Source organism: Erithacus rubecula (assembly GCF_903797595.1).
Source record: "Erithacus rubecula genome assembly, chromosome: 11".
Lineage (NCBI taxonomy): Eukaryota > Metazoa > Chordata > Aves > Passeriformes > Muscicapidae > Erithacus > Erithacus rubecula.
Window position 1 is genome coordinate 12924085 of NC_136663.1, and position 72089 is coordinate 12996173.

General features: G+C 40.6%; 2 protein-coding genes and 1 long non-coding RNA gene across 3 annotated transcripts; all 3 read left to right on the forward strand.

Moving 5' to 3' along the window:
* The first annotated feature begins 13957 nt into the window (after positions 1 to 13957).
* Positions 13958 to 17069, forward strand: LOC306806348. The gene is made up of 3 exons (XR_013775454.1): positions 13958 to 14098; positions 16543 to 16665; positions 16976 to 17069. It is a non-coding gene; the product is annotated as an uncharacterized lncRNA (long non-coding RNA).
* A 7764-nt stretch (positions 17070 to 24833) lies between these two features.
* On the forward strand, positions 24834 to 35401 carry LOC306806476 (phospholipid scramblase family member 5-like; the record flags this gene model as incomplete). The annotated part of the gene is made up of 8 exons (XM_079315286.1): positions 24834 to 24846; positions 27425 to 27576; positions 31615 to 31657; positions 32454 to 32674; positions 33477 to 33638; positions 34271 to 34432; positions 35132 to 35210; positions 35289 to 35401. The coding sequence occupies 7 exons, from the start codon at positions 24834 to 24836 to the stop codon at positions 35168 to 35170; spliced, it is 792 nt and encodes a 263-aa protein (XP_079171412.1). The 3' UTR covers positions 35171 to 35210; positions 35289 to 35401.
* A 14806-nt stretch (positions 35402 to 50207) lies between these two features.
* LOC306806207 (phospholipid scramblase 1-like) lies at positions 50208 to 59853 on the forward strand. Its single transcript, XM_079314713.1, is given in 11 exon segments — positions 50208 to 50327; positions 50435 to 50544; positions 51251 to 51282; positions 51903 to 51971; positions 53496 to 53653; positions 54596 to 54638; positions 55728 to 55948; positions 56675 to 56836; positions 57906 to 58067; positions 59215 to 59244; positions 59246 to 59853. Coding segments are annotated over 9 exon segments (879 nt in total). The 5' UTR covers positions 50208 to 50327; positions 50435 to 50544; positions 51251 to 51275; the 3' UTR covers positions 59273 to 59853.
* Positions 59854 to 72089: the final 12236 nt, after the last annotated feature.

The following is a 72089-nucleotide window of genomic DNA, read 5'->3' on the forward strand; positions in this document are numbered from 1 at the left end:
TTCTGTCTTTTTAAATATAGGAGTTAATGTGGGAGTGTGGGGAATAATGAAACCACACTGTGTATATATTTTCTAGTTCCTGTGAATTTTGATAATTTCCAGATGGTCACTTTTTAAGTGTATTCATCAAATGTGAAGAATGGTTTTATAGTCTGCAGTATTATATTCTAGGATACCCCTAAAAGGTCTAGAAAATTTGAAACTTTAGGTTTTGTTTTTCTCCCTAACCAACCACTGATGCTGCAAGGAGTAAAATAAAAAAGTTCATATGATAGTGTGCTTTTCATTTTTGTGGATGCTGGAAATATATGCTAAGCCATGTACACCATCTGCTCCACTAAGGTCAAAGTCCCAGCTGTAAAAGCTTTAGGAGTAAACGCTGAAGAACTGATATTTTATATCGGCTGAAGCTGGTATTTTAAGTAGTTTCAAGCAAGCCTTTCACAAAGTTCAGCAGTGCAACTGGCACTTGTAAGTGTTCATCTTCTTTTGCATTTTCGCTGAAAAAATAACAGAGTTCTTTACTGGGTGTCTTCAGCAAGGTATAAAACTTTGTCTCTCAGCTGGGATCAGAGAAGCAGGAAGGGACTTGTTGCCTCTGTGGTAGATGGGACAGGAAATATTCTTCAAAGAGCCAGTTCAATGGACATAATTATTTAGTTGAGCAGTCTGCCAGTTTGACAGTTTTTATCTGCCAGGTTCCAAAATACATCCCCATTATAAAATGCCACCCTTTTCTGGTTTCCCTTCTCTTCCTTTTTTGGGCTGTTCTTTGCCAGTTATTTGTTATCTGAGCAGAAGAGTCTGAGGAATCATACAAATCCTCTGGTCCTTATTCATGGTCCAGGTAATTGTTTTAGACCCATGTCCTTTTAAAGTGGGGAAGGGAATCATTAGACACAGGACAAGAAGTGGAGGAAATTAGCAGCAGCATCCTTAACCTAGGATGGTCAAAAATCCTAGGATATCCTAGTAGGATAGTCCTGGTTTCTAAGCAGCTTCTGTTATCTTGACTCTTTTGAACCTATTTAGAGAAATATAACAGAAGAAGAGAATTGCAGAGCTTCACACCAGAATTTGGCCTTCACTTCTACTTAGTTGGCTGTTTTCCTAGAAAATCCCATTCCATTGTTACACTTGATTTTGCATCCTTATTGATCTAAAATATTTTTTATTTGCTGGGTGAAGTAGTTTTAAATATAAAAATACCTCTAGCCCTGGGCATTCTAGCCATACAATCAATCTATTATAATTTAAAATAATAAAGCATATTGTGTGGAATATGACTGAGCTAAGCCTACAAACAGAAGGGATAATCTATTACCTTTGTTGCCTCTCATTTTATTCTTCTCAAATGTTAGTTCTCAATGCTGGAATTTGAAAGAAAGCCAGAAATTCCCACCCATTTTTGCCCATCTCCTTAAGCAGATGCTTCTAGACATCATCAAATATTTCAGAGGTTACATCCAGCAGCCTATGCTTACAGGCAGTGATGAAAATAGGATGAAAATACAAACATAATATTTAGAAATACTGCTGAGGGAGACAAGGAAAAGGAGTCCTCCCAAACCACATTTCTGCTGCTCTGTTGTTTAGCAGTCACACCAGTATCGCACACCAGAATGTCTCAATCATCAAATTATTGTTATTGGTTATTACGAAATAAAGAATTTTAAGCCCTTGGCTCAATTCACTTCTTTAAATGGCATCTTATGCACCTCTGATGAAGTGCTATTTGCTTGACACTTGCAAGGTCACACAAACCCTTGGGGGAGCTGAGGTTGCCCATGGAAATATTATTTTGTTAGTGCCAGTAGTTTGGAATAAGCCACTTAAGGAGTCCTCAGTGTGTTCTTCTGTAAATCAAATTGTCTGCTTGCTGACTGGGAGAGCAATAAGATGCAAAAGACAATTTGTGTGAAGGAAGGAAAGCAAAAAGAAGGGGAGTAGTAACAGCTCCAGTTACTTCACTTGATACATCCCTGGAAGAAAGGGATGTTTGCCCTCAAGGACTGAGCCAAGTTCAGTGGTGCAGGTTTGTCTTGCTCCATTCCTGTTTGTCTCTGCAGTAGTGCTCCAGAGCAGCCTCACTATCAGCTATAGAGAAGGTCTGCTGTAAGGCCCCTCAGTTACTGGGAGTTGGTTTTATTTTTCCCTCTGCAAAAGTTGTGTCTGTATCTACTTTGGAGCTAACACTGGGTGCTGAAGTTGAGTAGGTGAATTTAGGTGGTAGGGACTGAGGGTTTTCTGTGGAGTCTGCAGTGCTCTCTGAGCCCAATTTATTGAAGTGTTTAGATTAGGAAACTACTGTTGTAACCCTTGGTGCTTTTTTTGCCAATAGAAGTTTGCAATTTGTGGTATTTTGGCCAATTTTAGCTGCAAACTAGACTATATTTCATATGGGTTTAAACTACACGTGTGATATCATGAGGAGGTTGCCACTTTATTCTCTGACTCAGATCAATCTTTATGTGGACAGAACAAATTGCTTTAGTAGGAAAGACCTCATATTGAGCAATTCCTCCCTGTTAGAATTAAGGGTGATCATGACAAACCTTTTTAGTTTCTGTTTCATGTGGAAGGCAGTTCTATTTCAAAATTTTAAAATCCTTTTAAAAATTTCATTCCATAGGTAACTTTTCAAACATCAAGCATTTGTAGGATCATGGTATAGTTGTGCCAATACTTTTTGGAAAATCTTTGTACCTCTAGGATGGAATTTAATGAGACTTGACAGTGCTCTCCTAAAAGGTCACAACCCAGGTGGTTGTGTCATCCTGCTCAGGAGGAGAACTCAGCATCTTCAATTCTTCTCTTCCTACTCAGGTTGGGGATTAGATTGAGAGTTTTTCATGTCTCTCCTGTGGTACCCTCTGAGCTGTCAGAAATGGCTGTAACCACACTGGATACTGAACTCCTTGGTCTGATCCAGATCAGGAATAGCTCTGGGCTGTCACAGCCATGGATACAGCCACAGGAGGGGAGGGGTTCCTCCTCTGGCTCATGGAAAAAGGGTTTGGTCCTTACCTCCTTACAAGACACAAAGATTATTTCCTACCTGTTCTCGTTTCTTTGATGTGTTTTTTTTCAGTAGAAAATAATGTATTCACAAAGGAATTTCTTCAAAATAGTTCTGCCTAGGCTGCTTCTCTCTAGTATGTAAGTTATGCAAGTATGGAGTTATGGAGTGAACACCTTGCTTAACTTGTTATTGGAAAATGCTTTGGGGTAGTGTTGTAGGAGCACCTCTGTCAAGTGTTGTGTGTGTTATCCTACATTTCCTGGGCACACCTGCAGCCTGCCACAATATATCCCAAGCCATGAATTTGCACCTCTGTAGCTCAGTACATACTGTTATCAGGGGAGTTTTGTCTGGGAATTCCTGTGAATTTGGAGAAGCCACACAGAGCTGGGCTGGGCACTGGACTGGGAGCTCAGTGCCCTCCCTGGGGGCTGCTGAGGGCCAGCACAGCTGAGCAGGGGATAATTCAGCCACTGCCCAGACTGGCTGGAGTGTCTGGCTGGGGTGTCTTCAGCAGCTTACCCAAGTTTTTTGGTTATTTAGAGTAACCTCCCCTTGCCATTACCCCTAATAATGGGAAAATGGTTAATTTTTGTGGTTGTAATTAATATTGTCTGACATTGTGTAGAGTTCTCTAGATGTTTTAGAAGTAGGAATAGTCTTTCCTTTACAACTCATGGCTGCAGGTGCTGTGAAGTAGTGGCTCTTTCAGATTATAAGATATCTGTTTTGTATGAGAAATGTGTATCTTTGGCAGACTGCTAAATATTACTGCTTAAATCCATTACAAGGAAGCACAATTTTCTGTAACTTAATTTCCTAAGCCTAATGAACCCAGTAAATTTCCTCTGATGTCTTCCCAAGTTAATATATTAAATCTAATTTATTTGGCAAAAAATCGGACAAATTTCCTCTTAATTCAATTAACCTAGAAGAAAAAATGTATTGTTATGTAAATCTGGGACTAATAATTCACAGATGTGAAAATCCTGGGTTTGGTTCCATTCATTTACTGGCTTATAATTGCTATTTTTGTTTCCTATAATTTAACTCAAAAATGTCCATTGTACCATGTATGTATTTGAAAAGCTTGATAAATGATAACAAATTAATTTCTTGTCAGTTAATGTTGCAGAAGATTTTTCTGTCCTAAGTGATTATTTGCATACTTATTGAATATTATATTTGCTAATTGATTTCCTTGATATGTTACTGGTATTTTGTGGGCACTGCTAATGAGTGGATGATGCATTTTCATCAGCACTAGTGTATCCCTGGCATTTGCTAGTTTGCTAGAACTCATAGTGGTACAAAAAGAATTCTCATTGTTCATGTCTTAGTGCTGTAAAAAGCAAAGCTCTAAGTCCCCACAAAAGCCAGAGCAAAGCTGTGTCTGGGAGTGGGTTCAGCAGCATCACACAAACATAAGCTCATCTGTGCTGCTCCTTTGATTTTATGTGGATGGGATATGGATAAGAGGGATAGAGTTGCATATACTTTGGGAAGATAATTCATATTCTCTATGCCAACAGCTACAGTCCTGCTTTCCTGCCACTTCCTTAATATATGTGAGAGGTCTAATGTAAACAATGGAGCCAAACCTCTGACAAATAAATTACAAGGGCCACTAATGAGTGCAAATCCATGTATGACCTTTAGAGCATTCGTGCAGCTGTCTCCACGCTCTGATGTGGCTTGTGCTGGAAGAAACCTTTGGATATCCAGGGTTTGAAAATGCCTGTGTAAGTCAGCATAATCGAGTTGGTTTCTTTCTGTTTCTGCGCTTCGATCAATTTCAGAATTGCTCAGGATAGGATTTGCCTTTAAATCTGTAGGGCAAAGATCTTTAACATTCCTGCATTTAAAGTGACTATTAGTGATATCCAAGATTATTTTTTACAAATAGTTCAGTTTTCCTGCTGTAAATTTTTATCCAGACATTTACATCTTTTCCAGCACAACAGCAATCTGATGAAAAATAGTCAAGAAGCTGTAATACTGAGGTCAACATTTTTAGTATTAAAATCAGTTTACAGTATGTTTGCTTGAAGTGCACATAAATTCAAAGAGGCAAGAAGTATAAACAGAATAGCTGGTTTCTTGGATGCACTCCAATATAATTATAGCTATTCACCCTTGTGACTATTTGTGTGTGTAGCTGAAAGCTATTTGCCTGCCCTAAGGTACGGTAGCAGTATTTTTATACATCTTTGTATCTGATTGAAATGCAAAACTCAGTAAACCTGGAAAGGATGCTAACAAGCTTAAAGAAATGTATGAGTAAAATTAACCAGCAGATTGAATGTGCCTTTTGACATTTGTTAGCAGCACCACCCCATTCCTAGCACAGGTACTTCTCATTCTCTTCAGTTTTGAAACTGAGATATCCCTTAAGGATTTGTCACCAAAATAGTGTATTTCTAATAGGCAATTATGAAAAAAAAAATCATCATCAATCACATTTATTGCAAACATCTCATAAAACAGTAAAACATTTATGTGGCTATGGAAGGCAAGTATGTTGCCATGTAATATATTAAGATTTGCATATAAAGAACAGCAGGCAGCAAACAAGTCTCTTTCCCTTTCTTATGCCATTTATACAAATGCCTTTGATGCAATGTATCTATTTAATTTCCATCAAAATGTTATTGCTGCAACACCTGAGTGGTGCTGGCTGTCGTTAGGTCTCAGAAGCACTCCCTGGGAAGGGAGAGGGTGATGCTGCTTCCTCCAGGTAGGGCCCATCAGCCGTGTCACACCTTGTCACAACCTATCTGTCACCCAGGAGGCAGGGTTTGCCTCAAGCTGATGTGCACCTGTCACTGACATATATATAGATATATAGGGATATATGGATATATAGAGATATATACACACATTTTTAATTTCCCTCCTTCCCAATATCAGGTTTTCACCAAGATTGCTTATATCAGGGTTTGGCTTTCAGACAGATTGCAGGGGTGTTGGGACTCCATATTGTTTCAGTGTGAACAGGAATAAAATGCAGTTGCTTGGAAAGGAGCACAGCTCTTTTTGCAGGGAACATGGCAACTGCCTGTCGATACCAACATCTGCTAATCTTCTCCATAATCATCTGTACCTTGTGCTCGGCAAACACTCAGAAATAATTTCCTTGAAACTTTTTTAAATAGCTCAGAGTGCATCTACCATGAGGCTGTAGGATATAAAATGACTAATAAAATGTAGGGTTATTTCCATGTCAGGGTTGGTAACAACTGTCTTTATCTGGGTTTTTCCACAAGCCTCAAGGTAAAATGAAGCAGGCAGCATTGCAGAGAAGAGAGAAATGAATGACAACACATTGTACAAATCTGTGGGATTTTTTGACACTTGACTTTGTACTATAATTTTAAAAATTCTGCCTTCTATTTACTTGTCAGAACTGGATTTAATTCTTATATGCTGCAAGGAATTCACCATGTTAAGATATCGATATAACAAATTGCCAAATGTTTTAGAGATTGATTCTTGCTGACCAAAATGGGCTTTCAGATTGGAAGTCTTTTTTTTCCAGAAAAACACCTGCTGAGATAGAAGTCTGACAGCTGCACAAAAGAAATATACAGTTTGTTTAGTCTGCTCCTATCTAGCAATCGGCAGATGCTATCAAAAATTGTGTTTTTAAAATGAAAATTACCTAAGGATTTGGCAAAGGACCTTGGTTAAAAGGGACTGAGTGGCCACTGTCAGGTGAGTATTACCAGACTGATTGGTTGTTACTTCTGTCAGTCTTTCTTCAAAATTATGACAGGCCACACAGCAGGGAGCAAATGATCATTAATACTTCATCCCCTAGGACACAATAAACTGCCATTCACTTGCATACAAATAAAATACATAAGGCTTGTCAGACAAGGTGACAGAAAAAGGTGTCTTTTCGAAATTATTTTATATACAGTGGGATGTGATCAGTTAAGACACATTTCTGTATTGTGTGGTGTATGATCTTGACAGCAGCACCTTTGAATTCATTCCAGTTTAAACATATATTTCAGTGCTTTTCCCTGATGCTTATTTTATTTCATTAGAAGAACATGAGATTTTGAGCACTCCTCAGCTCTGCAGTGGAAACTTAAGAATAGGTTTTGCAGGAAAATATTCCTCAGGAGCCTGTTTCTGCCACCCAGCCCCAGAGCACTCCAGGCTGTCCAGGCGCTCGGCACAGGTGAACACCGAGTCTGGATCAAGAGATGGCCACTGCTCAAACACTCCCAAGCTAAAATACAAGCTGTTCTAAACTTCAATAAGCCATTTTCACTATATTTTTGCAAGCAAAAAATCAGAAAAAATGACCAACCAAAGAAAAAAAGCTGTTATGCTGTATCATAGTTTCGGTAAGGTCAGGAAGAGGTTGGAATGTGAGATATTTGCTTAGCCACTGCTTCCAGACATGCCTTTCTGTTCTGGGAAGTGCACTGAGAAAGATCATTACTGATTTATGAGGAGACTTAAAATATTCTGCCTATAGGGGAGTTTTGTTTTGGGTTTGTTTGTTTTTTGACACATCTACTGATGAATTATTAGGTGGTTACTTCACTAAAAGTTTTGTGTAGGCAAGGCACATGGGGTTGCCTAACTAGTCAGTGTGGAGCTGCATAATCTCACTCTATTGGCAATGAATTCCTTTGGCTTTTACTGGAAAAACAAACTTTCTGTCAAACTTTTTATGCTTCAACCCCCTTTACTCCTTTAATAATTCCCATGGAAATGTATGGGATGTACTGCATAACGTTTGTGCAAGTTTTTGTTTGAAATAATTCAATTTCAGTGAAACTACACTTTTTTAGGAAGCAGATGTGTTATCAAGTATTTTGTCTGCTTTGTGAAACTACAGCAGTTTCTATCATACTTACAGATCTTGTTTACAGAACTTTGATGCCATACTTTGTTGATTATTTCATTTTCAGAGCAGGTGAATACATTTTCCCTTTGCCAAAATTGATTCTGAATTAGTTGGGTTTGGCTTGGTTTTTTCCTTCTCCTGGTCTTGATGGTAAAGAGGGAACTGACTAATAAATGCTGTCTCATGACTGAGATAAAGAAATACTGGAAATTTCAGATGAAAGCTTGGTAGATCTGCCTGTGTTCTCTCCTTGGGTTTCTGTCCCCTCTATGTCCCAGTGGCACTGTTGCTATTGTAATGTCACCTGGAAGATTTGTCAATGACAATGCTATTAAGTACCTGAGAATCAATTGATTAAAAATTTTTGATGAGGAATTTGCCAGTATTGTGTAAGAAGAGAAAGTTAAATGTTCATGAATCCACAGCACCACTGTGTATGACTGGGCAGAGGGGAAAGTAAAATTCTAGCAGGAAATGCTTCTTAGATCACTGCTGCCACAGTTCTCATTTCTGTTCTTCAGAAATGTACACTGAATTACCCTGATTCTAGACAGCCACTAGATAATTTGAGAATGGAGCCACAAAATTAAATAGCACCCTGGAAAAAATATGAGGAGGAGACTGAAGCAATGTGATTATTCCTTTTGTTTTTTGATCATTGAAGAAATCGAAAAACACCTGCTTATTTCAGGCCTAAACAGAGGAATATATAACATCTTTAATAAATAAATTTTCTTTTGGCAGAAGTTTAAGATAAAGATGGACTTTTAAATAGAATTTCAAAATAGACATTTTATATTATTTAAATAGAATTTCAAAATAGACATTTTATATTAAAGTCTATATTAAGGAAACATTCCATAGAGCAAACCTGGAGAGTGAGAGCAGCCTGGTTAAGGTAATGACTGTGTCGAATTCAGTGTAAAATGTCATTAAGTGTCGTGATTCACATTGCTTGGGGTTTGTGAAGTTCGGTGATAAAATCAGGATGGGATTTTTTTTGCATAGTAATTTCACTTCACCTTCCTTAAGTCCTATTCCTTCTGCTTTGTGCATGCAGAAGCATGAAAGCTAGGACTGATTAGGTGGCACTGGCATTGCAAAATCCCCAGAAAAATACTACTGTTAATGAGAATTGTATGCATAACCCCCTGCTTACTGCAGTGACAATTCACTCCTATGATTCTGTCAGACATTGCAAACACCAAATAAACCTGATAGCCCAATAATATATAACTGTTCAAGATGCTTTTTTTTTTTTTTTTCCTTTAAAATGCAATAGCTAAATCCTCAGCTAGATTGAATTCACCTCTTTCCACTGAGTTCAGTGCTGCTAAGCTGATTGACAGTGGTTGGGGAATTTGGCAGTTGTGAGTCAAGCTGCAAAGTGTGCAGAAGTTTTGTCAAATCTATTTGGGACATGGATGGAAATGAATATGGTGTTTCAAATGTTAAAAAGCAGCGCTGCTTAGAAAAACTCCCAACAACTCAAATCCCTGCTTGAAAATCCTAAACTACCACTGCATATGTTGCAGTAATTTGCTCAGCCATGCAGTGTGTTGTACTCGGTGAATGAAGAAAGCTTCTCGTGAGAATGTTTAAAATGTCACTGAGGTTCAGGCTGGATCAGGCTGCAGGTGGCTCTACAAAGGCTTTGCTGAGGGGATGTGTTTATACAGTTGCTGCTGATGGATGGTATTGATAGGCCAGGCGACTCATAAAACAAGTGACTTCACTTTCATCTTTGTGCTTGCTGTTCCTTCAGTAGATAGAAAAGTGGTTTTAATTATTCAGATAATCTATTTTAATTTTTTTTTTTTTTACTCTTATCCACCCACTCTCTTACAACCAAGTAATGTTCTCATCTTCTCATTGTAGAAAGCTTGCAAAGGGGGCAAGAGTGGGCAGATAGATAAGAAGGTTTTGAGAATTAAACGCTGGTGCTGCCTCACTGGTTAGGTTAGCAGAAGTCAAAATATGCTGAAATTCCCACCCTTTGAGGTTCCCTGAGTCACCTTCAGGATGACAGAGCACTTGACAGCAGCTGAGATTTGGGTATTGGCACAGTTTCTCTGGTGTTCATTCACATATCTCAAGGGTTGTACAGCACTCACCTCCTGCATCAGTCCTTGCACCCCCTGCATGGGCACAGATATGTGCTCCCAACACTGCAGTGTTACAGGATGCACTGCTTTCCACCAGAGAATATCTTTTTCTCCCATGACAAATTTTTCAGCTTTCATATAGCTTGGGAGTTGTGAAAAGAGCTTGAGGTATTTTAGTGTTTCTGGGTTTTGCAGTTTGCTCATCCTTAGAACAGAGAGATGTGATCCATATTGTAATGGGAATTTTGATGATCTTAATTACAATTGTCCATTTTTAATGTATTTACAGCTGGTGAGGAGAAAGTGATATCACATGCTAATCAGAAGACAGTGCAAGAGTTGAGAAAACTAGAAGGAAAATTCCTGATTTTGGGAACAAAATATTCTTTGGCTGATTTACAGTTGCCAGCTTTAGCTAACATGTAAGCTAGTGAGTAGATGCATGCTGTCATCAGGTTCTGTATGCTCTACTCATCATCTTCCCAGACAGACTTACCAAGGAGTACTGCATGGGCTGCCTGCTAATTCTGTCACACCATGGGCTTCAGTCAGGCTTTCTGATGAAACAGACCTTGAAATTTGAGGTTTGAAAAGGGTTTATACTTTGTGCATGCTTCCCTGGAGCTGCTGTTTCAAAAATTTTGCCCTTGGTGCTGTGAATTACTCTACAGTTGTATTTTTTAAATGCTCACTTTTAACAAGCATATGTAAAAATTATGAAATCTGCAAAATATTTGGTGCTTTCTAGCTTCATGACAAAAGAAAAAATGCATGAAGTAAAGAAATGAGTTATGTAAGAGCAGAGTTTCTAGGTGGACTGGTTGACAGCTCCAAGGAAAAGGAGCAGGTACAGAAAGGGCATTGCTCCTGTCCCTGGAATGGCCTCTCACCAAGCTCTAAAGCAGTAACAGTCTCAGCTACAGTAAATAAAAATGCACAGGTGTGTTCTCATTTCTATATATATGGCACAACAGTAAAATGAGACAGGAAAGTTCCTTAGTCAACTCATGGAAGTGATTGTTTAGACAAAGCTGTAGGAAGTGTGACTTTTCTGTGGTTTTTCTTTTTTTCTTTTTAAGATACTCTTCAAGCTAATTTTAACTCTAAACCAGCTGTGATTATTTTCTTTTTAAATCAAGTTGAGCTTTAAGGAGAAGGGGGGCAGGGAAACAAGAACCAAAAAGCTGTAAGGTAGGAGCCCTCCTTCCTGTGCATGGAGTCTGCTGGAAAGCACAATAGCAGAGTCCAAAAATAAGAGAACAGCTTTGCAAGACCTTATTTTATGCCTCCTTCATATTTAGTATCCAATCCTAAATGTACAGTACTGATTTAGGGTCCTGTATATTCTTTATGCTTCTTTGATGCCCCTGTCACTTCAGACTCTCAAAAGTAATAATTTGTGAGTGAGAGAAAAAAAGTTGATCTTCTAACAGAGGATGCATATTCTCCATCCCCAGTAAAACAACCCAGGAACCCATGTAAATGAAGCATAAGGTTTGTAATGAATAGGGCTGATGGTGATGATGTGTTCAAGTGCATCTCCCAGAGTTCATTAAGTTAATGCAATATACAATGGCAAGAATGATACCTAGGATCACTCCAATTAAAATTATAGTTTTGTGTTTTTCTGTGATGCAAGTTAGTGGTGTGAAAACATGAAACACACCTCATAAATGCCACCCAGCTGCAAAAGTGACAGAGTGAGTCTGCTGGCTTTTCCTAGTGGCAGTGAGAATAATAGGAATGGCTGCAACTGGCTTTTGTTATTGCTGGAAGCTCTGGCAGCTCACCAAGCATGGTAAGACCAAGGCAGTCAGACTGTGATTGCTCAACAAGTGATTAAAATGGGAAAAATACAATAGGGAAAATGTGGAAAAACACACTCTTAAATGGAAATGAAAATAAAGTAAATATCACTGTAAGTATGTGGTATGTGGATACCACTAAGAGAAGGCTGTAACAAGTGAGGATAGCACACCATCCTGCTCAAAAGAAGTATAGGATTAAAGCTTTGCTCTGTTTTGAGCTCTCTGCTTATTAATAAAGAGTGGATGGTAACTGAGGAGATAAAGAGTGTGTATTGTGAGATACCACAGAGCACGGCATGTGTGATGTTCCTTCTGAAGCCATAATAACCATTTGATTTCTGACCCTGAGGTGAATTTTGTGTACTCATATGCATGAAGGAGGTGAAAGGATATGCAGTGAGCTGTGCTCTCCTTTCCAAACTCTGTTTTTAGAAGTGATATAATTGAGGCATAAATAAAATAACAAAGAAGGCTTTTGTAGACATGTATTATTATTTCAAACTACCAACAGTTGTCTTTGCACATTCTGGTATTTTAGAGTCCTGAATTTTAAATGGCACAGCTCTTCTTTACTATCTCCTGTAAAAAAACACTCAATAGGGAATGCATCTTAAAGGAAACTTCCAGAAAACAGGTCTGTATAGCCAACAGTCCTAGGAACTCTGAGTTCTTGGTCATCCCCTATTTGTTCTGTGACATCTCGGAAAATAAAGAGTACAGCCCTAAAATTGCCACTAGGTGAGACCATTTCCTTTCCCCAGAATTAGGCATGGTATTGATTGAATTGTCTGTCATTATATGGGATGCCACATATGGGATGCCATCCATTATATGGATGCTGCTTTCCATTCAAAGGAGTGGGAAACCTATGGATAAATCTGCTCCTGCAGCGTGGGGTACGGACACTGTGAGCAGTTGTCACAGGCTCTCTGTAATTATGCAAGTATTCTACTAATATTATAAAACCAGGTGGCCCTGTTTCCCTTTCTTTCTCTGGATAGTGTTTCTGTAGGTGTCAGGAGCACTGAGGTTGTCTTCTGCTGTTTGTTCAGTGCTGCAGGACTGTCCTGTGTTGTGAGCTGTCCAAGCCCATGGTGACCTGTCAGTGTGCACCCACACCTTCCTTCTGTCAGACCTTTCAGACACTGTTTGCTGTTAAAAAGGTGCAGCTGGCTTTGTTCTCCTCAGCAAAAGCTTTTTGCCAGCTTCTAGGGGCTGATATGTGATGTGAGACCAAGAGGTATCAGTGCATCCTTTCTGCATCTGAAGCATCTCTGTACTGAAAGGAGCAGGAGGGAAGCTGGATGGTATGATGCAATGCCAACTCTTTCAAAATTAGACACAGAGTGCAGTTCTGGAGAGCCGCCTTAGAATCAAACTGGTAGTTTGTTCTTAGAATTGGTTCAGAAAATTACATTTTACCACATAATGTTATTGCCTTTCTCATTATATTATCCTTCTCAGGATCACAGTCTATAATAAGTAATGGAATTTATGAATACTAAGATATTGAAATTTCCTAAAGATTCTTAATAATAATGGCTGATATTTCATTTTTTTCCCAAGCAAAACCCAAGCCTCAGTGCCATTTTACAATCTAATACTTTAGGTTTTGTCCACTACTCTTGGTTTTTGTTTTGGGAAGCCTTTATTTGAACAAGGAACTGAGTGGATCTCTTGGTACCATAGAAGGTATCAAATCTCACCCTGAGAGGTTGGTATTTATTCTGAAGTGGTCTAAATATTGTTTCTAAAACAGTCTACAATATCTTTTTTTTTTTCCCTGTATTTCTTAATAAAGTAAACAGGATGAGGATCTGTTCTTCAATTAACTTTTTGCTGTCAGACTAAAATTTAAAGTAAGTTTAGATTCAACACAAAGCCTACTAATTAATACCTGCTATTTTAACTTAAATTTGGTCTAAATCACAGTGACTTTTATGCTTTAAAGACTCCCTTCTTGCTGCCTGAGAGGTGATTCCTTTGCTCCTTTCCTGATCAAAAATGCTGAGCCGGTTTTGTAATTACCTTTATTTCTGCTGTTTGCAGGATCCTCACTGCAGAAAGTTGATCCATTGTGCTTTGGGAGCACCAGCAGCCATGAGCATTTAACCCTCCCTCGGTGGACTGGCCATGGGAGATGAACTGGGAAAGGTTTGTGGAAGCCACTCTTGTACAGACCTGTTAGTTTGTGCAACCTGCAGTTGTATTCTCTCTCAAGTAAACAGTGGGGGAATACCTTCCTGCTGTGCAGAGCCCAGGACTGTTAAATGTCCTTTTTCATCTCCTCCTGAAGGTGAGTCCCTTGCTTTCTTTGTGCATTCACTCAGTAACAGATTTACGGCACTTTACAGATTAATGTGCACATTTCAGAGCATGTAAATGGATCTAAATGAAGTTGCAGATAAAAACATGCATATCCCATGCTTTGAATGTCCTGGAAAGGACTTCTGAAACAGCAAACTATGCAGAACATATTTTTCTGCGTTTATTTCTTACATTGTTGTAAAGACAGGAAATTTGAGAGCTGGGTGAATATGACAATAGCAGAACATAATTTTAAATTGATAAATGAGAAGAACAAACCACGGTAACATAATGCCCCCTATGGTTTGTAAGGCAGTATGTACGACAGCTTTAAGGGCAATGCTTTCCTACATACCTTGTCTTAGGAGAATCAGAATTACATGTTATACTCCTCAGCTAGAGAGGAAAAAAATACCTGGTAGGCTTTTATTAATAAATAGGGCAGATACTGTTAATTTAGATGCTTTAAATCTTCTCCTCCTTTTTGGAGATTGAAAGCAATTGGGGTCAGAAGTGGTTTTGAGCAATGCAGAAGCAGCTGAGTTCGTGCACTCTCCGCAGCCCGGTCAGGGTGGGGAGGGATCCGGGAGAGGCGGGACCGGCCCGGGAGGGGAGCGCGCTGTAGTTGAGGCAGCGGCCGCTTGATGGCAACATCATCCCGCACATGGGACCGGGACAGCGCTGGGGACACTGATGGGGACCGGGGACAGCGCCGGGGACAGTGATGGGGACCGGGGACAGCGCCGGGTACAGTGATGGGGACCGGAGACAGTGATAGGGACAGTGCCGGGGACCGGGGACAGTGCCGCGATCAGGGACACTGCCGGGGACACTGATGGGGACACGGGCACGGGCGGGCTCGGCCACTGCGCAGCTCCTGCACAAGAGGCTCTCCTCCTCTGGCCGCGATGTTCGCTCAGGAATTCATTCCCTCGCTGGAGATTCCCTTTAACTTTTAGCTTGTAGGGTCCTTCAGGAGGCCTTTGCAGCAGCCGTGGCAGGGCAGGTTTGCAGAGTGGGGAGCCACCCCGGCAGTAAATCATGCAGGGAATAACGTGTAAATAATGTCAAGGCATTTTGCTGATAAATTAGTGCTCGTTTTTGATCCTGTTACACCACGTCCCATTTAAAGACAAGCTTTCCCTCTCGTGTCTCCGTCTCTTTGTGGTCTCGGTGCATCAGGCAGAGCCAGGAGAGGGGCAGAGCTGCCCACTCAAACACTGCCCTGCTGTCCTGTCCTGCACCTGCAGGACATCCCCAGGGAGCCCAGGGAGGGTGGCGAAGAGATCCAAGACCTAAACTGGATTAAATGAATTATGCCCACCTTTGAACTGTGGATTGGGACACCCCAGGGCTGGTTCTTTTTCAGTTCCCACAGAGCTCACAAATTCACTTTTAAGCCTTCCAGTGAAAAAAAAAAAAAAAAAAAGGCTGATCCTTGTATGATGTGATGCCTTGGGTTTTAGCTTTTATATTTTTCAGAATCACTAGTGTCTAACTCTGAAACTTCCTATTAGGTGTTGGTAAGTTCTCTTCACCGGGTAGTAAGACAAAACATTCATTTTCTAGCTAGAGAATCAAGAACAACCAGAACCCAAAAAGCAGAAACAACTGAAAGGGAGCAAGCCAGGGGGCTGAGACTTCATAGCCTGGGGCTGTGGTTGGATAATTGCCCCAAATAAGTAGATGAACCAAAACATAAAAGTGTAAAAACTCGTGACTAGGATCCATCTTGGATTTGATTTGGGTGTAGCCCAGCCAGGCTGTGGCACTGCCCAAGGTGTATCCTTTCAGTAAATACCTATTTTATCTCTTTTGCTCTGTCTAGTCTCTGTTCCAGGTCAGCCTTTCCAGGCATCAGGTGGAGAACTCAGGGGAGACCCAGAGGTGCCTATCAGTGCACACATTGAATGAGAAAAAAATCCCTGAGGGTTGTGGCAGGGAGTCCTGGAGCAATGTGTGCAAGTTAAACATTGGAGCAAGTTGGCTTTGTGTCGTGTGATGGAGGAGATGTCTCCCAGGCCCAATGCTTGAAGATTGTGTCTTGGATTGTTTTGTGTTTCCAGACTTAATAACCTTGGTTATGCATTTCTAATTCAGTAATTACTGAAAAAGTCATGGTTATCGTATATTTATGTCTTTGCTACCTGGGGGCTGGGAGGGAGGGCAAAGTACAGGGACAGAGAGGGAGTCACTCACCAGCAATAACTGTTGCATGTTGTTAGAACATAATGAAAATTACTTTGGTCTTCTGCTTTTGAGATGGACTCCTGCTAGTAAACTGTAGGCAGACTGATTAAACAGTAAGTACAATTAGAACTCTGAAAAACCCCAGACATTTCATTTCACTGACAGTTTATGATAATACTATGATAATACATAATAATATAATATAGTAATTATTATGATAATAATTCTCTTGCTACCTTCCAGGTGCAGCCAAGTTCATACCTGGAGCAGGAAATGCCTCTTATTCACTCCTTCTGCAACAGTCATTTATGTGTTGGACTGGGACTGAAAATACATTTCACAGCTAAAATTGCCACAGCTAAGATTGTACAAATGGCTATTTATTATTTCAGCTACTGGTCCATGGGCATAGATACAGTTAAAGTTTAAAATCCATGAAAAGACATATTCACAGGGTTTGTAAAAAATGAGAGAGTTTTCCTCTCCTTAATGACAGGGATCTCAAATGAGTTGTGCTGTCAATGGGAGAGCAAGAGGTTATATAGTTTTCCATAATCTATAAAGCTTCTTCAGAATCATGTCATTAACTTTGCTGTGGTAGAGCACAGCAGAGCTAATAATGCAATTATGGTTCATGTAGTTAAACTATGCTATTGATATTTTTTTTTCCCAGGAGGCCTTCATTTCTGGCAATTCTAATCATCTTCATTGTACAGCTGTATGGATTCCATGTTTCACTCTGAGGGAAATAAAATTGCAAATAAATACCATCTTCCCTAATGTCTCTGTAAATGCCAGATTTAGTAACCATTAATCAAATGTTGGAGTCCATAAAATGTAATGTATAGTTCTGTATATATAGATACATATATATATATATGTATCTATCTATATATATATATATATCTGCACACACACACACATATATATATATTTATGCCACATTCACATGCCAGCCACCAGAACAAACTATTATGCTGGAATATAAAAGAGTAGAATTCCCTCTGATTTTTCTTTTTTTTTCATTTCTTGCTGCTACAATTAATACATTTTCTGGTTTTGGCATGCTAAGTCTCTCCCTGCCCTTCTACTGTATTCAGACTGTAAGTATTAGAGTAAAATAGTATAATTACCACATAAAAAAGGTATGTGCATGTTTGCAGGAGGGGGATTCTTCTTTTAGCTTCCCATTCTTTTGAACAAATCTGGAACTTGGAGTTCTGTATCTAGTTCTGTAATACCTGATACACAGTCACTATGAGAGCTAGCAAGGAAAGTTTCTCCAAACTTCTGTATTTTTCTGAGCAAACTACCAAACACATTACAAAGGCACACAATAAAGTGATGATAAGGCATGTTAATCACTTTGCTGACAATCATCCTTCTTTAACATGCCTGGACATAAACAGTAGGAAATAAAAACAGACAATTATTGTTATTAGGTGCCTGAAGAAAAAACAAAGATATGAGAAGGACATGCTAATTAGGCTTTCTTGATGGGCCACATGGAGATGAAAAGGAAATGAAAATAAAAATAAAACAAACAAAGCTGAAGTATTTGATGGCCTTGCAAGAAGTTGTCTATGACAATGAACTGCCCATGGTCTTAAAGTCTTTAGAGACAATATCTGAGACAACATCTGTCATTTTCCTGCACACATCAGAGGCAGGGTAGCACCAGGGTGTCACTCTGAGATCTCGTGGGATATACAACAGAACTGATCAGCTGAGATGGGGAGACAGCAGGACCAGCTTCCTGCCAGAGCATCTTGTTATGGGAATTGAGCAGCTCCTGTCTGTGACTGCTGGAGGACAGAGAACTGTGCAGCAGTGTTAGGCAGATGTGTTAGGGAAGTTCACATGGCTTTTCGAGTACAACACATATTTTTATGTTGTTCAACTCTTTCTACAAACTCTATTCTTGCTAATTGTCCTTCTGTTACACAGTAACTGCTTTGGCTTCTGTACTTCAGTAAAGCATTGAAAATATTCAACCTGGGAGTTTGAAATATCTAAGCAAAATGCTGTCAAGTCATACTAATTAGAAAAATCGTGCACACACAACCTCCTAGTGTTCCCTTTTGCTCTCATTTGTTTTACAGATGGTGCTAGGTCAAAGAAGCAGCCTGTCAATGCAGGACAAGCAGTTGGAAAGTTCTGAGCATCTCTACATTTTCATGTATACACAAGTTTTTTCCTTAGATTTATTTTTTTTGCTTACCCAAGCCATTGGTGATTTGCTAACATTTTCCTCTTCTGTTTTACTTTATATAACAGGAAATCTGCAAATTGCTTTGCAGGAATCAAAAGTACAGATTTGTTGCTTTTGGGATCAAAAGCAAATGGAAAAACTTCTTGTGGTTTTGGCTGTTCTTTATTTTTTTCTTTGCCAGTAATTGACCTGTGATACAGGAAGAGAGGAATACGAAGCAAACCTGGGAAAAAAGAATCAGGTTCCTAGATCTGCTTTAAGCAGACTAATGCATGAACATGTCTAAAAAAATGAGTGATTGTACCAGTAGTAAAGTGGCTGCTTGGTGACCACTGAATGGTCCAGGAAAACAGAGGCACAAAACACTTACTGTATTGCTTGGTGTTCCAGATAAGTTCTTAGGATTTTATTTGACCCAGTTGGGATGCTAATGGATAACTGTTATTATATTTTTTCTGGAAAATCCACAGTAGATAATGATTGCAATAAATTCCATGTGTTTCTGCTATTGGTTATCAGTAGGAAATAGTATGAAAAATAAAATTACCTGGAATCCAGCAAGGATTACTTTTCTTATTGGGCCACTACTACCCCTTCAGTAGGTAGAATGTCTTCAATGCAGTAATTGCAAAACCAAAATATTTTCAAATTAAAAGAAAACATTAATAGTTGTGCTGCACTATTGAGTAGAATATCAGAACATTGATACTAAATGTAGAAAACAAATTGGATTGAGATTCTTAATTCCTTTTATTATTTTTTAGGGGATGAAAAGCTTTATCAGAACTAAGCTCATCTAAAACTTATTATTCTTTCAGCATGCTAATTAATAGAGCAGGATCATGGATTTGTTAATTAAAATAAGATACCTCAGGGAAACTGAAATTAATTTTGCTGTCCTAATAGAGTTACCATTATGCCATTAAATCTTATGGATGTCTTATCTACTTACCTTCCTTCCCTCAGAAAGTAACAAAAATTGCTTTATTTAGTTTGAATTTAGAATCAGACTGTTGAATAGTTACTTTCTGAAAATGTGGCAAAGATCAATGAATAATCTTGGAATATCTTGGATTTCCAAAAATCGTAGAATGTGGCCTTCATGTGTCAGGACTGATCCCCTCATGTGCTCTCATCTCAGTGTTCACCTTTGGATCACCAGGTCTGAGCTGCTCTGTCACTTGTAAACAGGCACTCCAGCTGAGAGTCATGGTAATGCTGGCTTATATTTTCCAGAGCTGGAAATAGCAAAACTGAACTACTGGACAGGCATTGTGATGACTGCTAAAAGTAGATATTGCACCTTAGATGGGATGTCTTTGATGGAGGAAGGTGGTGTCTGACAGCAGATCCTGTGCTGGTATGTCCATGTGGTGATTTAGTTCATGGAGAGTGTTTTAGGGGAGTCTCCTGGCCATCCTCACTTGCTGTGCCTGAGAGTAGTTCTGGCTCAGTCCTGGAGCAGCAGGTTCCTGCTGCTGGGACCAAGCAGGGCTCCAGGAGCTCATCTAAAGCTGCCAGGGGGGTTTGGCTGAGGAGCCACTGAGAGCAAAGCCCAGAGCAGCTCCTGGCACGGTGAGTGCTGGGTGCCTCCCTTGGGCAGGTTTGTGCTGCTGTGCTCTCTCTTGGGAGGAGCAGGGCTGACCAGACCTCACCTGTCCCTGCCTTGGCTGCACACACTGCTGACCTGACAGGTGCTGCCAACCTCAATTTCAAAGTCAGTCATTTTTACAGAAGAAGAAGCAGCTGAAATACTCTCTGTGTTTTCTGGCTTTTCAATACTCTTGCTTCCAATATAGATGTTTCAGAGGAGAGAAAGAGAAAAGGAGGGGTAAGTGTGAGAGAAGTACTAGTTTTTCTTCTACAGAAAAGCACAATTCTTCTAATTCTGCCTGATGGATTTTCAAGGCCAGCAAAGTTCTCCATCATCACCAGGAGTGTTAATTGCAATTTGTATCCAAGACTTCTGAATTCAATGTACTAGAAGAGAGAAATAATCTTACTAATATACCAGTGTATACTGAGCACTTTATCCCATTTTATCATAGGCTTAAATGTGTAAAATTTAATTAGAGACAAGCACTAAATCTCGTTGTTAGGGACAGCTGAGCAGCTGAAGTTTGGGTAACCCTGTGAAATTTTCTGACTTCCCAGGAAGAGTGTCTGCTGTTTGCTTTCAGCCTGTAAAATGTTCAGAGGCATTGGTTACATGCAAGGACAGGCAGGATGCAGTTGTGTTATTGTTCAGTCTGTGTTTAATCAGCAGACAAAATTCGAGGGGTTTTGTGAATTTCAGTTGAACTTGGCAGATGGTTTCAGGCAAAAAATAAAAATAATGACAGGTGAAATTAGTTTCATTTTCTCAAAATAGATTAATGATCATTTACTAAAGTAAGCAGAAAAGTATCCTAAAATATCTTTGTTTCCAATGTACAGTCAAATCAAGTAAACTGTACCTCCAGTGTGGTCTTGCCACAGAGAAAGGTATTCTTTCTCACACTCAAACACAATTAATATTAAAGATTGTTTATCTGGAGCAGAATAGATCTTCAGGATAGATTCACTTTCAGGACAGATGTAAAAAGTTTCCCTCAGAGTGTTCATTATTTAGAACAAAATCACTCGGAAGTGAGAGACCAGTTTGAAAATTTCTTCATGACCAGTGGTGAGTTTTGGTACAGGTTTTGGTGCAAAACATATTGAGGTCTTTTATGCTGCTCCTTCCTGGCCTTATTTTTTTCTTAAACACATGGTCTGCTTACATAAATCAGTCTCTTGATGGCCACACTTCCTCTTCTTTTATTTTAAAACCTGCTGAATGTGATTAAAATTGAGACATTTGGGTCTGGGGATGAATTAGTTTTTTGCACTAATTGCTTTGTGCAGCTGTTTCAGAACTGGTAGGAAACCAGGACATGCATGAGCTTAGTGTCAGTCCACAGCCCCTCGAAGGCTGTATTTTCATATGAACAAGATTTTAGAGATTATTTAAAAAACCTAAAATAAATTTCAACAGAACCAAAAAACCCCTGACAAAACCAAAACCCAAACATACCTGTTCCTCTGAAAGCCCCCAACCAGACAAACCCCATGCCAAAGCCTTCTTTTTTCCCTGTGTCAAGATTTATTACAGAAGCTGCTCTATGAATTTCCAGTGGATTGTTGTATTTCTGTGACATCTATATTTAGTTTATGATCCACATCAATCCGTGCTGGGGGTAGCATTAAAACTTCTGATACATATTGAGTACCATGTGCCTCTCTAAACACAAACACTTGAAAGCTTTCTTTCCTTACACAATTTGATTGCTATTTTGATGCCGTTTCTCCCAGTGGAGTTAAATGCAGAATGAAGATCAGGCTGCTGGAGAGCTGCTATTCTGGGGAGTGCATTTTGCTGTTAACTGTGCACACAGAGCCCTTTGCAGCAGGTGCCTGGCAGTGGTGCTGGCAGGCAGCTCTGCATCACTCTGTGTGCTGCCCCTGCGGAATGCAGCCAGACTGCAGAGCTGCTCCCGGAGGCACCAGCTGCAGCAGGACATCTCACAAGCAAAAGTTACAGGTGAGAACCCTACTAGCTGCTGGCTGATTTTAGAATTTGGGTGGTTTTTTTTTTTTCCTCTCCAGTGCAGAAAGCAGTATTGAGTGAAATAATGTAACTTGGGGCTTGTAATTGTGCAGGGTCACAGTCTGGTAGTTATGATCACGCTCAGCATTTCTGCCTGTGCTGAAGGAGAACAGGGAATAAAGAAGGCAATAATGCTTCTTATTTAAAAAAATGGCAATAACAGTTGATATTTGGAGGAAAGGGAATTTAGAATGCAAACAGTGATTGGTGGTGACCCCTGTCAGCAGCAGGGAAGCTCAGGCTTTGTCAGTGATGCTCAGGTGGGTTCCCTGATTCCTGTGTGCTGCTCTGAGCTCACTGCTGGATGGCTCAGGGCACCCCTGGCTACCTCAGGACATCCCTGGCTGCCTGGACCTCAGCAAGAGCAGTGGGGAGGGGCTGAGCTCTCTTGCCTGAACTTGTGGAGATGGTGGGGACAGGGGGAGAGGTAGTTTCTTCTTATCTGGAGGAGTCCATAGGGGTACAGTGAGGAAAGGGCAGTGCCATCTTCTCCTGCTGAGTACAAGGACAAATACCTCACACCAGGTTTACAGAGCAGTTTTCTGAACAGCAGGGAGCAGGACGAGGAATAAAACAGCCTTTCCTAATACTATGGAATTTGTTACTGTCTCCTGTTTTCCTCCTGTGAAGGTTTTTTGTGAAACCATTGCCATACTCCTGCTGGGGTGCCTGTAGAAAATGGAAGAATGATTAGGCTCCAGAGAAATGGCACCTATACTGAGCCATATGACACTTTTTCTCTCTTCATCCACCTGGTTATCTATTGGTACATACTTTCTGGAGAAAAATCAGTGTTCTGTTTCTGTGCTGAGGACAAGGATGTCTTAGTCTGTGGGTATGTTTCCTACAGGCTGCAGTAATTTATGTAATAACCATCAACTGCAGTGGTGCTTGTACATCAGCTCAGCAGGGCTGCATATCTGGGCATTTGAGCAAGTGGTAGTAATAGAAAAGATGCAATTTTTCTTTAAGGAAAAAGGGAAGGTCTTAGATGTATGAACTCCTCCACCCCAAGCACTGCTTGCCCTGATCTGGATAGGCTCATTTCTTTTGATGGATCCATACTAACTTGTGCCTTCTAAGGATTTACCCATCAATTTTTATCAGCTTTACAGCATGCTCTGGATTAGAGCCTCTGCTCCAAAGAAGCATATCCTTGACCGAGAGAAAGGAAGCAAAAACTTTTTTTTTTTTTTTTTATCATTCTTAATTTTTATTCCAGTTATGTCAAACTCCCTCCTAATCCAGAAGGATTTGTTTAGTACCCATTTTTCAGTCACCAAATTTTTTATCTCTGTCCCTTCTCTGGTTGTTTCCAGGTTGAGTGCAGCAGGGTCTGGCTCCTGGGCTGGCCTGTGCTTGCCACTGCACCCAGGGAGTTCTCGAGCAGGCATTGATAAACTTCTGGGAAATTTCATGTAGCCAAATCCATAAGTAGATCTGAGGTTCTTGCACTTGCTACTATAGTCTAAAAAAATCAGCTTCCATATAATTTGGGAGTTTTTTGGATGGGTTTTCTGTATTCTTCCTTCAGAGAATCCTCGTCAGCATCTTCCTGAGCTGTAAACTCTGGGATTTAATCTGCTGTAACCATACTTCAGACAGAGTCAAACCAGTGGAACTTGGAGTAGCAAGAAAATGGTCCCCAGCACCTCCCTCTGCTCTGCTGGGCTCTGTGCACAGGCTCTGCCATTATTGCAGCCATGCATCACAGCTGCCTGAAGATCACATCTGCCTAATGAATTCCACTGCAGCTTGGGCACTCAAGGAGGAATACAAGTTGGTGAGTTCAGGTTACTCTCTCTTCTTATCTTTCCCTTACAGTGCAATGGGGGTAATTATATATGTCAGGATTTTGGACAGTGCTTGTGTAGGACAAAACACTGCCAGAAGTTTCAGCTCTCCAAATCCAGTTCAAACACCTTGCAGGGATCAGCAGAACCCATGTGAGTGTTGGGAGGCATGGTGGTGGGGGAATGTACAGGATGATTTTCTGGGACTGGGTGTAGGCATGACATCCCTTGGAGGACATCCTCTGGCTGATGTTACATGGGTGGAATACAGTGAGAAATCCAAGGCAGCTTTTCCTGCTTTGTGCATGGAAAATATTGACTGGGGTCAGCTGTAGGGAAATCATAGAATCATAGAGGGGGCTGGGTTGGAAGGGACCTTAAAGATGATCCAGTTCCAAATCCCCTGACTTGGGCAGGCACACCTTTCCCTAGACCAGGGGGCTCAGAGCTCCATCCAGCCTGACTTTAAACACTTTTGGGGATGGGCCATCCACAGCTTCATTAGCTGCTCTGTTGTTACTGGATAGCCTGAAGAGGTGGAAACACAAACACTGAACTAAAAACATTGACTGGACAAACACAGAGGTTTTAAGGCAGGATTTTAGGTCTCAGTGTAGGTAGCCAGGGCGTACACTGCAGCTCTGTGTGCCTGCTCTGGCTGAACTCTTCTCCCTGTGCCCTGTGCCCTGCTGGGTGGGTGCTGTCCCCTGGCTCGGGCAGTGCAGTGTTCTGTGCCATGGGGACAGCACTGCTGCTCCCTGCTCTGCTCTGTGAGCTGGCAGCCAGGACACACACACCTGCTCCAGTGCTCTGCATGCTGTGATCCTTTCCTACTTGCTGCAACAAGAAAAACCTTTTCTTCTAACCCAGCTTCCTCTGAAGAGGTAACTCAGGAAGCTCCATGGCCTCTCAAGGTAAGTGCATCTATAGGCTGTATTTTTAGATTGTGTTTACAGAAAACTACAGTCTTGTGCATTTCCAGCAATCAGCAGTCTGATGAAATTAGTGTTTCAAGCTAAAACCACGTCAGTCAAAGCACAGTTGTTTTGTCTTCCTTTAATTTTTTCAGCATCCAAGAGGCTCCTAAGGGGACTAAAATCTATACTGGGATGTTATTTGAGTAAAATATGTTATAAAATGTTAGCCTCTGCATTCAGTCAGAAAATTTAGTGTTGGTATTTTTGTGTTTAAACCTGTTGGTACAGAATGCCTGGGAGGGGTGTGTACTGAGCCAAGGGTGCCACTATTTTTGCACGCTTCTTCCCTAATTCACTTTGAAAATACTACATCAGCAAATGCTTTTCACATTCAGAACTGGCCAGAGACCTAATAACCCCATATGAAGAATAATAGCTGAAGAATAACTGAATTTAATCAGATCACTCCTACCTGGGTGTGTCTTTTACTGACTTCAGCAGTAGCCAGTTGAGTACTCAGGGCTATGGACAAGCATGCAGCATCTGATTTGATCAGCCTTTTTAATACATTTTCTCCAGGTTTTCAAATTCTTAAACTAAGCAGAAGGATACAAATCTTTTTCTCTTAACATGAGTGCAACTCCACAGAGATCATTCTGTCAGCATGTGCAGAGGCACATGTTGGCCGGGGGTTTCAGCAATGTCTGTATAGGTTTGCCAAATGTTTATCCCTCTTTCTTGCCTCCAAAACACTCAAGACATTCTGCATTAGAGCATGAAAAGGTACACAGGAGCAAGCAGGTTTTAAGCATTGTTGTACTCTTGCTATGCCATTTTTTTTTTAATTGTTTAGCTTTAGTCATATAAGAAAAATCTGGTTTTGCTTATTTTTGATGTGTATCAGTTAGGAGCAGCAGTTAAATAGTAATGGTGTGGAATATGGTTTTTAATATGAAGAAACCTGACAATACACCTCTTTTAGGAAACATGCAACTCTACAAATTATGCTTGTACAGAATACTCACTGTATCATACAGTAACTTTTAAGGTTTTCCATACTAGTAATGAAATGGGAATCATACACAAAAATAGACAAAGTGTCAGACTAGCTCAAATTGTCATTAATATTTAATGTATATACTGTTTGATTTTTGTATCACTTAAAATTTGACAGGTAGAACTGCAATTTGTTGTCTTTTTTTCTCTTTATTATTCAAGAATAACACTAACACTGGGCTACTTCATGGCATTTCATGTAACAACAAGAGTTACGGCAGTAACAGAACCCTGTGAGGTAAAATGATGCAGAAGAGCATATAAAATATTTATTACCCAGTTATACATTTTTAAAAGCCAGAAACAAATTCAAAGGGGTTACTTCTTCCTGTGGTCTCAGACTTTGAAAGAAAGCAGTGGCTGCAAAGACAAATTAAGATCAAAATATGATTGAATGATGAATTTTTCACAGTGAGTTCAAATAATACTAAAGGATCTCATTTAAACCCACAACAGCAAAAGAGATTCAGATTTAGAGCCAAAACTCCTTCTGGACCTCAAACCCCATTGTGTCCTAGTATTGTCACACATGAGATAAAAATGATCAGTTTGGGGACTGCTTTCCTGCCAAGTCACAGGGGCTCAGCTCAAGTCAAGAATTTGCCATTTATATGGGGAGAGCTTCAGTTTGCTCCTCCTGCTTCCTGCAGAACCAGTGTTGCTGAAGGCCAAGGAACAATGTACCTGGAAAAACTAGCAGGAGATTTTTGGAAATCCAGTGGTTTAGGTGGTCACTGCCCTGTGGGAGGCAGTGCCTGTGCCTGTGGAGGAGTGTGGATGTACAGGTGTCTGTACAGCAAATGCTCTTGCTACCTTCACAGCACTGGCCAAGGTCACCATCACTGTGCCCTAAAGGACTTCTTTGTGATAGCAAACCAGAAAACACAGCATAATATTATCTGATCTATTCATTAAGATAATAATGAGTAATACACCGTAAGAGCCTGTGTAGACTTTGATATCAGGGTTGTAATAACCAGCTTGGGGAATCTGAGATCCCTGGAAGGGTTATCTCTAATTAAGAGAAATTATGGGTGCCCTCAGGATGCTGGAAAGCATCTTGCTGGGAGCCAGCCCTTAGCAGCTCAGGGTGTGAGGCACAAGGAGCAGCTCAGAGGGGCCAGGGCTGGGCAGTCTGTGCTGGGGCTTGTGGCCACCCTGTGTGTGAGCCCAGGCCAGCTCCAGCCTTGCCACACAGGCTGTGTGCTCACCAGCTGCCAGAGCAAACTGGTGCCCTCAGGACCACATCTCCTGATCTAACTTAATCTGCAGTGATTGCTCTTTGCAGGGATTGCTCTTTGCAGTGATTGCTCTTTGCAGGGATTCCTCTTTGCATGTTTGGAGGCAGCTTTATAAGAGTGCTCGATGTGTGGGACCATCAGGAGATTCCTTTTGGAATCCTGACCTCAAGTCCTGACACAGTCACATGCAGAATGTTGTTGTTCCAGTTTTGATCCAAGAAGCTAGCTGCTCCTTGGTTCTGATATTTATGGTTTTTTATCTTTTTTTTTCCCTGCAGAATCTCAGAGACAGACCAACCCAATCTTTAAGGATTACCTCCCTGGTTCTTCTGACATTCCTCAACAGAATATGCCTGTTGAACCAACAAGTCTCTGGAAGCAAGCATCACACACTCATAGTTTGCCACCTGGTCTGGAGTACCTGAACCAGGTCCTGAATATTTCTGAATGTTAGAATTGTTATATTTTCCTTTTATGTTGCTTTGATACCCTGGAGGATGAGGTTGTTTGAGTTTTTCCCCTTTGGGGAGAGGTAGGTTGAGATGGAGAGGCTTTTTTGTTGTTTAATATTACTATGAGATAAGGAAAAAAAAAAAAGCAGCTTTTTTTTTTTCATTGTTGGCATTCAGTTTATAGAAATTAGATGAGCATAAGTCTGAGTGGCTACAAACTTGCATTATTTCTGTGTGGGGAAGAAAGTGCTAATGCCTGAAAGAGGAAATTGCTTGAAAATGGAGGCAGAGAAAGTAGAGGGAAGAAAAATGAATGCTTATATCTTCTCCATCCTACTACTAAACATGTGGCTGTCCCTTTTGCCCAGTGAAACCTCTCAGCTCCTGGAGCTTAGAGCACTGATGGTCTGCAGCTCTGCTCCAGAAGTTTCATCTTTTCCTGAACCTTTTTACCAGGAGGGTCACTCCCTGCTGTTGCTTTGACACTGACTGAGGTTTGCATTTTACATGTGGCTGGATTGTGCCACTCTTACATGCTGAGTAAGGTGTCACACACCCTGCCTGGTATGGGTAGGGACAGAATCAGCCCCCAGCACAGTCAGATCATGATTCTGATACATCTCTGCTGTGTTTGCATTTTGGTGATGCTGGGAAATGCTTACTTCACTCAAGATGTGTGCTTTAGGCACACATTTCTGCTAGTTTTGTATAGAAGCAGAAAATGAACGTATTTTATATTTGGAGCTAAGTTACCTAGATAGCTAATGAAATGGGGAGACTCTTCAGAAGCAGTCTTTCATGTGGAGTGATGACTTCTATTTCAAGATGCCTGAGCACAAAATGATATGTGTTGTCAATTACATGAGCATTTGCTTACAGACCGTGGAAGCTGCATTTTTTAGTCTAAAAGTGATTGTGAGTACTTGGCAGGTTACATATTCAGGCTCCTGTACAAACATGAATTACACCTCAGATTTACCCAGACAGTGTAGGCAAGTGTGGCAAATACTATCACTGCATTTTATAGAAGCTTTGCATCTGAGATTAAGACAAAAGAGCAGGTCAGTCTCAGAGCTACAACTGGAACTGAAGACCTTGTTCATGCTTATTCTTAGCCTGTGCTGCAGCCTTTCCTAATCATTCTTGATTTTCTCTGGAGTCTGACAGGTGGGAAGCATGTGTGCAGTGCTGATTGTTGGCATGCACCCACAGCTCCAGTTTCTGTGCCCTGCAGAATGTTTCAGTGTGGGATGCTGGAGCCATAGTGGCTGTGTGGCTGATGGATGCTGGATCCATACAGGCTGTGTGGCTGATGAGAGGGGCTCATTCAGCACAGATGGGAGCATAAAAGAGGTCCCACCTGCAGGGAGAGGACTGCCTGCAGAATGCATGTGGGTTTCTCAGCTGCTTGGGTAATCCCTTGAGATTTATCCTCATGGGCTAAGAGATTATCAGGTTATGAAATGCTCGAATGAAGATGTTTCTAGCAGAACTTGGAATTTATTTATGCCACTGGGAAGACTTCTAGAAGACTGTGTGTCATTCTGGTGCTGTGTGCATTGGTGAAATCTGGGTCCAAACTCAAAACAGGCACAGAGAGGTGCTACTGGAAGTGCACAGGGAATAGAGAACCTCCTTTAAAACAAAACTCCATCTGTTTTATCTGTAGACTAAAAACAACACTATCAGAGAGGGAACCATACTGAGTGCCTAGGAGAGTAAACAAACTGTGGGAAAGAGACATATTTAATTTATAGAACTACGTTACTTGTTGTGAATAAATACAAAATAACAAATAGAAATTACATTCTCCAGCAGGAGTGGGCAAGATAACTGGATAGATTTGAGAAAGCTGAATGTATTTCTCAATAAGAGCATGGGATGTTTGACTGATACAAGGATCCATGTTTAGTTAGTCTCAGAGAAATCCCTGCAGTCTTATTCTACATAGCAACCCAAGGACTGGATGAGAGGAAAGGAAAATGTGTGTAGGTAAAGGCCAGCCAGCAACATTTCACCCTGTAGATCCACACCCAGAGCGAGTTCAGGTGAAGAAACAATTCCAATTGGCTGTTTGAGGTGCACCAGAGAAGGGCAAAAAACTGCTTCTGCCTCAGCAAACACATCAGCTTTCTGTGACTATCACTGTTGAAAAAACTTCAGCAACGTTACCTAAGCCTCTTTGCTATCTTCCAGATTACAGCCATAGCTCAAAGAGTGTCCATAACAAAAACTGAATTAACCTGTTCCCACAGCAGGAATTAAACCTTGGAGGAGAATTTTCTCAGTACTTCAGCTGTATGTTGTGCCACCACACAGGTTTAACTACTTTGGTAAAAAGCTTTTTTTGTTTAGACTTGGTTAGACTGATAAGATGTAAATTTGATGCCCACAGAATTGAGAATTAGCTGTGTATAAGGAATTTTAATGTATCAGAGCTCAAGGGGACCAGACCCTTTTAAAGCCAAAGGGCTTTGGGTGCTTTCAAATGCAAGTGAAGAATTCCCTCAATCTTCAAGTGCCTCAACAAAAATGCATCAGAATATCTGCTCTGCAGAAACCAGTGAAAGGCAAAACAAGGATAACTAGTGGTACTGCTGTGTTTTCTCAACATTGTTTATACGTTGTGCACAGTAAACCAATACATTCACCAAAATCGCTCAAAGCTTTTGACAATTCAGGCTCATTAATTTTCTTTTCCCTGTGAAAGTCTACATGGGGCAAAGAAATCTTTATTAAAATAAATACTAAAATAGCTCTACCATCTTTTAACTTTTTAATTCTCTTTCCATCAGCAGAGCCCTTCCCATGAGCTCCAAGAGCTCTCTCATGAGACCCAAACAACAAACAGCAAAGATTCTTGGGAGAATATCTTTACGTCTAAGTATTTTTTATTATTTCAATTACTGGCATGCACATTCCCGAGATTAATGGAAGGGATGAAGAAGTTCCTCTTTTTTACCAGCTTTTCTTTGCAGCCTGAACTAGCTGCAGGAGCTGACTAGAAGTGACAAATGGCTGCAACAGTTTGAATACGTACCAGGCAAGATTTATCCAATTTAAAATACCCAGGCACTGGAGCTGTGACATGCTGGTCTCAGAAGGTCACTGTGTGCTTTGTGTCTGCAGCTGTGAGTAATGGCAAAACCCTGTGCCAAGCGTTTGCTCATCAGGAATTTACAGAAAAATTATGGAAAAGAGATTGGTAAAGCCTAAAACTGTCACATAAAATAGCATAAAAAGTCACATAAAACTGAAAGGTAGACTGAAATTAAGTCTTGCTGGTTTTATAATGCTAACAACTGTTCTAGAATAATGTCAGAGGGATGATAAGCACAGCAAAGCTGGGTATCATGGCAAGCAGTTTTTCTCCTGCATTTGTAACCAGCTCATAGGGGAAGACATTTTCAGCCAGCTGAGTGTTTCACTGTTGTTTTGCTCATTCTGGTACTCTGGCATGACCATTTGCCAGATTTAGGGTGCAGGGCTGGTGTTCCTGAGACCAGAGTGTTAAAGCTCTGTGTGCCCTCGTTGGCATCCCCTGGCTGCCTGGCTGGGCTGCTCCAGCAGGGTCCTTTGGGATGTGGCCACTGCACCTTCTGAGCCTGAGCCCAGGCTCACTCACTCCTGCACTGCCACAGTGCCCAGCACCAACCTTGCATTTGGGGTAAGGGGCTTCCCCTCTGCCAGAGAGGAGCAACAGGAGCAAGAAGGGGGTCCTGCTTCTCACACAGCTTTCTGTTGCTGTTGTCCTCTTTATTCCCCCAGTGAAGATTGTTTTTCTTCAAACATAGGGATGAATTACATGGCCACAGCACCTAATGTCACATTCCTCAGCCATAATTTCAGAGAGAAGTCCAAAGTGTGACTTGAGATCCTTCAGGCACCCAGTCTGTGCACCTCTGGAAGGAAAGAAATCTTAATAACAGGGAGATGAACAGTGAAAATAGACAGGTGACCACTGGCAGCCCCAGACATATCCAAGACCCACCATCTTGTTTATTCTTTTAAAACAGCTGGACCAGATAATTATTCATCAGCAAGTGGAGCTTCTGGAAGGTATGGTGCAATCCTTGTCACCCTTTAATAGTGCTGGTACATGGGTGTCTCCAAAAGGCATCCAGGTGTTGCCCCCAGCTCTCTGAAGTCACTGTGAACCCTCCTGCTGCCCTTGTGTCAGGCTGTTATACAGTGCTAGTGTGGGCAAGCCTCACTTTATTGTTTGCCTGTTCTGCAGCAAACCACTGAGGGGTGAGTAATTGCTACAACAGTCCTAAATTCTCTCCCTCAGACACCTTCCTCTCAGTGTTATTAAAGTTTAACCATCTTTCCAAACCATGGGAAAATTTATTGCTTTTAACAATAACTAATGTTCTATGAGAAACAAAGCAAATAGAGAAAGGAAGGTCAGGTAACATAAAATAAACAAAACATTTTCTAATTACTTAGTTTCTCAGAATTTCAGATTATTGAAAAAGTATTAAGTTCTGCCAGTAAAACACTGTAAAATGTATTTCTCCCATTCAAAATGGTTTTGGCCTGGTTCTTGCATGACCTGCTGGGTGAAAGCTTTGTCACTGGAGTGGGGTAGTCTCAGGATGTTACTTTTCACAGATGATAAAACCAGAAAAACCCCAAACAAAATCTCAGGATCTGAATTCTGTTGTGATGTGTACTTTAGTGCACAGCACATCAAAATCTGAATTAATTCCTTCAAAACACAGATCTTTGTGCTGCTTCTTCAAAACAATTTTTTACACAATCTTTGTCGTAAGACCTTTAGAATAAATGCTCATACGTATACACTATCAATATACTAAAGTAGTAACAAAGATTACATGTTTTGCATAATTAGCCATACTGGGCACGGAGACCTCCAGCAAATACGAGATAAAGAACCGCTTGGGCCAGAGGGTTTACTCTGCAGTGGAGGAGAACGGCTGCTTTGACCGCCGGCTGTGCTCGCCCGTCCGCGCCTTCACCATGCGCATCGCGGACGGCGCGGGCCGCGAGGTGATCCGCGTCATCCGCCCGCTGAGGTGCAGCAGCTGCTGCTTCCCCTGCCTCCTGCAGCAGGTGAGCCCGGACTGCCCCTCTGACTGCGCGGCTAAACCGGCTCTGTGCCCTGTGTGCCCCTCCCCGCCATGGCACACGGCTTTGCTGACACCCACGCGATGCTCTGCTGTCTGACTCGCCGGTAAGTGAATCCCAAACACTGCTTGCCCTGACACAGGCAGAGGACACTGAGCTCCAGGAGGGTGCAGGATGGGAACCCAGTGAAGGCCACTGGGGTCTGTGGGTGTGACTTTAACTGAGCCTCACTCATGGATCTGCCTGGTCAGGGCCACGCGCCTCTGGAATTGCAGAACATGGAAGCAGGCTGCTTGCAGTGAAAAAGGAAGATCCCATACAACATCACATCTCTCCTTCATATTTTTTGACTCTCCTTTATTCAGACAGTTTTCTTGTGTTATGGAAATGTTTTACAGGTTAGTTCATCCACTTACCTTCTTAGCACTTATTTTTGTCAGGATCTTTAAAGGAAAGTTCCTTTGGTAATACAGCTACTTAAAAAAAGCCTGTAGGATATTCACTGAATACAATAACAATTTTTTCTCCCAGTTTATAGTTTTTATAAAGTCTTTTATTGTATGTAAGATGTTGGTTTCTGGTGCAGCTTTTGAGCTTTATATTGTCCACTATATTTAACAACAGACAGTTCTGCAATATCCAGTTCCATGTTTAGTAAAATGATATGTTAATATATTCAGTAGATAAATATATTGTCATTATATAAATAATACAGTATCAAGAAAAAATGTATTGATATAAAATCAGCTAAAACCATTTTTTGTTGTTGTTTTCTTTTGTTTGCTAGTTAGAAGTTCAGTCCCCACCAGGTACAGTAGCTGGGTATGTTGTACAGAACTGGGATCCTTTTCTACCAAAGTTTACTATACAGAATCAAAGTAAAGAAGATGTGCTAAAAATAATTGGCCCATGTGCAACCTGTGGCTGTTTTGAAGATGTTGACTTTGAGGTATGTTTTGTATAAGTGTTAATGATTTAAAAGTTTTACTACTTTGAATAAATAACTCAGATGAGAGGGAGAATGGGAGATACTTGAATAAATCATGAACAGTTTTCTAATGTGAACAAAGTGCTTTGCCTTATTTAAGAATCATAAAAGGGTTTTGCAGTTTATCAACTCATTAGCCAAATCAGAAGACCCCAGTGAGTATTGTGTGAAATTTCAGTATACTGTGAGAAACATGCAGATATCTGCATAATTGAGGACATGCCTGTCCCCTGTGGGGCCAGTGGTCCACAGCAGTGGGGCTAGCAGAAAATAAAAAACATGAGAGAGGAAAAAAACCTCACAACTCTGTGAAAGAAAGGCAAAACTGGCATAAATTTTCAAGACTGCTTTCTCTCACTTTTCGTCAGCTCTAAAGATGCTGATGTTTCCAAACTGGAGACCCTTCCTTGCGTGCCACTCGCAAAGGGAAATTTGACACTAATAGAACATCGCAGCAATGAGAATAAAAGGAGAACCTGACAGCTATAGCATACTCTGCATGTCAGGACACAGTCATTAATTCTGGGGAGATATCATCAGTGTGCACTTGATTTGTTTACATTTATGTCTGTTCCTGTTTTTTCTTTGTGCAGATAAAAACTCTCAATGAGATGACAACGATCGGCAAAATTTCCAAGTATTGGTCTGGATTTGTCAACAATGTCTTTACCAACACTGCCAACTTTGGGATACAGGTCCCTGTGGATCTTGATGTGAGGATCAAGGCAGTGATCATTGGTGCTTGTTTCCTCATTGTAAGTGATCTTAAATTTTTGTTTATTAAACTATTTAAATAATACTACACATGCAGTTCAATATTTTATGTGGCAGAATCAAATCTCAGCATATATATCAAACCTTCCAAACTCCCCAAGCCCCTTATTTGGTATAACAAAAAAAAATTATGTTGCTTTTAATGGTAGTTTCAAAACAATTCAATAATTCTGTGGAGTGTTGTATGTAAGACCTTCACGTGATATGAAAATTCCTACAGAAATTCTCTTCTGAAGATAACCATAAGATTTAAATGAGAAGGGGAACACTCATTGCTAGGGGTAAAGATGAATTGAAGATGCATGTTTTCTAGAATTAGAATTAGAAATGTGTAGCTCTTTTACCAACATAATTGTGTTAACATGAAATGGTTTCAAAATCATCTGTGATACTTACATCAGATATTATAAACCAACATTACAATACTGTTTAAATTATTCACTGAAGAGTGTTTGCTTTAAAATTCCAACAATTCATACATTTTGCTTTTAGTAGGATAGAAATGACAGTTAAATTTTTGGATTGCCCCCTCCAAAACTCCTGTTTCTCAGAGGCTGTGATAAAAAGTGATTGACTAATATAATTACTTTATGTAACAAAAGCCTACAAGTAAGACTTTTGATAGTAATTGTTGCATTTTTATGCCTTCCATATCTAATTCGCAGTTTGTTTATTTGTAGGACTTAATGTTCTTTGAAAATTCGTTGGATGGATTATAACAAGATGACAGAAACAATGAAATATGCAGAATGTGTTTCAGTAGGTAAAAATGAACATAAATTGATCTTCTGGCTTTGAAGGCTTATACATTTCTAATTCTTTTTCATTTTCTTCCAGAAATCGCTTGAGCTTTGGACATGATTTTGAACTGCAAAAATCCTTGTTCCTTATAGGAAAAGACAGGGAGCTAATGATGATGTTTATTAAAATATGTCTCGTGTAAATAATAATTTCCCACTTACATTTTATATGTGTTGTAGCTGAACACATACTTTTCACACAGAGCACTGTTGCTTTGGAACAGTGCTATTCTCTTCTTTCTCTTTTGATGTTCCTGCATGGGAAATCATGAAAGATTAGATGAAGGCTTGCAGCATCTCTGATGAAAGTCTATGTTTAGAGAAGCCTTTGATGTTTTGCAAGTGCTGTACCAGTTACTAACCACATGAGGGTGTTTTGGGGGTTTTGCTTTTTTGTAATTTTAGAAGTAATCTTCTGATTTGTTATTTAATTAATAGTAGCAAACTGTTTTGTAAGTAACAAATATAAAGACATACCCAATGGGAAGTTCAAGATGTTATCTGTTTCAGTGAGTTGGAAGAAGGGAAGTTATGTTTGCTAGCACATTAATTTTGTGACAAAGATTGTTTTAATGGGTGGCAGCCAGAAATTAGGTTTCCAGCCCTAGACTTGGGAATGTAAGGTCTATTCTGAAAATCTGGTCTTCCTCTGCTTCCACTGAAGGCAGGCCATAGATAAAGTTTGAGTGATGGTCCTCTGTGTGCTAGAGGCTCTCAAATCACTTCCCTTTGTACTAGCCAGTGTTAGGGATCCTGCTGCCATCTACTCAAGCCTTTCCTTAAAAGCTTTGTTCCTCTTTGAAACACCTGGTGGCTGATAATTTTTCATTCAGACTTGCCTGAGGCCATCCTAGAACAGAATATTCTTTTCCTTTGGCAAGCTCCAGTGCTTTCTATGACTGTGCAGAAGGAGCTTTCTGCAGTTCAGCAGTTTTATGTAGCTGCTCCTTCCTGCAGCCATACCTCATCATACTGTTCCCAAACATTTCCACCCACAGGCTTTTGCCAATATAAACTTCCTTTGTAGAAATGATATATATACAAGATATAAACAGATTTTTTTTCTGTTGCTGCAAAATATTTGCTGTATGAACTTGCTTATTCCTCTCAAGAACTCCCTTCAAGAAGCAAACCAGTACCATAAAATATTGGTGCTAAACCCAATTGCTGTCATAGTCACCAGTCAAGTTTCTAAGGGAAACATTTTGCAAATCATTAGAAATGCTGGATTTTTTCCTTTTTTAGTGTCAGCCAGTAATTCAATTCTTGCAAACAACCAACACATCAACGGAAAGAGAGGAGATAATGAATAATTCATAAAAATGAAAAAGAGCTAAATTTATCAGGTGATTAATGCTCAACAAATATTTAGACTAATTTTAAATTAATGTTCATGGATATGAATTCAAACACAGTGAAGTCAGGAAGTTGCAACTAACGATCCCATAGTGAAATTAACTCAGGAATGCTTATAGATTTAAACAGTATGTTTTAGATTATATACCACACTTAGGTATTTATACAGATTTACATATGTCTTGAAAAATAATTGTGGTTAACAAGCTCTGACAATCATCATTATCTGTTAACCATTTCACTGCTGGCTCTGGCTGTGACTCGTGGCAGTGCAATCAGGCTGCTCTAGCTGGGAACCACTGCTGCCACTTTTCCTGGGAGGAAGATCCCTGTGAGCTTCGTGGGCAAGAAGCTCCCTCGTGTGGAAATTTCAGAATTTGCAGAGGAATACAGGATGTTTTTGCTACTCTTGCTAATCTCACACTGATGCAGTGCAGCTCCAGCACGCCTGGCTGTAGACTGAGAAAAATAACCACATTTTTTTTTTTCTCTTTAAATCCCTTTGCCCTCTAAGACAGAATCACTGCTATTGTGGCCCAGAATCTTTGCTCTGGTGCAGTTATTGAGCTGTGTGTGTCTGAACACTCGACTGTATTCAGTGCCTTAAGATCAGCAGGATCCCCACCTATCTCCCACTTTTCCCCTGCAATTCCCAGTTTTCTTGTGGCTCTTAACAAGCCAAAGACATCTCTAAGCAAGTGTGTCCATCCTCATTGAAGTCAACACAAAATAAGGTTTTATTTATCCACAGGGCTGAATTTGGCTGTGATGTTTATGTATATACCTTCTAGGTAAGCAATATATGCATATATTTTAATGAATTGCAGCCAGATGATAACACTGTATTTCTCACACTTAGTGACTTTGTTGCTGTTTTTTGTGTTAATACAAGGATGTTATGCTGTTGATGTGTATATATATGGGTATGTTTGAATACCTCTGTTTACACTCAGAGGCAGCTTCTGGGACTTACAAGAACAGTCTCATTCCCTGGATAAAACAAGCAGTGAGGCTGGGATAGCTCTTGACCTCTTTGCCAACCTTCAGCTTCCTGGTAGAAATTCAGTGCCAATGCCAGTGCTTTTCCAGCTGGGAGATGGTTCATGTAAACCACAGCTGCCCCACAGGGGCAGGTATCCATTCTCAGCATAGTTTATGGATTCTGCATGATATTGCTAAAGAAGAGCTAATGTGTTCTAAGGTCTCAATAACCTGCAGCTGTAACTAATAGCCCTTTCTTATTAATATCAATGTGTTACCCCATGGGCTAGGAGTGACTCCCAAAGAGAATTCTGAATCTCCCAAAGGTTCATAAGCTTTTTCTAAAGCAAATTCATGTTCTGTTTATCATCTAGAAGGAAATGTGATTGCTCTAAAGAAGCAGAAATTTTACGTAATCTGGCCAAACAAATATTTTTGATAAGTAGCCAAACTGTAAATGTGTGTACTTTACACTCCTTGTGTTCAGCAGGTGGCAGCAACAGCTCATTATGACAGTATTCAGCTTTTCACATATCATAAGCTGTACCCAGGATGCTCATTGAAGTTCAACATACCTTTAACCTCTAATTAAACTCTACTCTTAACTGAAGGATTTTATTTTCTCTGTCTGATATTAAACCTTTGCCACACAATACTGGATAATCTTTATTGCCTGCAATTTACAGCTGAATTATTGGTTACTTTGTAAGATCTGATCAGGGTGTGGGCATAATACAGTCTACCACAAAGTGAGTTCCTGTGGTCAGAATCCAACCCAGATTTTGCACCTGGAGCATCTCTCCACGTTCTGCAGGTGGACAGAGGAGAATCCCAGGACACTCCCACCTGCTGCAGAAACAGAAATGTGCAAAGGAGATTGCTGTCCACTCAGAAATGTGGACGGTTTCTATGATAAAAGGTCATGTCTTGATGGTCTGTCACTATGTGCTGGGACAGAGGGGGAAATCCCCAAACCCAGGTGGCACCAGCATGTGGGGAGGAGCTGGTTTGCCCGTGGGTAATTCAGACACTTGCTGTGAGAGAGTGAAGACACAGAGTTGCTGTGAGTTCTGAGATTCTTTGGTTGTCTGATAATTTGGTGGATGCAAAAGTACTTTTCCTCAAAGACTTTGCTGTGTGTATTTTTAAGAAAAAATATTTTTGCATCGATTTGGTTATTTGTTTCAGGATTAGACATACCTGGAAATGGTCCAAAATACCCATTTTCTGATAGAGTTGTCTAAGTGAAACTGTTTGGAAAAAGAAAAAAAAAAAAAAAAAAAAAGAAATTTCTTTCTTCTGACCCTCATTTCCATTGGTTTCTTTTCAATTAGAATGGTATATTCTGTGTTAGAATCATAGATCCTAGTTTAATTCAATTCAAGGTGAGTACTGGAGGAAAAATAACCTGCAAGTCATTTCATCAGGGCTCAGTAAGTTGATGTGCTTTTCCACTTTAAGATATTCATTTGAAGGACTTGTTTTCCTCTGTTCCAGTCACATTAGGTAAGTGTTCTGTTTACACTTCTCATTTTTTGTACTAGAAAAGCCCATACACAGCAACAACCAAATCACAAAACATCCTGCAAGCTTCCGTGGCAGACAATGAGAGATAACTGTTTCTATCTAGAAATGACCTTGGGCGTTTCCTCTTTCTGCCCCTCCCTTATCCTCCCCAGATTGTAGAATCACAGGATGGTTTGGATTGGAAGAAACCTCAGAGATCACTGAGTTCTGTCTCTCTGCTTGGGCAGGGACACTTTTCACTAGACCATGTTGCCAAGCCCTAAGGGAAGTCTCACAGTGCATGAGCCAAGGTCTGGTATTGCTTCATAAGTCTAATCTTGGTCATTTATGGATTGCTTGAGTCACGTATGGAATCTTGAGTGAATTTTGGACATGGTTAATGACTGTATTAGCTTTCTATCCACCTGTTGTTTCTAGACCCTTGAAAAATTATATTTTGCCATCAGGAATCATTTTAAGCAGCTGTCATGATAATGCTCATTTATACCAGCAAGGACTGAGAAAATAAATGCAGCCTGGGATCAGAACAAGGACCACTACTAGAAATACCTTATATGTTTCACACTTTTCTAGAATTAGAGAGAAAGTTTTGAGATTTTTTTGCTTTGTTTTTTTAAAATTTCTTCTTGGCTTCCTTAAGAACCCAAAGTGTCAAAATACTGTTTTATTTAAAAAAGAAAAAAATTCTATTTACTTTGCAAATTTGGGCTGTTATGTATATGATAGTGTGCTGAGTGTATAGAATAGGAGTACAGATTTTTTTAAGAATAATTTGTTAATAGTTAATAATCTAGAGGACTTTTTGTTCCAAGCTGAGAGTTGGGGTTTTTCAATCTGCAGAAGAGAAGGGCCCAGCCAGACTTTATAGCACCTTTCAGTACCTAAAGTTGCCACGTGAAATTTGGAGAGGAACTTTTGACAAGGACATGTCAAGGAACAAGACAAGGGGAGTGGTTTAAACTGCAAAAAAGCAGGTTTACATTAGACACAAGGAATAAATTCTTTACTGTGTTGAGGCCCTGTCACAGGTGGTCCAGAGAAGCTGTGGCTGCCCCTGGATCCCTGGAGTGCCCAAGGCCAGGCTGGATGTGGCTCTGAACAGCCTGGGGTAGTGGAAAGTGTCCCTGACCATGGCAGGAGGTTGGAACAAGATGAGCTTTAAGTCCATTCCAAACCAAATCATTGTAGAATTTGTTTATTTAATCTTCCCTTCTATCTGTAGTTCCAAATAATTGTAGATTAAGGCTCAGAACATCTGGGTAAAGAGCCACAAGGGGTGCATCCTTTAGCCTTTGGCATTGCCCTGCTCTGGGTCAGCCACACTGCACTTGGAACTCTTGAAAATAAAACTAGTTTACAAATGTTATGGTTTAAAATTCAAAGGACTTTAAAGAATATTAGTATTTAAACCAAGAACTGTGTGCACTTGAAATTCCTTAGAGTTTGGAATAGTTTTAAATACTTTATTCTGAAATGTTTTCACTTAAATAAGCCTACCATATGAGAGCAGCATCACTTCAATGCTCTGAAAATGCAACAGTTGAGATAAAAAACAAATTTAGCAGAACCCAGGACAAGTGGGTTATTACTTAAATGAACAATTTTGTGAATAAATTAATTAAATGGTTCCCTATCAGAAAGAGTTTTATCTCTGGTTTTACTGCTTTCAGACTCTCAAGGGCCTGATATAAAATCAAATAAAAACTCACCAAAGAGTGAAATGCCACCAAGAATTAGTGGTGTACAGTGGATATTGCCCTTGCAAAGTCAGTGCAGTCCCACAGTTTGATCATTCCCTTTCCTAACTGAACCTAATAGAAGATCAAAGAGATTTTCTTTCCTTTTGCTGATCTGCAAGATGGATCATTAAATGTCTTTTGTCTGCTGTGGGTACTCATACAGTATTCATCATTGTGATGCCAAACCAGTACTTGCATTGTTACACACACACAGAGTGTGTGGTGGTTCTGTCCTTGCTGCTGAGGAAAAAGGTTCAAATGTGCATTTTGTCTGTGCTTTGCTCAATGACTGCAAACAGTGGGTGAGGAGCTGATGTGAAAGTTTCAGGGCAATAAAATAAGGACAAGAGACACTAAATCTAGGCAGGACTGTAGAAAGAAGCTCTTGTGCAAACAGGCAGGCGTGTCCTTAGCAAATATTTTTACAATAAGAGCACAGGAGCACCAACTGATATGCCAAGATCATCTGTGCCAGCAGGTGTAGCACCTCAATAAAGGGGCATGTGATCCACAAAATCTTCTGTAAAGTGAAACTTTGCTTTTAGCTGCAGTGATTGGAACCACTGGGACCAAGTGTTTTGGTTTGTATTTTATCAACAGATGAATTTACCTCCCTACCTCCTCCAAAGTTTATGCTTTGGACTTCCATACAACCTGCTGTTGTCATAAAGAGGTGTGGTTTTATGGCTGGGAAACAAAGAAGATAAGTGCATGACCCAACTAATACACATTTGAAATAGTCCCATAAAATGTTTTATCTCAACTCTGGTGTCTTTTGCAGTTCTCTCCTGCCAGTACTGTGTTTGAGTGAACACGAGGTTTTAGTTGAACTGTCACCATCCTTGGCACTGTCAAAAGGGAACAAGTAAATGATTGTGGAGCTTGGGAAGAGGAAGAGTCTGATGGAAACAAATCCCTGCAAAATCAGGGTAACATGAACTAAGGAAAGAGTATGAGAACAAAATTAGCAGTGGGGGAGGAGAACACAAGGAGAATAAGATATTTCTAAGATTAAATTAATGTTTTCAGTCAGAAGGGAGGCCTAATACAGTCTTTACAAGTGCATTCTCAGTGGAAAAGAATTATGGATCTTTGTTAAAAATAAGCACCTGCTTGGTGAAGTCATAATTTTTTACTGCATTGCTGATCTGTTCAAGCTAAAATGTTTTTGTACTTCCGCAATATAACTGATAAGATATGATTAAGAGAGAAAAAATGTTTAAGAAAATCTGCAGAGTTGCAAAATGCCTCATGCAGCATTGGTGTGTTTAGCACCATATATATTTATTATTACAAATACCTTGGTGAACCTTTTAATCTAAAACCATTATAATAAACTGACATAGAAGCCACTCCTGAAGCAGATATGTCATTGCAGATGTAGTAAAAAAAAAAAAAAAAAGGTGTCAGTTTCTTCTCTTTTCCCATGATGTCTTAGAGAGTAAATTTTGTAAATAGTTTTATTCAGTGTCTAATTTATAAAACAAAAATGTCTTCTTGACTGCAGTCTTTGTTGATGTAGTAGGGTTTAGAGTTCCAGCACCTCAGTGAAGCATTAAAACCACAGAGCTCCACTGAAAGCCTGATAAAACAAATGTTAGGGTTTGGATCACTCATAAGGCCTTCTGTCAGATGAGTTCAGTGCAAGTATAGACAGCTCTAAGAGCAAGTATTTTCTATTATTAGTTCATAGAGAAATGGTGTAAAACCTTTGTTGTAAAGCCATAGAAAATGTTGCTTAATGTTAATATAGATCTAATTGGGCATAAATCACATGCCCTGAAATTCTGGAAAAATCACTGAAAGAGAAACATATAGAATAACTATAAATACCAGTGTGAAAAATACTTTTACTTCAGTTTTGAAAACCTGCTTGAGGAATGTATTGGTTCCAGAAGCTTGCAGAGCCTGCCTGCATAGACTTCACAGGCCACTTTATCCCACCCAGCTGCAGAAGCTGCACCTCCAGGGTGTTGGACCTCTCAGGATCAGGGGGACCCTGGGACACAAGACCTGGTTCTGCAGCAGTGCAGGAGCATCTGAGCAGGGCTGGCTGTGTCCTCTGGCAGCACACAGCAAACCTGGCACAGCGGGAAGGGAAGGGAAGGGAAGGGAAGGGAAGGGAAGGGAAGGGAAGGGAAGGGAAGGGAAGGGAAGGGAAGGGAAGGGAAGGGAAGGGAAGGGAAGGGAAGGGAAGGGAAGGGAAGGGAAGGGAAGGGAAGGGAAGGGAAGGGAAGGGAAGGGAAGGGAAGGGAAGGTGCAGCCTGGCCAGGAGCTCCCATCACACAGGCTGCTTGATGCATCCTGCTGCTGCCTTGCCAGCAGAGACATGGTTAAGGGGAGGGGAGAAAGGGGAGAGGGCATCTGTAGGAACCTGATCAGTAACAAGCAGCAGCTCAATTACACTAAAAAATTGAATCAGAGATTGGATGGCAAATACAATTTATAATACTGCATGATACAGCAACCAGGGAGAAAAGCCTTCTGGGCTGGGAGTAACAAATCTGGCAAACTTGATTTAGGAAATAATAGGACTAAATTTGAAGCTCCTGAAAGCTGTGCTCAGGATTGGAAATGGGAAATGGCTCTGGCTGAGGCCCACTGCTTTGATGAGCAATTTTTTTATGTGTGATTATTCCACATCCCAGGTAATCAGTGTGAAGAAAGAGTTTACAGTACCTGACATTGGTGACTAGGTCTTAATAGTAAACAGGACTTATATCTGATGTAAAAATTTTCCATTTTTCTTTTCCTGTGTTTTCTCCTCTCCTGCTTCCAAGCCTCCCCAAATCCCCCAGCTGTCTGTGTAAGAAGCAGTGCCTGGTGCTGGGCTTCCTCAATTTTCATTCTTAATTGAGCTGTAAATTCACCTCATAAACTCTTGCAGATCTAGTGGTCCTTCTACATTTGCAACTTTTTAATTATCTTCTTAATTAACGGAAGCCTCAAGGTCCCAGCACATTTTTATCAGATGAGTCTGTTATGAAGCACATTAACTTGAACTTCATTGGTTTTAATAACATCCTTTCTTCAGCCTGGTTCTGTGTATCAGTATTGCTCTATTTGTCCTCATGTTGATAAAAGTGCCAGTGTATATCACAGCACAATCAAACCAGCTTCTCCTTTATCAGCAGCTCCTGAACAAGCCAAGGGTGCCTCATCAAGAACCCAAGGTTAAAAGGCATTATTTTCTGTGATGCTGAATTCAAATGCAATGCTAGTTTCCAAAAGATTGTGATACTATAAATGAAAGCAGATGTGGGCCTGGGTGCTGCATTGCATTCTCTGCTGTGCCCAGAGAGGTGTGACTGGTGAGCAGGGGCTCCAGAGGGTGGGCAAAGGGGGCAATTTGGCCAGTGAATTCCACCCACACACGGTGTGTGCTTGTGAGAAAAGGCATTGGGATGGAGAGAGAGAGGGAGGGAGGGAAAGAAGGACTACTAACAACTCACTGCTGCTGTATAATTCAGTGTCACCTGCAAGAGTGCTTAAATGAAAGAACTTGGCTTTGCAAAAACCTTCAAACCCCTCCTTCTCCCCCCAAAACAGAAACACAGGTAACTGAGCAGTCTGGGAGTTCACAGTGCCAGCTTTGACAGACAGAGCTGGATGTCTGCCCAGGATGGGATTGTCCTGACTTGATTTTTTGGTGTATTTCATTAATTAGGCTGGTATTATTTACACTTTTTAGGAACAAAATCATGCCTAGGAAGATGTTCCCTGTAAGTATCTATTTGCAGTAGCAATATCCCTTCAGCAGAAAACAGGATTTACACAAGCTGCATTTTAAACTGTTGGTACTGCAGTTAATCCTAAATGCTGTAAACGGTAATGGCCTATTTCTTTATGTCAAGTTGTTCTTTTCCTCCCAATATCCCCTTTTCTGACTGCAAACCAGCTTATGCTGGTTCATCTACAGTGCTGACATTCAAAACCTTGCATGACTGGCAGCAGTAAAACTTTATTTAGCTTCCTTCTCAGTCTGAGAAAGAAATTGCTGTGGCACAAAAACATTTAGTAGCAAAGCCAAATGTGTGGTATTGCTTCCATTGTTGTTCAGTTGTTGTTTTCCCCTTGTGCTTGAGTATCTTGAGGAAGGGCTGATGGTGATGGCTGACAGCTCTCTGCAAGAATTGCTTTTCCTCTGTGAGTGATTATTGCGATTGTTAGTGAAAGCCCAGGGGGATGTGTTGCTCCTCAGGATACATAAAAATATAAGGATTGCTACTTTATGTGGTTTGGAACTCATAACTGTCCACTGATACTATCTGTATGCTGAATTAACTAAGACATTACAACACTAAATCCATTTTCACCCAGTTTCCCTCTCAAAGAAAAACCTAACCCTTATTTGTTAGACTGCAGGCTTGATGACTGACTTGACATTGTTAAAGGAAATCAAATATGTGAACAGGCCTGTTTACAATTCCCCAATTATAAATCTTTAACACAGAGATGATGTATTAGCTGCTTCTTCTGGCTTTATGACTGCATATTTTATTTTAGTGAAGGCCTAACTACCAAAACAAAAGGAGAGCTACACTGAGATTCAGGAGATGTCGGGTGCCTGTCAAATATGAGCAGGATGGAATCCATTTCCCCAGTTCCACATCAAAGGAATACTAATAGTAATACTAAGAATAGCAATTTATCTGCTTTTAAAAACCCTTGGATTTAAACTGCCTTTTACTGTCTGTACATCATGTCTGTCACACTGGTGACTGACATGGTGACTGAGCTCATGCTAAACTCACCATGCTGTATTAAAAAGTTGATGTTGACTATTGGAACATTATTTGCCTGCCTGCTTTCAAAACCACTACTAGTTTGGATGCAACACGTAGTATAAATGGAAAAAAAGGAAAAAAAACTTACTGATTCTGAGGAAAAGTCCTTAAATGTGAATAGTTAGGGTGGAGGCAGTCTTTTAAAATCTAAACTTTCCAAGCAAGTTCTAAATACTGTGAAAATTGTATCAGGTCATTATCACTTTGTCATCAAAAGTCGGGAATGAAACTAGCGCTGTAATTTCAGTATTAGAAAGTGGAATTTTATTTTATTTTCACTTTTATTTCAGCACAGGGCACGAGGGGGATCTCTCTGCCTAACCCCCACACTGCAGCTAGAGAACAGATGAGTTTCAATTTGTGGAAATAATTCAGACTCATTACATTTTCCCAAACTCGTACATATGAACTAAACATTCCCACCAATTCTTCTGCACATTTAAATCACTTTCCAGCAGCACTGCTGGAAAAACTGCCCCACAGTTTTTAAGGCTAAGATAACCACTTGCACACAGGAATACAGGTCTAAGCAATGTAAGCTCAAGATAAAGGAATTCACAAGAATTAAACATTATTTGTTGCAATTAAAGGTTTTCCCAAAATTTGCACAAGTGAAGGATGGCGAACAGCAGAAAAAAAATTGCACCCCGTGGCTGGTGCTCCAGCTCATGCAGCTCAAGAACTTTTCCTGGCCTGCAACTGACCGGAATCTTTTTCTTTGTTCCTTCTTTCTTTCTGCTCTGTTCCTTCTTTTTCTTTCGTTCTTTCTTTCAATTTATTTCCCAGTTGCCCTCTCAAATTTGTGCTGCAAACCTCACATCCTCTGTCTTTACAGAAAAAGACTCTCAGTTTATCTTTCTCTTCATCTCCCATGTCTGCTTGCTGTTCCAGGTTTGATTCCAGATTACAAAGACTGGAGCAGGGAGTCTTCTGTGGGATTGTGTCCACAGGCACAGAAGGCAAACCCCCTATAATCACTTGTGTTTCCTTTAGCAGTGCAAACAAGGCCATTAAATGCAGTTAAACAGAGTTAGAGCTGCACAAAGGCTCTTTGCTCTCCTGCACAGCCCTGAGTGAACTTTGTGTCCCCTCACACTGGTGTCCCACCTGAGCACTGAGAGAAAAGGAGCTGGTCAGGGGATGTTAGCAAGAAAGGTGAGAGCTGCTTTCATCAACTCAGCTCCAGGTTACAGAGACCTCTGTATGAGAAATAGGTGAAGGAACTGATCCCACTTCTGGTGTTGGGCACCACAGGATCAGATCAGCAGCCAACATCAGGAGCATCAGAAGTTAAAACAGTAGAAAGTAATGTTCTGAATATCCAGACCATAAGCAACATAGAAATCCTAAAAATCGGGGTCAAGAATCTGCAAAGAATGTTTCTTTTCAGGTAAACATGCATAAACCTAAAAGACTAAATTACTAGGAGAATGGTCATTTTCTTATCTCTCAATCCCAACTTCTTTTCTTAATATTTTAGGCATTTCCTGCTGATCAAATCTTCTCACTGGACAGAGTAAAAAGGTACTGACCTGATCTAACACAAAAGCACTGTCAACATCTATAATCCTAGCTAGATAAGAAAAGAACTGGAACATTATTTGATATGGGAAAGACTGATAAATTATTTCCTATTTTGTGGATCATGGGCATCTTTTTTTCTGCCACTGGAGGTAAATAGTTTTTATTCCCTACTTACAGATGCATGAAAGGAAGAGATATGTGCTATCTTTGTTCTTTCTGATAGGACAGCAATATTCTCATCTAAGAAATAACATTCATCTGTATGTCAAAAAGTCATGTTTTCTTGGCAGTACAATTTGAATTTCAGTGTATGTCTGAAATAAGCTAAATACAACTATGCTATATTCCTGTAAAAAAGAAGGGTAATATCAAAAGCTACCATGTATTTCTAATTTCCCAACCATGTCAAAATAATTCTGTTCCTATTTCTTAAGTGATGTCTAAAACCTATTTCTTGGTGTCTGCTCTTAATCCTCTTAGTGGACTCAGTGCAGATGTGTGGGAAAATGCTAGCCAGCTTTAGATTTGATTCTTCTGTACCTGAGGAAACAAGTTAAATAAAATCACCAAATCCCTGTCAAATCTGGTGTTTAAGTGAAATCCAGGGCAGGAGGGAGGTTTTTTTTTTTGTTTGGGTTTTGTTTATGGAAAGTTCAGTATTGAAATGGAGAGCTTATTTTGGGAGGTAGAAGACAAAGACTGCGGAGTATGTCCAAGGTGACCTGCACTTACTGAATCCCCAGTCTCGGGTTTCATGCATGCACCAATTACTGTGATCAGGTTTGTGTGGTTTACATGAAATGCAGTTTCCTTTGAAGAGGCATACCTGGCCACCAGCAGCTCCAGTCTGACGTTTGTGAATGTACACAAAGGGGTGCAGAAGATGAATTCACCAGAGCTGTTAATCAGGGTGTGAGCCAACTTACTCTAAGTGCTTTGTTTCCCAAACAATTCAGCATTGGACGTTCTTCTTCCTGTAACTATGAAGTCCATATAAATATTTTTTCCTCGAGGTCCTGCCTTTATAAGCAAGGTAAAATTGTTCCAAATACATTTGTTCTCCTTTCTGGGCGGACACAGAACTTGGCTTTATCACCTGCATGTAACCTGATGTCCTCTGACTAAAAGGCAGAAATTAAATTCACCAATCAATTAATTAATTTAAAAATTACTGAATGGGCATTGATGCTGATAGAAATAGAAAAAGCAAATGTCACGGAGGGCAAAGCTGCAGAAATGTCAGCGTTTCGAGGCAGGGCTGGCAGCAGTTTCTTGCCCGGAGCCCTGCCCTGCGCTGGCTCCCCTCCCAGCGAGGGGAGGTGCGGGCGGCGCGGGAGGGACCGGGACACACCGGGACACGCCGGGACACACCGGACCGGGGACCGGGACACACCGGGACACGCCAGGACACACCGAACCGCGGACCGGGACACACCGGACCGGGGACCGGGGACCGGGGACCGGGAGGGAGCGTGGGCTCGGCTGCGAGCGTGCTGAGCCGCCGGATCGCTTCCAGCGCTCGGTCAGGTGTGCGGGGCTGTGCTCACTGGGGTGGGATGGTCAGCGGGTGTGGGGATGGTCAGCGGGGATGGGGAATGGTCAGCGGGTGTGGGGATGGTCAGCGGGGATGGGGAATGGTCAGCGGGTGTGGGGATGGTCAGAGGGGATGGGGAATGGTCAGCGGGGATAGGGAATGGTCAGCGGGGGTGGGGATGGTCAGCGGGTGTGGGGATGGTCAGCAGAGCCGCTCGTTCTGCGGCCGGTGGGTCGGGTTAATTTCGGGTGCAGCCCTTTGGCGGTAACAGATTGCAGAACTGCCCTGGGGACAGGTGTGCTGCCCGGGCTGTGCCAGGTGCTGCGGCTCCCAGGTCTCAGGAGAAAAGTCAGTGTAAGGGGAGAAGGTACCCTATTGCATCACAATTAAAAAAAAAAAATTCCTTCTCTGATTAATATTTTGTTAACATTGGACAGAAATAACCCTGAATCAGAGATTAATTTTATTATATCCACTAGATGATTGTTAAGCATACTGTTTCTCCAGTGGTCAAGGTTAAAATCCAGGAGCTGAACAGTCTAATATGATGCAACGTTAAAAAAGAAGTCACAAAAGGTGAACTAATGCATGCCTCCTGGCTATTTGGCTTCCTGTTTCTCAAATATTACAACTTGGAAATCTTGGAAAGAGCCTGGCTTGTTGTTTATCTGATACTAAGCATGTTTATGCTTGGGAGTTTACATTAACATGCTCTTTGCAGTGTTTTAGTGAGCTGGATAAGAAATTAAACTATTTGTCATACTGGATAAGAAATGCCTATCATGATGGTATTCTGTTTTTCTGGTAAAGAGCAGAAGCCATGTAGTTAATGTAGTTATGTCTGAATGACTTGCAGCATATCTAGTGACATGTGTCAGGCTAAGGGATGTGTAGCTGCGTTATGTAGTTCTGAAAATGAGAAAGTGACTGGAAAGAAACTTGAACATTCATAAAAATATTACTATCTTGGGATGAAATGAGGATTGAGCTTTGTAAAATACTTACTACTTTCTACTGTAGAGCATATCAACCTTTTCAAAATCCTAGATTGTACAGTGGCTTGTGTGTGTGGTTGTAGGGACAATGAAATATTCTGGACGACTACAAAGCCTTTCTTATAAATAAATCATGTGATTCTGTCTCTACTCTTCCTTTACCAAAGGGTTTAGTTGTAATTCTCAGTATTTCACTGAAGTTCATGTAACTGGCACATCTCACAATAGAAACTGATCTTTTGCTAGTTTAAATAATTATTCTATGATTTGTGATATTCCTGCATTCATACAATTCATACTACATTCCAATCTACCCTATTAACCAACCCAATTAAAAGGTGTGGAACAGGACAGTGGTTCTGTTAGTGGCATTAGTAAAGCAGAAGAAAAAGTGTATTAAAAAAGGAATGCTTTACAAGAAACTGAAGCAGCTGCTCTGAAATAGGATGTTCTGTAGGATTTGGAGAGTGAGCTAGGTCCACAACATTCCATAAGGGTCAGGCATTGTCCTGAGGGATCTTTTATTCAGGAAGTGAAAAACAGGGAGGAATTGCTTTCGGTTTCATTTCTCAGCCTCGTACATCTTCATTGAACTGGAGCAGCAAGAATAATCAGAACAGAAAAAATATATTGGTAGTTTATCTTGGACTGGATTGTTTTTAAAGAACAACTAGATTTATTTTTTATTTTAAAGGTTTCAATCCTATTAAAAAAGAGTGCCTGTACTGTTTTTTTTACAGTTCCACGTTTGGACCACCTGACTGTTTTGGATCTGTTTGTAATAGCCTTTGCTGCTGTTGTCTTGCTTCACTCATTACCCCAGAGAAAGAAATAACTCTCAAGGTTATCAGTAAGTGGGGATATTTTCTTGTGTGTTTTGGTTTTGGGTTTTTTTTTTTTTGTGTGTGCGTTTAGTGGTTTTATTTTATTATTGTTTTGTTTTGTTTTGGGTTAGATTGTGGTTTTTTTTTTTTTGTTTTGTTTGTTTGTTTGTTTTTTGGTGTGGGCTATATTGTTTGGTTGTTTTTTTTAAGTTTTTTTTTAAATTCCTCTTGGCAACCACCCTTTGTTATCCTGTGAAAGCAAGTACTGGGTATGTGATATTTAGTACTAACACTAGGATAGTGGAATAGGTTAAAGGACTGAGTAGGTGGCAGCATGGCTGCTCCAGGGTTTACCTCACAGGTTTTGTGATCAGCATCAATACACTGAACCAGCTGCCCTTAAATTACTGCAGTGAATTGTTCATAGGAGTTACAGGAATTTCTGAATGGCTGCACAGTGGAATCTTGCACATCCCAATGCTTTTCTGAGTTGAGGATGATTTCAGGATCCTCAAAGCATGACTGCAGGCATAGAAAACTCAGACTTATGAAATAGGGGAGACATAGCCTAGAAGGAAGCTGAGATATTTATTTTTGCTTGTATTTTTAATTTCACTTTCCCATACAGTTTAGAGAAGCAAATATCTTTTATCAATAATAAAGAATTATGAATTTCTCTTGTGTGAAATTATATATTTTAAAAAATCATGAGACAAAAATGTTCTTTTGCAGAACAAGTACAAGCAGATCTACAACAATGGAAGGTGAGTAAAATATAACCAAAATGTCAACTTTGGTAACATCAAAGATAGAACATTCAAGCCATATTAGTTTAGCTATTAGCTTACCTTCTAATTATATGAAATATGCATGAATATTTTAACCTGATGAGGCATTAGTATAGTCTGAACTTTAAGAAGCTGGGTTTTACACAGAGGGAAATGGCTCACTGCCATGTTCTGTACTGGAGGGCAGCCTGTCAGTTCCTGGCAATGCTTTGAATTCAAGCCCCTTTCTAAATATCAATGAACAAAAACATCTTTGCTGCAGACAGAGTGATCTGACTCTGCTTGAGCAGGGCTTGCACTAGGTGATCTCAGGAGGTCCCTTCCCAGCAAAACGATTCTGTGATTCTGTGGCATCTTCATGGCATCCTTTGCAGTACCTGTCTTTTTTCTGTCTTTAGGGACCAGAACTCCATTAAGTGTTATTGATGCACACATTGTTCATAAATATGATCTTGATGTATATTTTTCTATACAGAAAGCAGCTGCCTAGATTTTGTTCTGTGTGTGTGCTCTGGAAAAGGAGTCAGTGCTGGGGATCTTTCACCCAGGGTAGGAGGAAATGATCCATACTCAGAGCATATTTTCCATTCTTCCAGAACCTCAACCTGCCACAGCACCTGGAATGCCCTATGGCCCCCCTCAGCAGGTCCCTGGGACTTACCAAGGTGGGTGGCTTGGTTACAGATCTGTGAGACTATTGGGAAGTAAGCATGGGGACTATGGGGTTGTACAAGGGAGATCATCTCAAATTTACTTTTCTGCTATTAATTTTATAGAGTTTCTTTTAATTTCTGTTTTTCCCAGAAGTAATTTCTTTCCTTTGTGTTTCTACACATTAGTATGTGCTGAGCAGTACCAGCAGTGGTTAAAAATGTCAGGTGATCCTCAGTGGTCATTGTGGGGAGTGCTAGGGAGGTTCACAAGGTGTTACAGATTGCAATGAATGTGCAGCAGGTTGTTACTGATAATATATTTTTAAATTATCATGTCACTTCAGAATTTCACTTTATTTTATCTAAAAATATAGAAATGAAAAAAGAGTTGCTTTCCTCTTGCAGTTCTGCATGCATTCAGTTCATTTTTCATACTCTGTTGCTGTACTTTGCAGTTGGTTTTACTTACACTTTCCCTTACTTGCTCTTTCTTCTTCTGTCTCATTTTCTGCTCCACTTCAAAATGCAGCACTCCTGAACAGCTTCTCTCATTCTGGCAATGATTTCTTTCTGAAGAACCAAATCACAATAAATATCTAACAATCAGGCTCAGAGCATAAGTCAGAGGTAAAAAGCAAAATGTTTGGCCTAAGTTACTGTACTGTTCATAAGGTAAAGCTTGTGCATCCTGGGACAAGGCACTCTGAGGTCTCTAAGTAAACTTGGCTTTAGCAGGGAGCAAGCACTCACTGCTTGTGCCATGGAGGTGGCAGGAGCATTGGTATTTTCAGTGACTGTATGTGCACACACTTGCCCACAGTAGCAGGAGGAAGATGATGTGCAAAACCTGTGCTCAGACATAAAAGTGATTTTCAGTTCCCAGAGGGAGGATTCTCCTTTGGGGTGGGTGATGTGGCCACCTGTGAGTTTTAAGCCACTGTTCACATTACCTGGGGTACTGGCCTGCTTTTGGCCACAGCCTGATCCTGCACTGGTCCATGTGTTGCAATGCAATGTGAAATTTGGTGCTGAGCTGGTGTGGGATGAAGGTCTGAGAGTTATCTGGTTTGAAAACTGTCGATGAACTTTGCTAAAAGGACATATCTTTTCACAAAAATAGAAAATATATTTCCAGGAAAACCTTGTCTTAAAATTCCTCATTTGCTCAACTGGCAGCATGTAAATGCCAATGCTTTTCATGTAATTTAAAGTATTCTTTCTTCTCTACTTATAAAAACCTTCATTTATTTATTTCTGCTTTTTTAATGGACTGTCTCTATGTGCATGAAATTTCTTCTGTATTCAAAAATGATGCAATTTGTAAATTTATTTGGTTTGGTTTTGTGTGAGGCATCAGAACCTCCCACAGCAGTGTAACTCCCTTCATGGGAGTTATTGTATTCATAATTAAAATATGTAAGGTATAAGGATCTCCATAGTTCCAAACAGTGAGTAAATTACTCTTTTGAAGAGGGGAATTCTTTCCAACATTTAACTTTCACAACCATATCTCTCCTACCATGCCAAATGTCACAGGTCCAGGGAACTATGGATACCAGCCACAGCCCATGGGATTCCCAGGTGGATTTGGTGTTCCACCTGTCCAGAACCAGCCCAACATGAATGGGGCAATCTGGATGCCTATTCCTCCTTCTATTCCCAACTGCCCTCCTGGACTGGAGTACCTCACACAGGTACCTGCACCCTTCCCCCTTCCCCAGACAGGAGGTATTCTGCTCTGGGAAGCAGCCTGCATCATGACATAGCTAGATAAAGCTATTTCAGCTGAGTGGGTTGCTGCTTGTAAGCTTCTAAACAAAGCCTTTTGTGATATCAGAATGCAGAGATACCTGTTAGGGATGTAGCACTTGTTCATGGAGTACCCTCCTGCCAAGGTGACTGCTAAAGGATGAGGGACACAGGCTGCCACACATCCTTCCCATTTCTGAAGTTACTGTTTGGGAGAGGTTATGTCCTTTGGAAAGATGTGTAGAATAAATACCTGTAATATGGGCAACTCTAGCACATTAGAAGCACTTAATTTTCTACATTATGATTTCTTCACACCTCTTAATATTGTTAGTAGAGCTGCCAGTCAGACTTCACAGCACAGAGAATGTTAATAGCAAAATAAGAATTGTTTCCACATTACTGAATATGTCTTTGTACTGTAAAATACAGTTCATCTCAGCACTGGAAAGATTAATACTGATGTATTGTTGCCAGGATGATTTTACCCTGAATTTTCCTTAGAGCTGAGCAGTAGCTGAGCTTCTGCTCTAAAATATCCCCATTTCCTGCTGTTGTCTGTCTGGAGTCTCTGGGATGGGATGTCAGAGCTCTGAGTCCTGAAAGGAGCACAGGTGTGTCAGTGCTGTGTGCCTGTGGCCAGTTTGGGTTCAGCTCCCCCATCAGCTCCAGAGCTCTGGACACTCTTCTGCTGAACTGGCAGGGGACAGGGCAAGGAGGGAGTGAGCTGCTTCCATAGCTCAGCTGGGAGATGATCTGCCTCTACACAGGGCATTGACCCATACATTTTATTCTAAAATGAAACAGCTGAGGTTCTTAAAACTACAGTTTTTCTTAGTTGCAACTTGTTAACTGTTTATTCCATTTAATTTTTCAACCATGAACAGATTGACCAGATATTAATTCAACAGCAACTTGAACTTCTTGAGAGTAAGTACAAATTATTTTAATCTAATAATCCCAACAGTAAAGTTTAGGCTTTTTTTGACACTATGCTTTTAAGGTAGTTACCACTTTGTCTTTCTTTATTACCTATGTCAATTCCTGCAGGAGTCCTGAAGAAGTGGAAGAGAGGAAGGAGAAAATAGGAGGGAAGAGATTTTTAGCAAGTTCTAGATCTCAAGATACACAGCAATGCAACTGAATAATCTTAGTTATAAATGCTGTAGTTCATATATAGCTAGTTGTAGATGAAGTCACACATTTCCAATGTTACTTGTTAACAATGATTTCTATTTTCCTCTCTTCCTTACTTTAAGATCTTGTTTTCTATCCTGTCCTATCCCACCTAATTCCATGGACTGGGTTGTGGCTTTGATCCAGGCAATCCTGCTGTTTTAGCAAACTGAATGGCTTTCCTTCTGCTCCCCTCATTCTGTGCTTTAAGAATATCCAAGTTGTATTATCAGTGCCTTTCCAATAGAAGGAATAAAATGGACCGTACATCCCAGCTGACCCCTAATGTTGCTGCTGCATTTTTTTTTCTGGTTCTTTCTAAAACTTAAAAGAGTGCTTTCATTTGTTATAGAAATTAATTTAAAATTCTGTCCTGGTTCTTGTTGCTATTCATGTGTGCTGCTGTAAATCTTGACTGAGAGGGTTTTTTTGTGGCTTTGTTATTCTGAACATAATTGTGCCCTTTTCTGGCTTCACCCCCAGATTCACACCTCTCTTTAGTTCTTATCCATTCAATTCTCTGCTGAGAACCTTCCCTGCTGTGTTATTGGTAATGGTGGTGCCTGTTCAGGCTGCAGGTGCCTGTGGCTGGAGGGGACACTGGGGACAGATGGGAATCTCTGTTTCTTTCCCCGTGTCCTTGTTCATGGTGACTTCTTCCCTCTGAACTTCTCCATGAGGCTTCACTGCTCGAGGGTCCTTTCCTGCCATTTCCCTTGGCCAGAAGCTGCCTCTGACAGACTTTGGGCAAGGCTTGCCTTCCCAAAGAGCAGCTGCAGACTCAGCAGGGAGTCCTGACCACACACTCCTAGGAATTTAGCATTTTTTTTTCCCGTTTTCCAGTTGTGACTGGCTTTGAAACCAGCAACAAATACGAACTCAAGAACTCACTGGGCCAAAGGGTGTACTTTGCAGCAGAGGACACTGACTGCCTCACCAGGAATTTCTGTGGCCCAGCTCGGCCCTTCACGCTGCGCGTCATTGACAACCTGGGCCGGGAGGTGATGGCGCTGCACAGGCCCCTGCGCTGCTCCTCCTGCTGCTGCCCCTGCTGCCTGCAGGAGGTGAGCTGCCTCTCCTGCCTGCCCTCCGGGCTGTCTGCAGGTGTCTTGAAACGGGGCATGAGGGGAATGACTCAGGCTTGGTGGGAAGAGACATCTGCGGGATTTGGGCGTGGGGTTCTTGGTCTGGGAAGAAGCGAGTGTGCTGCAACACTTGGACTCACTGGGTCTCATTGAACTTGTGACTGGTGCTGAAATCTGCACTGGGGATGGATTTGGAATGGAAGAGTAAGGCAATAGCTTTCATAAAATAACAGCGAGAGTTTCCATTTCACAGCTCTGAAAGCTATAGCGACATTCAACACAGGGGATCATGAGGTTTCTTAATATTAACATAATTCTGGAATGGCCCAACTTCTGAAACTCTAAATCTAACCTACTCAGAGCTCCTGCTGAGGCATTTTGAGTAGTTGCACCCTGTGATGCCTTCACTGAATGTTTTTGGGATATTCACTGCCTTTCTTTCACTGGACTTTGGTTTTTATATGGTAGATGCATAGTTTGTGTGCTCCAGAGTCTGAGGAGCCTCTTACTGTTTTCTTGAAGGCAAAAACTGAATAAGAGGTCTGCAATCTGAGTGTTCTGAAAACACTCACAGTAAAATGCTTTGTAAGGCCAGATTGTTGTGGGAAGATAGGCTGTTTTTCATTAGTGTGCTGGAGTGGGTTTTGTCTCATTAGCATATGGCAGCGTGCTCATTCATGTGGATGTTTTCTCTTCCCTCTGAAGCTGGAAGTCCAGGCACCTCCAGGAACAACAGTTGGTTATGTTGTCCAGAACTGGCATGCCTTCCTGCCAAAGTTTACCATTCAAGATGAGAAAAGAACAGATATTCTGAAAATTACTGGCCCATGTATTGTGTGCCGGTGTTGTGAGGATGTTAATTTTGAGGTATGCAATGTAAAAACTGCTTGCATGTATCTGTTTTAAATAGAAGTTTGATATTAGTTTGTTGCTTGACCTATCAAATGAACTGTAGTAGATATTAAGTATATATTAACTGTAGTGATGTTAAGTAATTGCTATATCATCTTTTAATGCTGATATAATCAAAAAACTTCTCTAGATACCTAAATTACTCTAGACAAACCAGACAAACTTCCAGAAATGATGTGTCAAAGCCACTCATCAGTGATCACTGGAAATTCCCTGTGGCTGCACACAAATCATTTAATTAAAATATTTAGCAGCAAAATCTTTTACAATCTGTTATGTCAGGCTCAAAGAAAATATAGTCAGCTGTATCAAGTATTTATTAAAATTACTTCCTTCAACCACTTATTTAATCATCTAATAATCATGCAATGAACTAGTAAGTTAAAATAATTTAGACCTGAAATATGGAGTTGAATGACTGAAGAGTTACAACTCTCCTTTTAAAATAATATTGATTAATGCCACACTGTTTTTTGTGGACATTAAGTAAAAGACATATGAGGCTACAATTTAATGTTTAAAACAATGTTGCAAATAGTTACTGTGGCAAATTTTTATCTTTTTTTTTTTTGGAAATTAGTGTTTCACATGACCCAGAAGACTGGATCTAACTTTAGAAAATGCAGTGTTGCCAGAGGGCTAATCTCTCCTTTTGAACAGAAGAATGTAATTTGTTTAATTTTCACTTGAGCAGCTCCTAATGCATGGCAAGAGAACCTAATTCACTGTCTTGGCTAAAAGACACCACTTCAGCAGAGTGAGTGCATGTGGTTGCTGTATCCCAGCACCATCAAGGAATTGAACTTCCCAGTCAGATCCAGCATCAAGTTCATGGCTCTAATACTATAGACCAACTTTCTGATAGTCTGATTGCCTTTTGGTATAAACCCTTCCATTCAGTAACTGTATTAATTTTAAGGTAACAGTCTGAAGCTTTTAAGTGGATCTGTTCCAAAATGGATTTGGGAATATTATGAATCACAGGTGTAATGATGCTTTTTTTGAATGTTATGTTAAACTGTAGGTGAAGTCTGTGGATGAGACTTCTGCTGTTGGGAGGATTTCTAAGAAGTGGACTGGTTTTGTGCAGGAAGTTTTTACAGATACAGATAACTTTGGAATCTCATTCCCAATGGACCTTGATGTGAAAATGAAAGCTGTCATGATTGGTGCCTGCTTCCTTATCGTAAGTCTGTCATTCACTGAACATAAACTAACCTTTTCATCCCCATGTTTAAATTGTGATGGTAAAGGAGTCAGTTTTGAGCTCCTTCAAGTGGGCAAAAGCTTGTGAACTTGTGTGTGTAAAATTGACCACAAAAGGCAACACAGAATTATTTTAGACAATAAGCTTGTCCTAGACTACATGAAGTGCTAATTGTATTTAAGAAGAGTTTCATGTTTGGTGGGACTGAAAACTCAGCCTCATTAGCAAAGTTTATGGATGGTGAAACCAGAAAAATACAGGTTAGCAATAGCCAAGAGACCCATCCAAAGCCAAGCAGCCACTGGGCTGGTGGACAGCTGAATGCTGCAGCCACTGCCTCCCAGCTCTGTTTGGGAGCACAAAAAGAACTAACTGAGCAGGATTAATGCTCTCAGGATAATTTCCAAATGGAGGGTCTGCTGTGGAGGCTGAGCTCGTTGAACCTGTCAGAGCACTTCTCAGCTGCCCTCAGACTCAATAGTGCAGTGCAGCTCACTTTCCTCTTTGGAAACAGCGTGGAACATGCTCCTGTTTCCACCTAACAGCACAATTCTGCATCAAGGTACCATTTCAAAACATGCACTGCTTCTGTGCTGGCTGGGCTGCTGAGGGGCAGGAAAAGGGCATGTGGAGCACCTTCAATTTGGAAAGGTCTCACCAACCTCTGACAGCCCTGTGCATGAGCAAGGTTTTGTTCAGCTGTGAGTGTTCCTGTGCTACCAAGTGCATCAAGTGCAGTGCTGGAGAGTGTGAGCAACTTGGGCTTTCAGGCACAGAAATGGGGTCCCCATCAGTAAACTAAAGACAGCATTATTGTGATGGACTGCAGTCTGAGGTAAAATGAGAGGGAATGAGCCAGGTTGAACAAAGTCAGGGGAGAAATCCTAAGTAAAGGAAGTACAGCTTTGGCTAGTGATAAATTAAAAGTTCCCATGTTGGTCTTTCACCATCTCTCTGTCTCTGTGGATGTCCCATTCTGAGAGACCCAGGTGGTGAGGGCATGGCAAATGTGCCCCACCTCCTTCTCACTCTTTCAGGTTTCCTAGAGGAAGGTGTACAGGGGATCCCAGAACTAAGAACTACATTTAAGAATTATTTGTTTTGTTTGCTTTTTTTATCCCTTTAGGACTTCATGTTTTTTGAGTATAGTGGTAATTAAGCATCAGCGAGCAGGAGTTTGGTAATGAAGTCTAAATGTTCTCTATGGAAGGAAGAAAAACATGGATCTCCCAACTTTCCAACAAATTGCAGAGCTCCAGGAAGAATATGAGAAATGTACTTGTTACATTTCTATAATCTAAAAGCTTTATGGGTTTTTTATTATGTTTTCTAATCTGGTAAAATGATTCATAGTATTCAAATACGGACTCTTAATCTCTACAGATCAATGATATGATTTGAGAAGTATATATCAACCTTTTTTTCTTTTCCAAGAACTCTGTAATTTTAAAGTAATTAATTATAGTAGTTATTTATAACTACCATAATAATACTTTGATTCCCAAAGAAGAGGAATACTTCTATATTCCATATTAATAATAACCTAAGCCTAATAAGGAGACACTGATTTTTTCTTGGGTATTCTTTGGTAGTTTTGTCTTGGTGTTCACATTCTGTTGTTTCCATCTTCCTATCAAACACATCAAATATGTACATTCAGAGCACAGTAATGCATTTGAACAGAGCTGTCTGAAATCAGTATAAAATTTTATTACTCTGGTATACTGGGTCAGTCTGAGCTGGAGTTCATTTCCCCAGCAGTGCTCACAGACTGTGTTTGCTCCTCACTGGGGGCTGGAAGGCTGCTGATAACTCAGCAGGGTTTGGGCTGCAGCTGAGCAGTGCTGGCCCAGCAGAGCTGCATCTCCAGCATTCCCACTTTGGGGGTGGGCAAGGCTGAGGGGGGGGGAAAGGTCCTGGGAGGGGACACAACCAGGCCAGGTGACACAAATTGACCAAAGGGACATTTCATACCGTATGACATCAGCTCGAGTGTAAAAGACAAGAAAAGGAGGAGGAAGGCATTGCATTCATTTTTTACAGTGTTTGCCTTGCCAAGCAATCACTGCCATGCTGAAGCCCTACTTCCCAGGAAGCAGCTGGGCTGGAAGTACAAAATAAATTTTTTCTTTTTTTTTTTTTACTCTTGGTTTGTACACATACAGATGTTTGCTTTTGTTTTAATAAACTGCCTTATCTTAACCTGCAAGTTGTTTTGTGTCTTATCTCCCCTGTCCCTCTGGGGAGGGGAGGCATGGGGTGGCTTGGTGGGCACCTGGCACCCAGCTGAGGTCAGCCCACCACATCTAGTGATGAATGTGTTGTCAAATATGATTCCTCCTGAGCATGACCTAATTTTCTTGTTTGGGCTGTTTTGAAACTTAAGGCTTGTATGTTCACCAATGGAAGTGTAGAGGTGACAGGAAATAAGACTGTCCATGCCTGCTTCTGTTTAATAATCCTTCAGTAATTGCTTTGTGCTGGAGTGTGACCTGAGGCAAGGAAAAACCAGTTAGTTACTTCTCAGTTTCTCCAGTCCTCTTTGCTCCTCGTTTAGTCCATGGTTTTCACAGATTGTGAGTCTGTTTAGAGGGCACAGAGTAAACAGAACAGTGTTATGCATAAACAGAACAGTTTTACTTCAAAAGCAGACACATGAGATGGTAAGTTAATTTATTGGCATTTGTAGCTTTATTTAAATAATTTAAATATTTTATTCAAATGTCCAAGCAATGGATAAGTTGCAATTTCTCACCCCAGCACACAACCACATGCACAGAATGGTTCTTGGGATCCAGCTATGGGGAGAAGTCCTTGCCAATTGCATTCTAGTCCTGCTGAAGAGTCCTTTTGTTCAGTATTTTAAATTTATTGGTTGCTTCTGGATGGTCAAGAAGCAAAAGAAAAGATAAATGCCATTGCTGCTGTGTACCTGGATTCTCTTTGGTGTTGGAATAATTGTGCAAATTTGGAATGACAGTCCAGCTGTTCTGAAAGTCATTACAGTGTTTATTATTTCTTGTTTAATTAGCTTCTACTGCTAAAGTTCCTTGTATATGGAATTGCTGGAGGTGAATTTTTGATTCATCAGCACTCTTCTTGGAGAATTAACTTTATACTATTATTTTAAAAATATTTTGTGCCTTATTGACCATCTATTAATGAGATACCAGAAATTCAATCTTGCTAAAATCTGTCAAAAGCTTCTGATTATTGGAATTAGGAGTAGAAGCTACATGTGTTAGAAATCAGACCTGCTCTCTAGGGATTCCCATGGCTAAGTCCATCATTATTATCTTTCCTGCAAGGGGTGGCAAACAGCTTCATTTCTGCCTGTAGCTCTGAAGTCCCAGTCATATTTGACCCCTGAACTTCAGCTGTTATTTGAATATTCCATAAACATTGTTGGGGAGGTGCTTGAAAATACCTATTTACTCCCATGGCAGGTACTGCATAGAATTTAAATTTACAATTTGCATTAGAGTGAGGTCAATGGCTGAAGAGTGGATGGAATAATATTTTGCAAATAGACAAAACAAGGATACCTTTGCCTTTGGTGAAAAGGATCTTGTATCATCTGCTGACAATAAACTGGGGAGTGTATTGAAATTTAAGTGAGATATTAGGAGGTTGGCCTAATATGACATAACATTTCTCCAAGTAATTAGATTTCTTGTTTGTTTTTTTTTTTTTCTAAGTTGTTCACCCTAAGTCCTGGAAGCACCATTATTCCAATAATCTTGGACACAAAATTACATAGAAAAATTAATGTACATCTCTGCAGGGCATTGATGGAAGAATGGGAGAATACAAATCGTTAAAAAATTATCAATGTCACATCAAGATGTGTAGGAAAACAAGGTTGCAATTCTTGTACCTTCAGGAGAATTTCAGTTGCAAGCAGTAACAATTGTGTGAAGCTTTCTTAATCAGAGCAAAGATATCTGTGCTGACACACAGGTTTCTCAAATATGGTGAAATCCAACAGTGAAGTTGTGAAAGTTTTGCTGCTGCCCATTTAGATTTTTTGATTTTGTGCTGCTCAAGTTTAGTTGTCAGATTGCTGTCATTTATTCCTTTACCATATATTTAGCAAAATTAGTAAATAAAGTGAAAAAATAGATAACCTGAGAGAATAAGTGAATCCAGCTAAGAAGTAAGAAGTGGCAGCTAAGCATCTTAGATTTGCCAGAATTGTGGTAAGAACTGGAAGGAAGTTCTACGACCTCAGATCATAAAACAACAGAGAGATTGTTGGACTTGGAGAACTTTCCATCAGCTGGGGAACTGGATAACTCTGACACTGGTTACACAGCTCATAACTTTTGTCTTGTGAAACAGCTCACACTCCCTCATGAAGGTAAAAATATTGCATGGTAAGTCCTAACTGAAGCTGTCAAGGGGTAACTCTCTAGGTAACCAAACAATATCTTAGTGCCTTTGTCACCTCACTTTTTTTCTGATGCTATTTAATTGAAAAATGGTTAGTCCTTAAATTTTTTAAGGATTTCTGGAGACTTGCTCATTTCTGAAACTGTGCTAAATGAAGAATAAATCATTCTTTGAGCTGTGATTTTTCTTTTTGAAAGAATCATAACAGCATCCATATTTAATAAATCACCAGAGTAGAACTCTCCACTCTTCATCCTTCAGACAATAAGCAATACAATGATTTAACCCCCTATCCATAAATCCAGGCTTTGTGAAGCATTAGAAGATTTCCAGCATGCTGTCTGTTATTCAATAGCATCTCAGTCAGATTGAGCTGTTACATAAAACCTTTTACAGAGTGAGATTTGCAGATGGGTTTCTCTACTTCTCTTAATGACCTTTCCATCTGTGCCATCCTGGTAAGTTTTTCATCTTCAGCTGCACAGGAGATGCAGTCACTTAATAAAACCCTAGGATACATACAGCACACAAAAACATAATTTATATGATGTTTCTCAGTAGAAAAGCATAATTAATTCCACTTTCCAGAAAACAATGTTAGAAGTGTTAAAAAAAAAAGTGATTTACTACATCAGTCATAGGTGAGATTGGGTTTTTACTAATACCTTTGCTAATTGGAAAAGAGATGGAGCATTGTTTTAAAGTGTTATATAACAGTTTGCCTTTTAAAAACATTTGAGTTCATATTTGCAAAGTTCACAAACAGGTCTCCTTGGATGTTTTTGTTGGCCCAAGGACAGCTCTTCCATCCCTCATGTACCTCATGTTGGCTTTACTAACAATAATAACTTTGACCAAAAGCTGACAGTGGGAGCAGGACTGCACAGCAAAAGGTGAGTCAGGGAAGGAGAAAGCAGCTGGTTTCCTGAACTAAATTTAGCTCCCACTACTGTAGGGGCAGGGGTAACCCTTGGGAAATGCAAGAGATAATAAAGAAAATCAAATCTTTGTGCAAGGGAATTTATTGTAAAATTACATGGTTCAAGTGTTTCACTTGGCTGTTGCATGACATGGGTGTTAGTAATTTTTGAGAGGAAATGGAAAAGGTAAAAACATGATCCTGGGAAGGAGCTGTGAAACCAGAGACACTTGAAGATAAGGGAACCTCTCACAACCAGGGCAAGGAAAAAAACATGGGTTGCATTGAGGGGAAACCACAACTCCACCACAAGATGAAGCCATGTTAGGCAAAAAGCAATCATGGTTTGATCTTAACATTAGTGAGGCAGAGGATAAAAAAGAACCTCAGATAAAAGAGCAAGGAGTCAAAAGGTGATCCTTTCCCTAACAAAGGAAAAGTGCAGCTCTCCCAGGATGGAGGGAGAGCCCAGGTGGAATCCTGTTGGATCAGAACCCTGCATGTATTTTCATGATATATGTGTTTATACATGCCATGTTGATGTGCTGGGGGGTTTAGTAGCTCACTGTCACCATTCACAGGGAGACTTCCATATGTTACTGATTTTGTTCTGGAGAGAATTTATCTTCTGGTTACAGCTATATTTGACCTACCCCTTAGGTTTAGTTCATTAACAATTTTTACCTGATAACACTACATTATTAAAGACAGCAGTGAGGAGAAAATATCCATGAAAACACTGCAGCAAATGAAAGAGGAAGAGATGAAAACAGACATACAATGATTGTGCCTCTTATTTTTCGATGGGTGGCAGTGTTAGCACAGGAGTTATCTTTCCACTGCTTTCCTGAGATACACAGGCAGTTTCCTTAGATGTCATTCTGATTTTCTCAGTGGAGGAATTTCACATTACACTATCTCCAAAGTATGTATTCCCTACATGAGTGTGGAAAGCTAGATGTGTCTTTCCCACCAAAGCAGCAAAATCCTAAGCTTCCAATGCAATTACACACCACCAGAAAAATTAAAAAACGTGTGTGTGTACATGTTAAACCATGATTGACTTAAAATACTTAGACAAAATACTGTGTAATATCCTTAAAGTTGCATTAGACCTGGTAAATGGTATCATTTGGAATTGGACTATGATTTCTGACAGAATTTACTACAGAATGCAAAAAGTTATTAACATATGACAGCAGGGTACATCAAAGCAAACAGGCTGATTTCATTGCTGGTTAAAGCCACTAATTTATGTCTAAGGTGCATTTAGCCCCCTAGATATGAGATGGCTTCAATGTGAATGGGTGGCGTTTTCTTGTTTTGGTTTGGGTTGGGGTTTTTTTGGGTTGTTTTTTTTGGAGGTGGGGGGGAAGTTGTTGTTTTTGGTTGTATCTTTTCTTTTCTTTTCTTTTCTTTTCTTTTCTTTTCTTTTCTTTTCTTTTCTTTTCTTTTCTTTTCTTTTCTTTTCTTTTCTTTTCTTTTCTTTTCTTTTCTTTTCTTTTCTTTTCTTTTCTTTTCTTTTCTTTTCTTTTCTTTTCTTTTCTTTTTGTTAAATTTAAACTTGCTGCTTATGCCTCAGCTGGTTTAACCTTTAGCTGACCCAGCTATTGAACCAGGGCAGCTGGTAGCAGCTGAGGCAGACGCTATTTCTCCTTTGTTGCTTGCCTTTTCCAGGGAGCAGCCAGCCCAGAGCTGTGTGCACCAGCACTGTCCCCGCCCCGGTGCACAACCCCGGGGGGCAAATGCACGCCAAAAAATAAATGGGGGAGTGGGCTAATGCAGAGCAGGTGCCTTGTCAGGAGCCTCCAGTTCCTTGGTTCGTGTGCTGCAGAGAGGGAGTGACACGGAGCTGTTCAGCTACAGGAAAATTCCAATCAACCCTCCATCACCAGTCCAAGGAGCACGGGTAAAGGTGCATTCCCAGGTGCATTCCCAGGTGCATTCCCAGGTGCATTCCAAGGTAAGTGTGCGAATGCAGCGCTGCCATGGGCTGATGCTCGGGGCTGGCAGGAGCCCCGGGAGCTGCTGCGGGCAGCAAGCGCTGCCTGGAAACTCCCAGGCTGGTGAGGTTAGTGCTGGAGGCTGTCATTAAAGCTATTCATAAGAAGTATAAACAAAAGGTAACTCGCTAATTTAAATGACCCAGTCATATGTTTTGACCCTGAAGACACTGAAGGCTTTGGGGCTGCCTTGACTTTGTGGTTCACAGCAGCATTTTGCTGGTATTGTGTATGCCCAGCACATGGGGACAATGGTGTTTTCTAACTGAGGTCCTGGCTGCACGTTCCTGCTCTGAAGTGCAGTCCTGCTCTTGTGTAAGTGTACAGTTCCTCCTGAATATGGGGATTTTTTTTGGCACAATTTGAGCAGCACAACCTCCCAAGGTATCTGACCTTGCACAAGCATTTCTTTGTGCTGGTCTGTTTTCTGTTTAGTTATACCCTGCTGTACAACTGAGCTGTCATGTACCTCATTGGGGAGCTCCCTCCAGCAGTCTTTACTTGCTGTTCCTTCAGTTCTTTATGATCTTTCCCAAGCTCAGCCAGTATTTTAGTTCAAGTTCAGTCTCCTGCTCTTGCTCTGGCTCTCTCCAGCCACATGTAACTACACAAAGCAACACTTGCCCTGGGGAATTTCAACAAAATGAATCCTAATACTACAAGAGTGTGTGTGTTTGGCAAAGACCTACACATTAGCACCTAAATCCTGCCTGTCTTTGCTCCTGCAGCTGATCATGCTTTCTAACTGGTATAAAACTTTTTATATATTTTTTTTTTTAATCCCACTGCATATGACTTTATGAAGGGACTGAGGCACACTGTTTTATTGTCTCTTTTTTCTGAGAGCAGAATCTGTGGCTCGTGGGAAATATAGGTCTTTCAGCAGACTGAGGCTGAGCTTGCTGATACTGTTTATGCCTGTATTCTGCTTGGTGCCAGATTGGGACAGAAAAGAAATACAAGCAAAGTTGTTCAATGCAGACAAGGGCTCACTGTGCCCTGTCCTTTCCACTGAACAAACTTTGGAAGGGCTATTAGAGGTGGCAAGCTAATATTAAATTGCACCAAGAATTAAAGCCAGCCATTGAAATGAACAAGAACTTACTTATGTGTTGTAGATCATAGGAAAATAAGGGAAAAGAGAATTAGTTGATGTGGTAGTGGTAGAGAAGAGAACAAGACAGAGAAAGGCAAAATCTGTTGAATGAATCAACTAAATTTTTATACATTGTTTGTGCTCCATTTATGGTGTTCAACTTTTTAAGCAATATGCCTAGCTGAAGGAAATATTTGTGCAAAAATGCATACTAATGAAAAGGAATGAAAAATAAATTTTTAAAAATCAGTGGTTATGCATGCTCTAAGGAAGATACTGTGATTTGATGCCAGAGTAAAACACCAACTAATCAGCACCTCTTAAGCTGTAAATATGAAATCTTTATAGCAAATTGTTTTTCCTGGGGATTTGCACTTCAGTTATTATGTGGTGAAATTTAGCAAAAGCTCTCACTATCACATAAACTCAAGCCAAATTTGCAGAGAGAAGGATGCACAAATGAAGTTTTTATCTTTTCAGAAAGAGGTAATGAGGTGTAAACATCTGCAAAACATGTTTGACTTCAAAATCCTTTGAGTCAAGATGGGCAAAGTCAAAGGCAAGGAGCTACCTGGTCCAGAGAGCACCTAATCCCACTGATAAATGTCTGCATCCCAGCTCAGATCCAGCCAGGGCAGTATCTATATCTGGGTACAGGTTGGGGGATTTTTCACTAATCTACATTTATGATTAGATTTCAACTATTTAAAAATGCAAATATACCTCCTGGCAAAGGGAGAAAGCAAGAGAATGATGCTAAAAATATCAGAGCTTGAAATCTCAGAATAATCAAGCTGCAGTCTGGAGTGACTGCATAAAAGAACATGATAAGGATGATGATGATGATGATGATGATGAAGAAGAAAAGAACAAAAAGCTTTCTTTGGAGGTGTGCTGCCTGATTACAGGTAAAAACCGGAAAATTGTTGCAATTCCTGAAGCTTCATTCCTTCCCTGAGACTGTTACCTTCCAACCCAGACAGCTCCTGAGCTGTGTCCCTGCAATTCATTTTGATTCAGGTTATTTTTCCTTGGCTAGGAGGAAGAATAAGGCATTTTCCACTCAGGCTGCAACAAGTGATGCTGTCTGTCCTTTTGTGCTGAGGTGAATCTGTATTGATAAAGCATTTGCAAATGCCTTCCTACAAGCTCCCACAGCAATTCCAGTAATAGCTGATGGCTGTTAGCAGGCTGTCAGCATGGCATCAACAGTTTACTCTGCTGAGGACCAAAATGTTGTAATCCAACACATGTTCTTTTTTGGCTGTAATATGAATGTATGAAAGAGAAATGCAGGGAGTGTGACACTCTGGTCAGAACACCTGATCAAGTCTCTTCTCATGTTAAAATATAGGAGCTACATTATTTTTTCTCCCAAAAGAAAGAAAAAAAGCAGGCAAGTAGAACAGTGAAGATGCTTCTGTTAATCTAGCAATTTTGTGTTTAAACTTTTTGTATATTATATTCTCTAAATAATGATACTTGAATTAATGATTGTATTACATTTAGTTTGCCAGTGCCCTGTTTTTTGGAGATTTCTGTGACTCTGGAGCAGTAACTGAGTTTCTTACAAGTCCCATCAGTTCCATGCTAATAATGCACAAGTGCAAAAGATTACTTTGGTTTGAAAGATTACACATACAACTTCCAAAGGAGTTTTGGTGCAAGATTAAGAATTTATTCAATCAACTTAAAATCTGTAGAAGTGTGGAAAGCATTCACATCCCTAAGAGTAGCATTCCCTTCCTCATCACCACTGGAGAGGCAGAGGGTCCCTTGTAGCCCTGCTCTAGGGCACTCTGGGCAGGGCAGGGGCAGCCAGGTGCTGTGCACCTGCAGGGCCCATTGCCAGTGCACCTGCTGTGCCCCAGGGACCTGCCATGAGCAGGCACCTCAGGCACAGCACACGTGGAGAAACACAGCATAGCTGCTAGTACCTGCTTTCTGAATCTTTGCTTGCTGCCAAATATTTTCCAGGGGCTTTTGGGGAGACACAGAGACGTGTTGCTTCCTTGCTCTCATCCGCCCACCATCTAAATTAGGTGTTATACAAATATTTAAACACCAAAGCATCCAAGTCTTTGCCCAGTCATGCTCTCTGGTTATGGAGCCCCAAAATGATGGGAATCACAGGCTGGAGTGTGCCTGGAGTTAGAAGTGAATGGACAAATTAGAATGAAGCCTCCTCCATAATGACAGACTGATAAATCACGTCTGTTTTCCTCTACAATACAAAGAGGTAAAAAGCAAAAGAATGACCTAATTTAGTACTGGAGATGAATAGTGTGACAGGAGAGTGTTCCTAAAAACACACATGAAATGTAAATCCTCCTTTCCTGTGAGTGCCTGGGCAACAGTTGACTTCTGTGACTCACTTAACAGAAATTCCATGGGAAAAAGGTTAGGCTTTCTCTGGGATGAAAAGAACAAGAGTAAATGATATAAACGGTGATTGTAAAGCAAATTCCTGCCTAATGCCCCCTGTCTGCACTAGATGAAAAGCAAACACAGCCAGTAAAGTTTTGATTGCTGCAGTAGGTTCCTTGTCTTTGGAGAGGTGAAGAGCACAGGTTCCACAAACAGAGCTCCAAGGCTTTGAAGGTTGACTGGAGAGCACAGATCCCTTTCAGAAGGGAGAGAAGAGAACAGTGGTGCATCTCACCTGAGATTCTTGGAGTGCTGACTGAAAACCATGGGCATTTAACCATGTAGTAGCTTTTTCCTCACTCCAGTCAGTCATTGGTGTGGCGTGGAATAAGCTACAGGGGAGTCACAGCCAAACCATCTTCAGCTGGATGCAGGGAGAGAGAGTCAGAGTGGAAAAAGTGTGTGGATGGCCTACGTGCAGAGGAGCTCCAACTCACAGTGTCTGTTTGTGGAAGTTTATATTTAGCTACATCATCAGCTGTCTCAATTGCAGTCCTAGAGCATACGGGGAATAAAAAGCTAGAATTATGTTTGAGAGCTGGAGAATTGTTTGTAATAACTCAACAGAACAAATGAATATTGATAAACAACAACTTGGGCTGCTTGTGAACAGCAGAAGGAAGAGATGAAGAGCAGATAAATGGCCTGGTCTTACTAAAACAATAATCCTCCTTCTCTCTGATACTGATTTGGAAAAAGACATGTGAGGTATCAAGAACAGAGGCTGCCACCGAGATTTTTCAGAAGCCTGACTTTAGCAGTGTATAAATTTTCTTGAATATCTGTGATTTAGAGGTTCTCACCCCTGAAACTACCCTCCTAAAGCCCAAACTACAGGACCAAATGTACTGCCAACGTCAGGTTTTGCCAATCTTGACAAGTCATCAGAATTATTTTACTTAGAGACTTCATCTTCTTGAGCATCCAAACTAAATAAGCACAAATTGCAGTCTCTGAATTCAAAGTAGCTATCCTCCTGGCTCCTGTTGAGTGATGTGCTAAAAAATAATTACATTTCAAAATCTCTTGAAAAGAGTTCTCTTGAGGTTCTGTTGGAAGCTCTCAATTTATTTCAGTCTTTCTATGAACAGTAGACAGGTGAGCTGTCTTTAACACAGAGCAGATAACATTCATCAAAACTGTGCTGCTGATCAAAATTTGCCTCCTCTGTGCCCTTTCTGTGTAAGCTGAGAACAGTCAAGCTCCCAACCTTAAAAAAAAAAATAGGATGTGTGCTCACTGGTCTAAAAAATACAATTGAGAGGAACCATTCAGACAGGATGCATTTCCCTTTCACAGCACACAGCTGTAACCTGAAGCTTTTTTCATTCCTTCAGTAACTCCTGGCCATTTTAGTGTTAAAGGTTTGAATGTGTTTTGCTCTCACACCTGCCCTAGCAGCCACTGAGTGAAGTGATGGAGCACACAAGTGTGAGTTAACAGTTGGGATGCCTGCTCTGAAGAAAGAGTTTTCCTTTTACCAAACAAAGCTGTGTGCACACACAGTGCAAGATGGCAGAAGAGGATGAGAATAAACCCTCAAAAGGTGTAAAGCTCCTAGATGTTTCTAAGTTTGAAAGCACACTCCCCTCCTGATTGAGTCATGAGGTTTTCTTGCTTCCTTGCTTGTGCCAGGGACACTGCTCACAACCTCAGCTTTCCTGGTAGCTGTATTTAACTGTTTAAATATGCTATTTTTACTCTCTTTGTTTTTATTGGCTCCCACCTTTTTTCCCTGTAAAAGGTTTTTTTTGTCAAGAGGCAAAATAGTTGGGTATTGAAAAGCCATATAAAATTTTGACCAGCCACTAATTTAAGAAAAATCTGTGGTTCTTAGCTTTCCTTCACCTTTTCTGAGGCTGCTCTTTCACACACTGCCTGCTGAAAAGTGGGAGCTGAAAGGCTCTGTGGAAGGAGACTTTGCAGCAGCAAAATAATGGCCAGTCTATCTCCTTTCTTTTCTCTCTTGACTCAAGTGCTCTAGAAATGCTGCCAGAAGTTGTTTTTGGGCCATCTGGGAATCCTCATTTGCATCATACAGGAAGTAGGAATAAGACTAATTTAATGGCAATTTTGTTATAAATCAAACCAAATTACTAAAAAAACCCTACCTGTCAAAATTAGGACAGCAGTTTCTATTTACCTCAAACAAGTTAGCTGGAGAGAATGAGATCATTGTGGATAGACAGAACAGACATAAAACTCCCAGAGCAGGGAAGGAAAAGAAATTTTGACCAAAACCATTTCAGTAACAGAGGGTATGAAATCTGCTCTCTTCCCGTAGGGGAATACTTGTGGGACATGGTTCTCTGCTCCAGTGGTTTTCCCAAATTGCCACTCTAGAACTCTCCTCTGGTTTTCTGAAATCACACAAGTAGTTGGCTTTAGGGGAACTCCTGTAAAACACATTGTGAGCTCCCCTGTGCTGTTGTCACACACGTGTGACACCCTCAGCCTGCTCAACACCACAGGGTGGTAACTTCAGTGGAACACTTTCCCAGCTCCAGAAAACTTCTTAAAGGCATTTTTTCCTACTAGTTTCTATTAATTCCACACAGCAAATGTTTAAAATTATTTTTGTTTTTGCCAGTTTTCTTGGATGTTGCTTCCTTTTCTATTATATTCTTTTCTACAGCCCCAAACTATAACAAAGGCAATGCTTTAGTCATGTTGATTAATTGTGCATTTCAACACCTCTCATTTGAGGCTCTGGGAAGCATTTTATAGTTTATTGGGTGATGGGAGTGAAATCTTTACAAGATCAACTGTGATCAGCAGGGATTACTCTGCAGGATTTAATTCTTAGTTTCTTTGCCTATATAAATCATGTAAAAATGAATGTGATGGAAGTGAAAAATGAGGATCAGACCTTTGTCCACCAGAAGCAGTACCAGAGATCTAATGGATCTGGTTTAAGGCCAGATCAGCAGGATTAATAATCTTATGGCACTCACTGACTTTTGTACCACAGGATTGGCCCTTGAGGCTGGAGCAACCCTGTCCTAAATGCTAAAGGATGGACCACAGACTAAAACTTAGCAGGGCTTTTCATGGGTATTCATGTTTTGCTGCTCCCATCTCTGTAAAAGAATGCAAGAATCCTTGTAATTTCAAAGCCACTCGTTCAATCTCTTTGAGTAATTATGGGATGACAGCCGATTATA